Below are 72,089 nucleotides of genomic sequence, written 5' to 3'. Positions count from 1 at the left end.
CTAAAATTAACCTAAAATCAATGCTTTTCTTTCTCATTACTCTTACCCCTTAAATAGGGTTCACCCTTACAGGGTTTAAGATAAAATATTACAAAAAGCCCCAATAAATAAAATATTCCAAAAATACCCCTATGGCCTAAAACTGAATTAAAATAAAGTATATTAAAGAAAAATAATTAAAATAATAATGTTATTGTGTGCATAACATTACACCCCCTGGAAGAACGAGCTTGTCTTCAAGTTCGGAAGTAGGGTCTGTATGCCGATGCCTCCACCTGTTCTCAAGTAGCATCTGCGATAGCTATGTCCGCCCTCTGGACGCCCAAAACTGGAGCATTCCCTCTAGAAACTTTTTTTTATGGTCGAATGTAGGAATGCGTGCCGAATGTCACTACATCTCCCCAAGCAGTATCTCTACCCTCCCTCAGTCCTGGACTGGTGTAAAACAGCCCCTCACGGCTGCACCCCATTGGCAAGGGTGCACTGCCTACACTTTGCCAGCACGGCAGCAACAACATCATGACCAGCCCCTTGGGATTGAGAAGACTCAACAGCACTAACCCCCTCCCTTTGCTGCACCTTGAAACACTCAGAGGCCTGCAACCATCACAGAAAGGAGCAGCATGGTGACGATGTATGGTTGGTTGAGCCATTTCATAGTGAAGTCCCAAGAACAAGATTGCTTTCCCTGTAGAACTAGCCAGGCCACACGTTTCCTGTAATTCAGATGAGTAGTCTGGTAACTGAAAAACACTAGGAAGCCCACTGCACTGTTTTTCCTTATCACCATCATCAGCAGAAACCCCAGCTTGGCATGAATCTAACCAGTTGTTCCTTCTCAAAAATCCAGACAGCACAAGTTGCTGCTCACTGACTTGATTGATAGCAAACACCACAACATACGTACATTCCATGTTATTTGAGATCACTACTGCTGCTGTTTGAATCCATTTCGGATGAAATTGGTCAAGAAGTTCCAAATGCCGAGGGAAGTGCTGAAAAGAGACCACGATGCTGACTGCAACAGCAGCCGCAATTTTAAATTGCATCATTCTCTCACTAGACCCTAACCCATTAAGCACTGCATTAGCGAGAGGACCTTGGCCATAAAATAGTTGTTGTCCCAAATCTGGAGCACCTGGGAAATAAAATGGAACACGATAAGCAACTGTAGGTGGCATTGCAATTGGCCTCATTTGAACGAATTGTCTCTACTGCTACTTGCAATTTGGAGGCCTCACTTGGCTTTCCCCATGCGATACTCTGCTCTTCACCTTCTGTTCAGCAGATACCTTCTTTGGCCGGTTTTTGGCAGCAGTGTCCTCTTCATTGTCATCAACATCTGCATCATCTTCATCCTCATCCCCTTCTATATCATCAAACTCGTCACCCTGAACAACCTCTCCCGTAAACCATGAGACAGCATGCGGGATAATTTTGGCTCTAACGGCGGATCCAATATCAGAATCTTGTTCCATTTGAGTCTAAAACTGTTCAGTAGTAATTTTGGTATCACAAAAATGAAGGCATGAAGTAATTATACCCAACGCAAAAAACAATTTGTTCAACTTCTCATTCTCAAAGTTAACAAATCCAAAACATTTGGATTTTCCATCCCCTTCTCTCATTCCTACAGCGCTTGTAATGTTTCCATACCAGCCAAATATTTTCTTCAAATCTGCAGCACCCATATCAACAAATATTTCAACAAGTAAACGTGTGGATTCCATCCACGGTGTTGATCTCCTAACCCAACTGCTTGTGGTTTGATCTGATTTGTAATAAGATGGAAGAGTAACCAGCAACTTCTTTGAACAAACTTCTTTCAAATGGGTTGGCATAGGAGTTAACTCCAACAAATAGTTAGAGCCAATAGCAGTGTCAAAAGCAGTCACAAAAGGAACTTCGAAATCGAGCCCAAACAAAGTAAAAAAGGAAGTCGCAAGTTTATCATCTTTCAAACCAACATATACAATCAGTATCCTTGATTTAACTATTCGAGCAACATCTTGAAGAGGCACAAGCAGTTCTTTCAGATCCACAACTTCCGTAAAAACAAATACCTGGAGCTGCATGGAACTAGAGTAGACCTCAGGATAGCTAGTAACAACAAACTGAATTTCATTATTAGCAGGTGTTGTGTTGACAAATTCTTCGGTTTTGACATCTTGCTCAAGCGAAGTTGCACTGTTTTGCCCACTTTTACCAACTTCGATATCAGGTTCTGCTACAGGTTTGACATCGTCAACAGAATTAGTCTTTATTTCTTCAATCCAAACTAAGTCACTGCTAATAGCAGAATCATGCAACACTAATCCACCCTTCTCAGCATACCCATCAGTAGTTTCAGCACGAAGAGAATAATCATTTAATAGGAATGCAGTCTTATCAGTAGATACAACACAAATGCATACTTCTGCATTCTCAAAGTTAACACAACCAAATATTTTGGAAGTCCCGTCTCCCCTCATGACTACAAATAGGGGACCCAAAAAATTAAGCCCCTCAACCGCTAGAGCAGCATCTGCTGCCTTCTCAAAATTAATTTGCTTATCATGTAGGAGCATCCCATTAATCACAAACAAATACAAGACATGCACTCTATTGGTGGTCTCGTCAATAGAAAAATTAAACAACTCCTCATTGTCAATTGGGCAACGAACATACACACAGGTGTTGTGTACATCAACAGAAAAACAGAGTCCAAAAAAAAAAAAATTCTGAGACACGCTGTTGTTCATAGCAATAGAAAAATAAAATAGCCTCCATGCAATTTTTATTTTCCTTCCTAGAATCCCCAAAAATAAATTCTCTTTTATTGTAGAGACTTCATCACACAGTTGCACAAATTTGTTCATCTTACCGCAAGATTGAATGCAAAAATGAGGTTGCCGATACTTACCCACCCAATTTGGAAATTAGGTTCCCTCTGTTCTATCGAGAGGTGGATTGCAAGTGGGAGGTGGTGGCCGGAAATCAAATCCCACTGGAGTTGTTTCCGATGGCACCGCCGGAGTATCCTCTTCCTCATATGGCGAATAGGAGGACGTCATGGTGCCCCCATTGGAGGATTTTCCGTCACATGGGTCGAGAAGTGTTCTTGTGCCCTTTTTTCCCGTCACCCTTTCTCCCTTTTGCTTTGCGCCATGTCGGCTGCCGAATCGATGGACCCCGGCGGAAAGGCGTTGCGGAGGGTACCCACTAAGCTTTTTTCCTATGGCGAACAGCACCCCTTAGGGTCTTCTCCACTGGGCGATTTATTTTGCATCGCCTGTGGAAGATGTTTGGTTTCCCGTGATAAGGGGGTTGTGGAATACCCCTCCAACTTCCAAAAAGCTGGGTCCTCGCCATCTGCTTCCCATGATTGGGAAATTAAATTTGTCTGGCCTATAGATAGACTTCCCTGCTCAGAAGTGTTGAAATTTTCTGGCCATTGGCTTTTCTGCCGTCTGAGACAGCGTTTGCTGCCTCTCCTTCTTTGCAGTTGTCATGCTCAGAGATTTGAGGTCGTATGACCTTTTCTGCGGTGGCAACGAGTTGCTCCATTGCCTAAAGTTTAATGGAAATTCTACGCATTCCCTCTAGATTTTTTTTTATTTTCTATCAATCCTGCACGTATTTCTTCCAATAAATCGAGCATGGCAATCCAATTTTCTTGGGATGAAGAATCGCTCATTGTGTTCCCGCTCTGATACCAATTGTTATGGTCCCGAATCTGACACAGGGATTCGTAGGAAAGAAAGAAGAAAATCAAGCCAAAGGGAAGCTTGAAAACCCGAGAACTCGTCAAGGAGAGCTCCAAACTTGTTTAACCTAAAATCAATGTTTTTCTTTCTCATTACTCTTACCCCTTAAATAGGGTTCACCCTTACAGGGTTTTAGATAAAATATTTCAAAAATATCCCTATAAATAAAATATTCCAAAAATACCCCTATGGCCTAAAATTGAATTAAAATAAAGTAAATTAAAGAAAAACAATTATAATAATAATTTTATTGTGTGCATAACACAATTTCACTCCGCGAGTGTGACATTACCTTGGTATACGAATATTGCAAATTATTTGGTTACTAATATGTTACCTCTTGGTTTGTCTAGAGCTCAAAGAGATAAGGTCAAGATTGATGCCAAATACTATGTGTGGGATGACCCATACTTATGGAAGCATTGTGCAGGTTAAGTGATAAGAAGGTGTGTTCCTGAAAATGAAATTGTCATTCTTATGCTTGTGGAGGTCACTTTGGAGCTAAGAGGATGACGAGAAAAGTGCTAGAATGTGGTTTCTCTTGGCCGTCTTTATTCCGAGATTCATATTCTTTTTAAAAGTCATGTGAACATTGTCAAAAGGCAGGCAATATATCCCCAAGGAATGAGATGCTACAAACCCCTATAATAATTTGTGAAATTTTTATGTTTGGGGCATCGATTTCATGGGACTGTTCCTGTATCTTTTGGTTATGTTTACATTTTGCTTGTTGTTGATTATGTTTCGAAATGGGTGGAACCTAAGGCCACCAGGACTGATGATTCTAAAGTTGTTATAGATTTTAACAAGTCTAACATATTCTCCAGGTTTGGAATTCCAAGAGCTCTATTAAGTGATCGAGGCACTCACTTTTGCAATCGAACTGTGGAGGCTTTGTTGAGAAAGTACCATGTGACCCACAAGGTGTCAACTGCCTATCATCCGTGTTGAATTTATGGAAAATAAAAATATTTCATTGAGCTCATTGACTTATTATAATTAGATACATGGACCTCTATTTATAATAGAGGAAAGTAGTAGAGTCCAATTACAATAAAACTACATTTGTCCCAGTTACACCCAAACTCTAACACTTAAAGATAAGTCCTAGCATAATTAAATAACTCAATATAGATAAAAGACAAACATAACTCAAACTAGAACTCTTCTAGGACGTGACCATAAGATAAAGATGCATTTGTGAGTCCTTCTTGATCTTCCAACTTATGTGATAAGGATGCCACCTCGTGGTCATCATGGTGGGTCTTACTTCTTATGGCTTGGGCCCATCTTGTGGGCCTTCCTTGGTCGTATGGGTTGGAGCCATTATTCCAATACTCCCACTCAAGTTTGGCGTGAGAGAACATCATGAACTCTCAGCTTGCTGCAAATAATGTATAGAATCTTTTTGTATAAAATGGCAGACCTCACAACTTCCAACACTCCCCCTCATGCTACTGCTCTCTTCTATGAGGCCCAACTGGCCAATTCAGGGGGGTATAACATAGATGTAATAATAAGTTCCTCCATCATGGTTTCTTAATCATGATATTTTTTGATAGGGTATCCTCCGTCATGGTTTCCCAACTGTGATATGTTTTGTAGGGTATTAAGTTCCTCCATCATGGTGATGTAACATATACTGAGGCCACCTTTTCTTCAATAATAATGTCTCATCCAAAGAGACATAATAATAGCAGTTGTAATGGGTTTTGGCCCACATAACACGAACCAAAATAATCCTTGTAAAATTGACCCATGGAATACTCTAATGCAAGTATTTATTCCAAATAATATGCTGACCAAGGAATAATCTATCAATACTTCAAAATAATAATCCAACCATAGAAAAAATATCGAGTCGTGTCGAGTCAATTAGTAGACCAATATATTCGAGTCATGGAAGAAATATGTATAAAACTTGGACACGTATATATGAGTTGACTCACTGAGTTGACCCGGATCAGGTTGACTCGGTCCGAGTTAGTCTGACTGTTATGGTCCCTAGCCATGGATCTAGTAACTCGGCGAGTTGAATATGAATCCAGCACTGTTTGAGGGTTTCTTATCACGTTTTTGTGAAAAGAACTCTCTTATACTTCTCCTTTCACGTTAGGATTGAAAAGGATTTTCCTTTTCTCAATTATAGATGCAACAAGCAAGTTAAAGGACTATTTAAGCACTCAGATATGAAACCCCTCTTTTATGATTCAAGACAAGAGGGTTTTACTTACTGTAATGACTCAAGAACAACCCCTTTCCCTTTACTGAATTTATTCCCCTTGAAAAGGAGTTTCCTTTTCTTAATTATGAATGAACCCAGCTAGTCAAGGAAGCTCCTTGAGGCCCCAACGTGGAACCCCCTTTCTTATGGCTCACGTCAAGGTAGGGTTTCCAATTTTATGCAGCACTGGTTCCTTACGTAAAAGAGAAACATAAATCTAATCTTAATGCTTGGAATAAGATTAGCAAATACCTCTTGACATCAACACCAATCCAGCAACCAGAATTCGTCCTCCTTCCTGGTGAGCTCACGCCAACCCTTCTCCAAATACCTCTTGACGTCAACACCAATTCAGCAACCAGAATTTTTGTGAAAGAGATGACCTCTCTTGTAGCTCGAAAGAGAAAGGTAATTCCTCTTCCTTTTCTTTCCAAGATCTCCTCAAAGACTCCCCAATGGATGCAGCAAACCCCCAAGAGAGTTCACACCAAGAACCCTAGAATAGAGAGCCTAGAAGGAAGCTAAATTACCCTAGTTTATGCTAATTCCGAACTTGCTTTATTTCTCCATCCTTACCCCTTAAATAAGGTAATTAATATCAACATAGGTTAGGGTTATAAAACCCAATTCTACCCCTACCTTTAAGTCTTATTACAAATCAATAAAATTCGAAATTAAAAGCAACATAAATAATAAAAGTAAAGTAGATGACTCAGTGTTATTGAGTCCATAACACTGACCCGCTAGATGAGAGGACAGAATGAGTATGGTGGGTCATGGTTTGCTGGGAACTCAGCCGTCCAGTTTGGTCCGGAACAGGCACAGTCTGGATTTTAATAAGTTTGCTAAGTTTGGAAACGTGTAATTTTTCAACAATAACTTCTTCTTTCTTGTTACCCTGGCTCCGAAAAACTAGTCATTGTCTTGATCATGGGGCCGAACAGAGAGACGAAAACCCAGATACGTCTCTGGAGACCAGAGATGGCAACCCAGACGATTTCTGATGATAAAGGATCCGTTAGAATAACTATGAAGAACAGCAGATAGCTCGGCAGTAATTCAGTCGTTGTCTTCAACGGCGCCAAATCTTCTTCTTCTTCTTTGGCACCGACGAAAAACACAGTCTTCTCCTTCGACGACGACGCCAAATAGTGTTGAATCATAACCAAAAAATTTAATAGTAAGTTTTCTTCTTCTTCTTCGGCGACGGCGTCGAACTCCGAACAGCTTGGCAAATGAACTTATTTTTCTCCCCCTCATCGAAAGACTCTAAAACTCGGTATGTTGGTTCGCTGGTTAGAATCAGCACCTATCTTCTCGATGGAAATAGAGTTCTTGGCAGAGTACTCATATGTAACAGAAACCAGACTCACAAAGTCATCGTATCCGAGCGGTTCAGAACAGAGGTAGTCGTTGGAATAGCCAGCTCTCTATTTTCCTTGCCAACAACGCTGAACAGAGCGGCTCCAATCGGTCTCTACCGCCTCTACAGTCTGATAATTCATCAGAAGAGAAAGAGTTGCATCACATCGGCTCTCTGGTTTCGAAACCTTTCATGGCTAATTACATCCAAAAACCAGCTTGATCTCTCAGATAGTGATGTAGAGAGTCTATGTATGAGACTTGAATTTGTGCAACTAAACACATTGTGTGATAAGATGGAAAGTAAGGATGACAATGACTGGGCTCAATTATTGAAAGATGCAATAAGATAAGAAAAAATAAAACGACTAATGGGTGTTAGGATGGGAAAAAAACTAAATACAAACCTAAACTACTAGAGGTAATAGATCATGGAAAGGATCTCAACTCACAGTACCTGCTCTAATACCATGTTGAATTTATGGAAAAGAGAAATACTTCATTGACTTCATTAACTTATTATAATCAAAGTACGTGAAGCTCAATTTATAATAGAGGAAGGTAGTAAAATCTAATTACAATAAAACTATATTTGTCCCAGTTACACCAAACTCTAACACTTAAAGATAAGTCCTAGCATAATTAAATAATTCAATATAGATAAAAGACAAACATAATTCAAACTAGAACTCTTCTAGGACATGACCATAAGATAAAGATGCTTTTGTGAGTCCTTGATCTTCCAACTTATGTGATAAGGATGCCACCTCGTAGTAATAACGGTGAGTCTACTTCTTATGGGCTTGAACCCATCTTATGGGCCTTCCTTGGTCATGTGGCCCATCTTTATAATACTCTTAGATATGTGGACCTTCCTTGGTCATGTGGGCTGGAGCCCATCTTCCAACAATCCGTAAACTAGTGGACAAGTGGAAGTGTCTGTTGGAAGATGTGCTCCAGCCCATACGACCAAGGAAGGCCCACATATCTAAGAGTGTTGGATGATGGGCCCAAGTCCATAAGATTTAGGACCCACCATGATTACCACGAACTGGCATCCTTATCACATAAGTTGGAAGATCAAAAAGGACTCACAAAGATAACCACAAGCTGGTTGGAAGATCAAGAAGGATACACAAAGGCATCTTTATCTTATGGTCACGTCCTAGAAGAGTTCTAGTTTGAGTTAGTTTGTCTTTTATCTATATTGAGTTATTTAATTATGTTAGGACTTATCTTTATGTGTTAGAGTTTGGGTGTGATTGGGACAAAGGTAGTTTTATTGTAATTGGACTCTACTACTTTTCTCTATTATAAATAGAGGTTCATGTACACTTATTATAATAAGTCAATGAAGTATTTCTCTTTTCCATAATTTCAACATGGTATCAGACCAGGTTATGTGAGTTGACTTGGTCAACCCACAGAGATAATGAGATCATTTTCTCTAATACCTAAACCCTAAGTTTAGGTTTGTAGTTATTTTTTTGAGTCCCTCCACCCATAGATTGGTTTGTGTTTTTCACCTCTATACTGAGATTTTCATATTGAAAATTATATATTGACGAAAAGATATTTGAGTCTACTTTCCAAGGAAAAATGATTTTTTTTCAATCGGAGTTATATAAAAAGAGAAATCTATATTTGAATGAGAAAATGTCAGATTGCAAAAGAGGTTCAAGCAACAGCAGAAAACTTCAAAAAACATTCACTTTGCTATGCCTTGCGGAGATCTCAATCTTGTGATGTTGCCTTTTGATCGGAAATCTTGGATGATGTTTTCAGGTGCCTATTAGAGATGGGATGACAATATGTTGCAAAAATGACCTTGACAAGGTCAGCAGTCGAAGTAATCTTTAACATTGGTCGTTAGTCCTATTACTTAGTTCTACTTGGGTGGCACAATGGAGAATGTGATTTGATGAAAGGTTTTGTGCTCGTTGAGCAATTTAACTAGTTTCAGTACTTGCCTTTGCAAATATGATTCTGAGATCTTATGTTTTGTGTTGGTTTTGTTTAGTTGTTCTGTGATCTAACATCAAGTAGGCATATAAAGTATGAAATGACTTCCCCTTCATGCAACTCCATTGTTGAGTGCATGGCGCTCAGTGCATCTCCATCCAAATAAGGTGACAGGATGGTTAGTTGTTGTAATGGAGAACAAATGTCGAAGTATATTTTGGGAATTCGGATAAATTTGAGAGAGTGCGGTGCTAAAACTAATGTTCTACAGAGTTTCGGATGAAGTAAGTCAAACTTGACATTTTCCTATTCACAAATAGTCACCAATTTAGCATAGGCCAAAAAATGGCAATCAGAATGGGAGAGCTTCTTTCAATTGTACTTCTTCTTTTTTACATATTTTTATATGTGGAAACAATGAAAGGGTCTACCCTGCTTTTCTGTGTACATCATCCAGGAAGGCATATTAAATGAATTCTATGACTACTGCTCGAAAGGTAGCACCTCAGATGCTTTGTGAATTGTGGTATGATATGGGAAAAGAGGAATAAGCAACTGATGTCCAAATTGGGGTGTCATATAAGAGAGAAACTTGTTAGTGAAAAAAGTATAAGAGAGTGCTTCTCATAATCTTTGTTTATATTTGTCGTTGAAGTTTTTGTAATTATTTAGGACCATTATATTAATACAAAATCAATCTTCTTAACATGCATTGGGTGGAGGCTAACTACAATTGAGATATTGGCTAAGGAAATTCTAGTAGATCTATCAGATTAAACAAAGCTCGAATCAAGTTTGTGCGTGGAGATCGAATAAGATGATTAAATCAAAGATTGAATCTTACATCACTTAAAACTTTATAAATTTTTGTTGTTGTTGTACTTACGATTGCACCATTTCATGGACCGAACCTCTTTGTACATCGATATTTTTTGGCATATCTAGTGGGACCACTTTGCCTCTCATCTCTATTTTAATTTTACATTAAATTACTTATTATTGTAGTAACCATTTTGTTTTGGTTAATTATTTGTTTAGGCATATGTTTTTATAAAAAGTTACTCATTCTCTTGTTTACATCACATTTTTTATTTTGAGGCATTAATACTGGAAATTATTTTCTAGTGCAATTGAACTCGTCCACACTAACACCATCTTTTACTTTGAACTTAAATTAGATCATTCACTTAAATTTGAACTTGAACTTGAACCAAAGGTGCACTTGGTGTTAGTGAGGACAACTTCATATGCACCAAAAAACAGTTTTAGTGTTAGTACCCCCAACATAAGAAAATTATAAAAAATAAGAGAATCCCTAAACCGTAACAGTATACTTAAACATAATCCTTAAACCCCAAATTAGGTAAAACATGCATTATTACTACACAAATAAGTAATTTAATGTATAATTAAAATATATTAATTTACTAATTAATTGAATTGGATATTACATTATTTAATGATTACATTTTATTGTACATTAATACAGTAATTACATGAGCCAATGAAATACGTACATGATTAATTATAAAAAAAAATTATAAATAACAAAAATGAATGTAATAAGTTCAGTTATTAATTTATTAATAATATATGATATACTTTAACCTAAAAAGGAATGATTAAACAGGAAAATTTTATCTAATCATAACTTTAACACATTATATATTTGTACGCATTATTAATTAATAATATGTTTCCATTAAATTTAAAACCATTGATTTTATTAAATAAAAAATAGGTTAATTAAACAAAATAATTTATCAAATACTTGATTTAACAATATCTTAATTACCACTATTAAATCACTAATATAATACAATAATTACAAAATAAATATAATGAATAAATAAAGAATTATTTTATTAATAACAGAAGATGACCTTTTTACGTGGTATTAATTAATAATATATTTTCACAAAATTTAAAATAATTAATTGATCAAATGCATATTGTAACTATATTTTATTTACCAGACTTAGATTTCTATTTAATATATTAATAAATTTTAATAAAAATAATATATAAATAAATATACAACTTCATTAATAACCTAAGAAAGATTATTCTAATAAAAAGTTCGTGCCTTTAATATTAAAATCATCAAATTACAAGTACATAATAACAACTCATGTTCAAAAGTAATAAGATACAATCATCATTTATCATTCCACATGCATGTCACCATGTCATCTCAAAATTTTGCGGCTCTTGTGGATTCTAATGCATGCTGCCTCTGAAAGCTTGTTGATTGGGTATCCTCTTTCACAAGACCATCGATGTTTGTATCATCCGTTACACGTCTATCGCAATGGCATAAATAGTATCTTCCTATGACGACAATAATACATGTTAATCCAACAAAAGTTGCAACCCTTTATTCGTTTGTCATAATAGTCATGGAAATTTGCAAATTTAATCTTCCTAAAAGTCATAAACAAAAATAAACATCAATCTTCAATCATAACTTATTCATCTATACTTAAAAATCATATTCATAGTCATAAAAATCTTTAATTGACCACATCCATACTCATCCACCATATTCATCCACATAATATATTAACACAACAATCATATAAAATAAAAATATTAACCATACTGATAAGTCTTGCAACGTCATAATTTAAACATCGTCATTAATACATAACAATTTTCCCAAAGAAGATAGTGTACTTAAAATGCATTACAAATATTTTCTTGCACAATATTTAAGCCACCGGACCCGCTCTTCCATTGTCATCATCGTAAACATGGCCTTCTTACTTGGCATATACAACCATTCAAGAGCGCAATACTTCATGTCGTCTGACAGGTCTGGGATTTCCCTGAGGGCATTGACACAATCTTTTTCAACATCGCCATCGTTAGGCTTCATAACATTATTCAATGCCTGAGCAATATGGTTAACTGTATCGATGAATTTACTATTATCATTAATGGGCAATTCATTTCTCTTTCTACGACAACTTGAAGATGACGCGTTACTTCTTCGAGATTGCTCAACTGTCGACTCATTTCGCTAATGAATTGCAATGGAGTTTCCCTAACTACATCGACATCCTCGGGCTCGTCCATCGGAACAGGATCTGACTCATGGAGGAGTTCATCGTCCAGATCTACATCAGTTATACTAGTTGTCCCCATGACTATTGAGTTTCCTACTACTAAAGCCGATTTGTCGTAAAGGGGGCAGTCTTGTTGTCTATACGTTTCAGCATCTCTATGCTCCTACAGGATAAAACATCATTTAGACTACTTGGAAAAGAGTTTGGAAAACATACAAAATATTTTATAGTACATCATGATTTACTGACCTTTATGTAGTCTTGCCATGTGGTTGCATCCCAACCGAACCCACTAGTGTTGAGACAACTCGTTATCGTTTGGTATGTTTTCTTCCATGATCTTGTTCGATTCTTGAGCTGCTCAATATTTTTTTTATTGACTTCATCTTCATTGAACTTATTGACATAGTCCATATATACCTCATGCTTCCAAACCCCATTGGGCAACTTGTTCCCTATATTGACCTGCTTGACCAAGAGATCAAACATTTTGTTGTCTTCTTTGAAGGGTCAAATGTCATATGATCGATCAGTTAGTTGTCTTCTTACAGTCATTTATAATCTAAATCCGAGATGGTCCTCATGAAAAAAACTTTATCAGATAACCATTACCTGTCACGGAAACAAAAACCACAAAAAAGAAAATACCATGTGGTGGATATTTATAACACCTGAATCTCCTCACCACATGGCAAAATCATTCCATATCACTTCAAAAATTTTCAAACAAATTCCAAAATATTCTAAAATTAATCAAACTATTTCCAATGCAGATGTACTAAACAATGCAAAAATACACACATATCAAGTCCAAGTTCACCGAACACCCCCAGTAGAGCCCCATATAACTTCCCAGTCACTACGAATTGTACCTCGTCAATGATGGGGGTCAGGTTTTGTTGGATAATGGATGCCGATATAGGTGACTCAACCTTGTTTGAACTGGACTACACACCCCAAACTCTAAACTGTAGCCCTAGACCCTAAAAAACTACCCTAAACCCTCAACCCTGATTCCAGAACCTAAACCCTAAACCATAAATCTTAAAACCCCTAAAATCCTCAAACACTAAACTCTATCACCCCAAAACCAAGAACCCTAATTTTGTTTTAAAACCTTAAACCCTAAACCCTTATATACCAAGCACTAAACCCTAAATACACTAATCCCTAACCCTAATCCCAAAATTAAACCCTATAAAGACAAAATTTAACCATAAATACCATAAACCCTAACCCTAACTCCCCAAATTACACACAAAAATTAAAATTAAATCAAATACATCACTAAATTAATCGTAAAAATAGGGTTTAGGTTTACCTTCTGAAATTTGGGGAAAACCAAAGCCGAATGGGGAAATTGAAGCCAAATCGAAGTAGAATAGAAGAAATTGATGCCGAAATATCGAGTATTGAAGAAAATTGAATGAAATCGGGAGGTAATTTGGGGGAAAAGAGAGTAGTGACAGGGAGAAGGGAGTGGGAGGCCAAGAGGGAAAAGAGAGGGAAAAGAGAGGGAGGCCAAGAGGGATAAGAGAGAGGGAGAAGCAAGAGGGAGGCTGAGAGGGAGAGCAAGTGCGAGGGAAAGAGAGGGAGGTCGAGAGGACGTTCGCAGCGAGAGGGAGAAGGGAAAGGGAGGCCGAGAGTGAGAAGGGAGAAGCGAGAGGGAGCAGGGAGAACAAAGATGGCTGCAGAGAGACGGAGGAAAAAATTCGAGGTGGAAGAAGTGATGATAGAAGGAGGAGACCGAGAGACGGTGGGTGCGGAGAGAGACCCAAAAAAACAAAACAAAAATCAACAAGGGTTCAAAGCACGACACTCGCTTCATCTTGATGATTTGCAATATACTGTGAAAACCAGATTCCCAAAATTAAACCATGGAGATGCTTTTTGGATTCATCTTATTTATCTACATAACTTGAATGCTGGTGTTCCATTGACGACGTCCGAAGATGAATTGAGTAATGCAGTTGAAGTTCATCTCCTACATCAAGTTGACTAACCCCCCTTAGGGGGGGAGTTAGTCAACATGACTCAGGACATGATCTTCATGCACATTACTCAGTTCATGTCCTGAAGTCGTTAGGGAGCGCCAAACTTCATGTCATGTACATGATCATCCATGACTCAAGAGATCATGTCCCAAGAGTAAACAATGGAAAGTGCTTTCTGCCCGATTTTGAAAATCATGTACATGAAATGAGTGTAGGGCTCTCTCTGCCGCACACCCTCTCGCTCATTTCTGGCATTTTGTTCCCACACCCCTCTCTTGTTCCCGCAACCCCTCTGTCTTCTCCCTAAACCCCGAGCTCTCTGCTCCCTTTCTCGTCTCTACCGTCCCTCTTCGGTCTCCCTCTCTACGACCTCTCCTTCTCGACCTCTGTTGTAGAGTACGGGAAACCGAGAGGCTCTGCGACGGAGATCAAGAGGGAGAGGAGAGGGAGGGAGGAAGGCCTCCGTGGCAGAGCACGGGAGGTTGAGCATCTGTTGCAAAGCTTCTCGGCCTCTCTCTCTTCTCCCTCTCGGCGTACCATTGGAGCGCCGCCTCTGTCGGCGTTGCCCACTGGCCTGTCGCTGTCGACGTTGCCCGTTGGCTCACCGCTGAGGAAGACGACGATGGTTTAATTTTTCCTAAGTTTGGAAAAATTAAACTATCGTCATAAAAATCATTAATTATAATTTTTATTTATAAAATAATTAATTTTATTTATTTAATATATTTATTTTATAATTACTATATTAAAATAGTGATTTAATAGTCATAATTAAAATATTGTTAAAATAAATATTTGATAAATTATTTTGGCATAATTATCCGGTTGCTATAGTTAATTAAACCAATGGTTTTAAATTTTGTGATAATATATTATTAATTAATAATACATAAAATATATTATGTACAAATATATAGTGTGTTAAAGTTATGATTAGATCATTTTTTCTCTTAAATTTTTTATTTTTAGGTTAAAGTATATCATATGTTATTAATAAATTAATAACTCAACGTATTACTTTCATTTTTTGTTATTTATAACGTTATTTATTTATTATTTATAATTAATCATGTGCATATTTCAGTGACTCATATAATTACCATATTAATGCATAATAAAATATATAATTCAATTAATACATATATTAATATATTTAATTATACATTAAATAACTTATTCGTGTAGTAATAATGGTTATTTTACCTAATTTAGGGTTTAAGGATTATATTGTAATTAAATATACTGTAAGGGTTTAAGGATTCTCTTATTTTTTATATTTTTCTCATGTTGGGGTATTAATACTGAAAACTGTTTTTTAGTGCATATGAAGTCATCAATATTAATACCAAGTGCGAAGATGATCTTCATGTTAGACATGAACTTTAACTTCAACCCGGATTCAGTCCGAAGATGAAGATCATGAATCAAATAAATTTAAATGAGTTCGTTTTGTTGACTAAACGGATTTTGGGCGGCCCGATATATATCCGAGCTTGCCACGGGTTTTCTAATTCCAAAAGCTCACGCTAGCGGAACTTGTTTCCTATAAAAATAAAGCTGACATAAAAAACTCCAGAAATCCTACATCGAATTCAAAGTCTCGGAAATTTCTTCGGTCTGTCCGATCTGTTCTCCGTCGGGTCGATGGGAAGCGAAAACGAGCCTGCGAAACTTCTTCTCCCCTATCTTCAGAGAGCTGATGAGTTGCAGAAACACGAACTTCTTGTTGCTTATTACTGTATGTAATTCAGTCCCTCCTAACCAAATTTTCTTATAATAGTACCCTCTCCCATCCGTTGTCTTTACTTTGAAATTCTCTATTTGTTTCCACTTTTTTCTATTTTGAAATTTTTAGGTAGGTTGTACGCCATGGAGCGAGGACTGAAGATTCCTTCCAAGGAACGGACGAAGACCACGAACGCGATCCTCGTCTCGCTCATAAATCAACTCGAAAAGGTTTTTCGGATGTTTATATTTGGTTTCTGTCTATGTGGTATTTTGTCCTACTGCACGATTTGGTTGGAGCCAAATTATAGTGCTGATGGCTAAAGCCGATATGATTGCTTTTGGAAAATTAAACATGTTCATTCTATCCTTTGCCGTGATTATCAACTCTTTAGTTACCTTTTTTTTCTCTGCCTCTGGAAAGGCGGATAATTTTTTAAAGAAAAATCAAATAATACAAGACTCAAGCGCCTGAGAGGGTGAGAGGCGAAAGGATAGACCAAAAACAAAGGGGCGGATGATAGGCCCTAACCAACAATTAATTAGAAAGGAAGTTATTCATGGTAAGGTGTTGATGATTAGCACGTTCCTAGGCTAAGGAGTCAAGCATCAATGGCAGACCCAAAATATTTTGGGAGGGGCAGAGTATAGTGGAAGAGAGGGGAGAGAGGAAGGGGGTCGGAGGGTGGCAAACATGAAGGGGAAAAGCAATACTGATTTCTTCTATTTCAAGGGGGAAATTGCCCTCCCTTGCAGCCTCACCGCTATGAAGCATGGTTGAGCTGACAATTTTAGCTGATTACCAATTCTACTTTTCTCCTATTTTGCATATAAATGGATGTGGAATATACTAATGGAATGCGTTATCCATTTACCCCCATATTTTTTATTAAATGTAATGGTAATGGAAAAAAGTTATTTTGGTTCATATCTGATTACAGCTCTCAAGCACATGAGTGCAGGAAATAGTACGCAAGGCTGAAGTATGCATAATGCCTAATCTTGAAAAACATAATTGGATCCCAAATGTGAGTGTTGGAAGTTATAATTTAATACTTATGTAGTTTTGCTTATTTTCTAGGAAAGTTATTTTTTGTAAAAAGTAGTTTCCTAGGGTTTAAGGGGAGTAAGGACATAGATGTAATTTTGAACATTGTTTAAGTTTTAAATAGAGAGATGGGTCTCTAACCCTAGTTTTCCCTACACTTTTCTCATACAAATTCTACATGGTATCAAAATAGGTTGTCTAGGGTCTATGGGTTGACCTAATCAACTCGCAAAGATTATGTCATTGTTCAATTTGGTTTTTGTCTTCATATTATTGTTTAAGTTTTAAATAGGGGAGATGGGTCTCCAACCCTAATTTCCCCTACACTTTTCTCATACAAATTCTACATGGTATCAAAATAGGTTGTCTAAGGTCTATGAGTTGACCTAATCAACTCGCAAAGATTATGTCATTGTTCAATTTAGCTACTTCTTTCGTAGAATAATTTATGGTTTTTTCCAAAATCTGTTAATTTATTCTATTCATCTTCTATTAATTTTGTAATGTTCTTGTGTTGGTTCTAGATGCGTTCATTGCAACGACCTTGATCACTTCCTCGATACTTCAAATTCTTGAATCCTCAACTTTTTTTTACTATCTTCGTAGCTGTCACTCTATTTTTTTTTTTTTTTTTTTTTTTTTGAGTGAAGCATAATTTTCTTACAACGGAGGCAAATACAAAGGCCTTGCCAAGATCTACTCCCTTTATAATAAGGGATTGCAGGGAGGCACCTTGCTTGGCTAGAGGGTCAACAAAAGAATTTGTGGACCTCGATATGTGGGACCAATTACAAGGGAACATGCAATATCAACAATTTGATGATAGACATTCCAGTGCCTCCACAGGGGATCAGCTAGGGTTGAGCATCAGCCGATGACCACGTCAAGGTGATCAAGAAACGCAGGTCAAAAAGCTTAGTGGAGGTGGAATCAGCAATCTCCTACGGTTCTGAGAAAGTGATGAGAGGGGAGCAACAGGGCGCGGGGGGGGGGGGGGGGGGGGAGGGAGAGTGTCTAGCTGGCACAGACATATAGGCAACAACCTTCCAATTAATTCGAAGGGGAGTGTCCCTGAAGCTGCTGAATTCTGCCCTCGTGTGAAGCCAGGCAGAAATGTGGCCAATAATGATGCTAGAAAGCTCCTCAGCGCTTCTGAATTTGCAACAAAAGCGTTTGCTATTTCTCTCCTTCCATTTTCCCTAGGGAGTATGAGCAGTGCAGGCCGAGAGGACGATTCCAAGCAAGTTCCAAGGAGGTCACTGGAGAGGCAGAATTGGAGACTGACTTGGCCAAGCATGTCAGTCCAGACTTCCCATGAGTAGGGAAAATGAAGGAGGAGATATGGGACTGTTTCTTCAACAATATTGCATAGGGGACAAAGAGCACAGGGAGCTTTGCCTCTCCTCCTTAGGTTGTTTGCAGTGAGGATTCTATTTAGGGCAGTCCAAACAAAGAACTGAACTTTCAGAGGTCTAGAAAGGCGCCAGGCGATGGCAGCATCATGGGTAGAGGATCTAGTGGCACCAGTGATAAGGTGGTAAGCTGATGAGACCGAGAGCTTCCTGCTGTTGTCAACTCTCTAGGCAATCCTATTCTGACAGTGTACGAAGCCAGGAGGTTGGAGGTCCGAAGGAAGGTTGGAAACCAGCTGAGTCTCCACGACATTGAGGCCTCGTTGGAAGTTAAAATTTCAGCAAGCGCTGGATCTCCAAACTTCAGCCACCGTAATGGATTGCATTGCAGATTCTCATCCTGGCATCATAGCAATCGGCGAGAGGTCCGTTCCCCATTCCCCAATCCTTCCAAAACCGCAATCTGCTCCCATTTCCAGCATAGAACCGAATTCCCTTTGCAAATGTAGGAAGGAGGGGGTAGAGGGATTGCCAAAGGGGGGAAAGGTTCTGTCCAGAAATCCACCATGGCTCTAGCCAGCCAAGTTTGGTAGCGACCATGGGCTTCCAAATGCATCCTGATGAGGAGTTGAATTTCCACATCCATTTGAGGAGAAGGGCGTGGTTCATGTCATGAGTTAACCTAATCCTTAGCCCTCCAAAGAATTTTCGCTTACAGACATCCTTCCAGTCAACAAGATGATATTTGAAGTTACCATTCGGTTCTCTCCATAAGAAACGTCGCCTAAGAACTTCAATCCAGTGGTAGATAGCAGTGGGGCAAGGCATGAATGAGAAGAAGTTGTTTGGAATCCCTGCCACACAAGAGTCGTGGAGAATTAAACAACCAGTCTTAGAGAGAAGCCGACCCCTCCAGGTAGCAAGGTGCCACTCAAACTTCTCAATTACAAGAGTCCAAAGCTGTTTGTGAGGTCTGAAATCAAATAAAGGTAGGCCCAAGCATGTGGCAGGAAGTGAAGCCAGTGCACAACCCAGGTAGGAAGCCATAGTGTCGAGTTCTTCTCTATCAATGTGGTACCAAACAAAGTTGTCTTCTACCAATTATTTTCTGACCAAATGATGGTTCAAAAAGCCCAACAACGCTTTGATTTTCTTGACTTGATCAAAGGTGCCCTCTCTGAAGATCAGCGTGTTGTCCGCAAACTGTAATAAGGACATATCAAACTCCATCTGGGGGGAAACAGGTTGGAGCCACCCAAAATTCTTTGCTGAATAGAATAGGGATGACATATATTCAACAACTATGTTGAAGAGAAGAGGCAAGAGTAGATCTCCTTGTTTGATTCCATGAGTGCTGCCAAAGTAGCCACAGACTGTGCCTTTCAAGAGGATGGAGTAGGAAGCAGGCAAGACGCAACTTCTAATCCAAAATCTCCATTGATCTCCAAAGACCATTTGTTCGAGTAGGTTGTCAAGGAGGCACCGATTGACCTTGGCTTTTCCAAGGTCAATTTTGAGGGCCAATACTGGCTTCTTCATTTTTTAAAGTGGTCAAGGAGCTCATGGTCAGCCATGGTAGAATCACGTATGGCTCTTCCTTTGATGAAGACACTCCGTCCATGTGGATTACCCGGGGGAGAGCAATCTTGAGTTGATGGGCAAGTAGCCGAATGGTGGCCTTGTAGGGGTTGGATATAAGGCTAATGGGCTAGAAGTCGCGGGGATGCTCCATCGTCTACTTCTTGGGGACTAAGGCAATGAAAGAGGGCCCAATGCTCTAGTAGGTGATGCCATGGTCATAGAAAGAGCGAAACATAGCGAAGACATCCTCCTTGACGATATGCCAACAACGTTAGTAAAATTCTCCATTGAATCATTTGGACCCGGGGTACTGTCATTAGACATACCCAAAATAGCCAATTCAATCTCTTTGCTAGTGAAGGGGAGCTCAAGTCAGTAGTCAACAACAAGTGAAATTTTGGCTAAGTGAATGCGCTATAGCAAGGGCTGTGTATAATCTTGCAAAAAAACTAATTAGTACGTCACTAATTGAGGACCTATCCTAGACTACATCATTGAGGCACAATGAAGTAATCCGGTTGATCCTCCTTGCAGAAGTCACCACCATGTGGAAAAATTTTTCCAACACCCTCGGTAAGCCATTTGAAGCGGGCATGTTGCTTCCAGTGAATTCTTTCTTTGTGGGAGAGGGGCTTGAACTTTTGCTGCATCAAGATTTGGTTGTGAAAGTCCGAGGGGGATAAAGCACCACTTTTCCCCAGCTTCATCAAGAGAGGCTATCTCAGCTAAGAGAGACCTCTTTTCAGCAGTGTTAGATGTGCGGATTGTAGTAGCTCAGGTGTGGAGGTGAAGCATTAAGGCTTTGCGCCATTGAGGGAGATACCATCCAAATCCCGTATTGGTGGCCTCTGGGACATATATATGAGCCATGATCACCCTATCCCGGCATTGGGTGATTTTACATTCCTTGGTGCCATTGTACTGAAAGGTTGAGATGCAAAAAACGATTTTCTTGGTCCAAAGCTCTTTTTTGCAACTTCCCCTTGGAGCAGAGGTGATTTTCTCGAAATGTTGGGTGAAGGCTGAGTAGGCATCATTGGGGATGGAGATAAAGGAACGCCTCTCTTTGTTCTATACAGTCAACCGGATCAGGCCATTAGTGTGATTAGAAGTCTTGTGAATGGAGAAAGAGGTGCTCCTATATCTGAAGAGAGTTTGTCGAGGAGAGCTGGTGTTGAATCCTTTGATGTCTTATTTCTAACCACCTTCCATCCAATATCATCATCATTCTGGTGACAGGAGGTCAAGTTGCCATTCCCCTCTTCCCCTCTATTGTTGGTGCTAACACCAGCCAACTCCTGCTCCTCTGCATCAGCAAGTGTTTCAAAGATCTCAGAGATCTTCTCCTTCCCTTTGTCTAGGCGTCTAGCTTCATTATCTCTGGTTCTCTCCTAGCCGTTGTCGCAGTTTTCTCCCCTTCGCTCATGTCATCTCTCTCCATCACTTCTCGTCTTGGGTTTGTTTTGCTCTCTGCTACGATCTCACCTTCTCTGCATTCCATGATTTTCATCCTTCTCACGGCCATGCTCCCTATCCCAAACTTGTCCTCTCTCAATCTCCTTGTGTCGTCTGCACTCCCACTCCCACTCTCTTTTCCCATTCCCCAAGTTCTTTGTATCAGTCACTCTACCATTACAGAAAAATTGACAAGTTGAGATAGTGGTTGTATTTCAACTTAATCACATCTCTAGAGCTCAAACTCATTATTGGGAGGAATAGTTAGAGATTGTTCATTAAGTTGGGACAATACTTGCTTAGGCCATCACGATAGAAGCACAGGTTGTTGCATTCAGTTATACTCTTTGATCTTGATCATCACTTCCAAACTAATTCAACCTTATCTTTGTTTACCCTCTCCGATGAACCTCTGTCACTAGTTGTTTTGACGTTGTCATCTTTTGCTAGTCTTGCAAGTGTTTCTCTTGTTTATCTCTATTTTAGTCCCCCTGTTTTTTCAAATTCAACTTTGACGATGCAAATTAGTGCTCTTATTTCCTTCGGTGCTGTTTTTATTTACTACAAAGAACATGCCAATTCTTTCTGGGTTTTGCTTCTCTAGTTTTAATGGGGTAAAAGATTTGGAGTCCTTTGTGCCCAGCTATTCTTGAGCTGTGTTGCTTTATAAGTTTTTGACATTGAATGCACGTCTTCATCAAAAGTTTGTTTTGTTTTGTTTTTTGTTTATGTGAAGAGGACTCTTATTTGGTAAGATCAACTCTTTATGTTTTGTGTTGGCAACTCTTTATTTTTTATTTCTACTTGTAACTACTTCGTGTGGTTAAAACTTCCTATCAGGAAAATTTTCCTAGTGTTTTGGAATTGAGAATGTGTCAATCCTTGAGTTTGAGTTCCTTAGGTTGGTCATCTTAGTTTGGTGTATATAGGTGATTGTCTTCTGCGTTGTATTATTGCCCCTTTAAAGTGGGTTGTTTCCTATTGCTACCTATAAAAATCGGTGGTTTCCTACTGCTGCCCTTGAAAGTGGGTGGTTTTCTACTGCTGCCCTTAAAAGTGGGTGGTTTCCTATTGATTCCCTTAAAAGTGGATGGTTTCCTACTGCTGTCCTTAAATGTGGGCGATAGTTTCTACTACCATTGAGCGGTTTATTTTGTGTCACCCTTGTATTTCCACCTTTTCTTGTGTCCTACTCCCCCCTCAGGGTTGTGAGAGTCGTTGTCTTCACTAATATTTATTATGCCTGTTTGTCCAAATTGGGTGTCTTGAGGTGATCTATTATTTAGGAGGAGATGGAAGAAGTTGAATTGAATGACCTAGAATTTCTATTACGTTCAAGCCAGGGATCATTGGCATGTGTTTCCCAGCCTGAAGGGGAGAAAGACAATAAGTGTGTGAGTATTGATGAAGTTGAGTCCAAGAGTCGTCCTGCACGTGCAAGCTCAAAATCGGAAGACCATGTAGAAGCCACAAAGAAATGATAAATTGAGCATTTAATTGTGAGTTTGAAGACCAAATTTATGTTTAATTTTTCTTGTGCTTAAATGGAGAGTTGTGAGACATTTTTTAATAAATTGAAGCTATATACTCCAACTAGAAGGAGTGTGTGAGAAGTTATTATATAGAGCTATGTACTTTTGCTTATTTTCTAGGAAAATTGTTTCTTGCAGGAAGTAGCTTCCTAGAGTTTATGGGGAGCAAGGTCATGAATGTAATTTTGAACACAATTAAAGTTATAAATAGGTAGTGGTGTCTCTAGGCCTTATCTCCCATTTTTCTTCTGCAAAAGGCACCAAACCTAGGCGTTTATGGACTGCAGAGGCAAAATTTTACTGTCAAGGCCACAAAACATAAAACCCATGTTGTCTTTTATTTGTTTATTTGCCTAAGGGTAATTTTGGTGACTTCATGTGACAAGCACTATGGTATTCAAACGAAATTAAGCTGGGTGGAGCAGAAAAAAAGGCTCCACAGCTTCTCTCCCTCGTCCTTTTTCTCCTTTATCTTTCTTCTTCTTTGTTCTTAATCTGATTCTTCTGTGCACTTCTTATTCCTTTCTACTTTTTTTGTCTTTATAAATCTATTGAAAATATTAAACTATTTTTGTTATGCAAATTCTAAATATCCATTTCTAGCTTTTACTTCTAGTGGTTCCTGTGCAAAAAAAAAAAAAAATTGTAGACCAAGTTTTCAGCTCTAACGCCTAGTTATGTATTCATCACTCTTGTTATTCTTAAATATTGACTTTCTAACATAATAGGTTGGTACAATTCTCTGCTCTTTCTTGTTGCTTATCCTGGGTTCCTTAATCTCGTTTCTATTGCTCTTGTTCCACAGGACAAGAAGTCACTGAAATTAGGACCTGAAGACAACCTGTATCTGGAGGGATTTGCTTTAAATGTCTTTTCCAAGGCAGACAAACAAGATCGTGCTGGGCGTGCAGACCTGTATGGCAGTTGTCATTTGACATGCTAGAAAAATTCAGAGCCCATTAGAACAAATAAAAACTAATCTTTGTTGGTCTTTTTACAGGAACACAGCAAAAACTTTTTATGCAGCTAGCATTTTCTTCGAGATTTTGAACCAGTTTGGAGAACTTGCACCTGATGTATGTTTCCAAATTAAAAATAATTTGATTTTAGTGGACTTTTGAATAGTTCTATAATTTCCGCAGTCTGTGCTTCAATTTTCCGAGTTAGTTTTGCCATTACACGTTTTTGATGCTAGCTTCTTTGACAGCTTGAGCAAAAACAGAAATATGCTGCCTGGAAAGCTGCTGATATCAGGAAAGCTTTAAAGGAAGGACGGAGACCTGAACCAGGCCCACCTGGTGGCGAGAAGGACCTATCAGTTCCATCAGATCCGTCCACAACATCATATGTATGTTTTTCAACCTAAGCAGAGCCTGAGCATATCATTTACTTTATGCCCCAAACAATTCCTAAAAGAGCTCTGTTTTGTATTAGTGTTTACTGAAAATATTAATTCATTTTCAATCTCTGACTATGACAATCCATCTAGAGCAAACTGTCCTGGACTGTCAGTAAGGCATGGTGGGGAGGCTATTATTGTCTCTCTAAATTTCAGCAGATGAGTAAAATTTAGATACACTCTATCACAATGTGAGAATGTCTGTGCCCCTTAATCATGATGTTGAGACAAGTGGAGATACTGACAGCATTTGTTCTGTTTTAGGACCATATGTTTATTATATGGTGGGATATAATAACTATTTTTTTATGGTTACAATACTAATGAGACATCTATATAATTATGTTCAAACACATAATAACATGTACCTTCATAGAATTGGAAATTCAAGAAAAGCACAATAATAATCTGGAAAGCCCTATATGGGCCTTCTGTATAAAGACATAAGAAATGTAGCAAATTGGTATGCTACATTCTCTCACTGAATCACCCTTTTTGAACAACATAGATATGTATACTTCTGCAACGAAAAACAACCCAAACAGTTTTCCTAATCAGCCATCGTGGAGAAATTGCTTGCATAATGGTTTTCCTTCATTTATCTCCCAAGCTTGTCTTTGATCAACGAAAGATATACTTCTCTCACAACTTATGAATATTTATAGTGAGTCTCTAATATCTAGGAGATTATTATTCTTCAACATCTGGAAAAGTTCGATGAAGTCCATAAACTCTTGGAAAACTACATTGAAGTGCACCAAAACTTCTACACTCCCTGTTAATTTGGAGATTAAGTATTGATTACTCCTTGTGACAATATTCTAAATTATATTGGTGTTGAGAGGTCTGGTTAACATGTCTACTAATTGATTCTTGGAAAAAAGATATGGTGTGGCGTTCTTTCTGGACTTTTTAAATTCTTATTAAAATCTCAATTGTGATACCTAAAAAAGAAGTTATTTCTCCAAAAAAAATTAGCAGTCCAAACTCAAATGGCATAGTTCTTTATAATGTACTAGATTGTTTGGAATAAGAGTTCTTTCCTGATTGTTAAGAATGAGCGATATAGGTCTAGCTGCTTGATTTCAAAATTTACTAGTGAGCTCTTCTACAAAAGTTCTTCGTATATGGTTTGGGCATCACTTGATATTCCACTTTACTTTGAAACTACTACACATTTTGGTACTTGACATAACTACACTTTGCTTTGTATTCTTCCAAGTAACAAGGTTACACCTTTCTTTGTATTCTTCCAATTAACTAGATTACTCCTTGCTTTATATCTGCTTCCAGACCTTCTGTCACATGTGGAATCTGTCCTCTTTGCACTGACTTCACGATGTCCATGAGACTTATAAAACAGTACTCAGCACTTATCACTACCTCCCAGTGTGTAGTTCTCCCACTTAGTGGAGCCTAATTGTGGTAGTCTCTTCTTCCATATCTTCCTTCCAAAGATGTATGAGTAATCCAATCTTATAATTAGTGGGATTGCGTGTGGACTCTATTCTTTGGCCAACATGACCATTGATGCTTCCAATGTTGATATCTCCCTCCAGAAAATTCAGATTGAGAATTGGTTTAATAGGTTAGAAAATAAACTTACAAATATTTCTTTTTTGAAATGATGATAATTTTATTTTAATGAAAGGGAAGATACATCAAGGGAGGCCAGGGGGCTTACTGGGTCGGGAATGAGGCAAGGGTTGGTGGGTGTGGTTTTTTGGGTTGTCGGGTTTGGGAGCAAAGGGGGCAGAGGGGGAAAAGGAGGGTAGTCTAGTCGAGGAGGATATGTGTTGGGCGGTGATGGGGGTGGAAGAAAACGGCAGATGGCGCGGGCTAGCTGACTCTAGCCGAAGCCAGAGTTGGTTGTTTCTAGGATGGTTATACGGGCCATGGTTGCAGAGTCTCTGTGCTGCGAAATTTTACACTCGGTGCGGTTTCCTCGATGGACCGTACGAAAATAGTACCTCCAAGGCCCGAACCAGAGTTCTCTGGTTTTGGGCGACGTTCTCAGATCTTCAAAAGTTGTTGCCGAGAAGGCAATGAGGAAAGAAACGCCGGCCAACAGAGGAACGGTGATGAAGGCACAATGCTCTCTGTTTTTACTGCAATATGGACATTTTCGACATTTCGAAGGTTCACCTGAGTGACCGTGACAACTGTCGGACCAAAAACGAAATGGAATGGAGTCGCATAGCAACGAGGAGGTCGTCTTGTTCGGCTCTGGCGGTGAATAGTGGTTCAGTTGGAGGCATCATCGTCGTTGTAGGTCACTGGACCTTTGCTCGAGCTGTCCTCTCTGGTATCACTTTCGGAAGCACCAGAAGAGGGACAGGGGGGGGGGTTGTACTGCGTCGGGAGGCCCTTGAGCTTCCTCTGTAGAAGTTGCAGGTTGTCACCTGTTGTGGGGAGAGCGGGGAAGAGAAGTTTTCCGCCTTCTGGATCGTGGTCGAAGGTGAGGGCCCCGGTCAGAAGGAGTTTCCGATTGGGAGTTGCGGTTCAACCTACCTCTTGGCCTCCCCGCAAGATCTCGGGTAGATCTGTTTCGACGAGCAACAGGAGTGCTCATTGACTCGTCGCGATGACTCGCCGGCCGTCGTCGTTGTAGCTCGTCAGTTCATTGGTTCACGAGCCTGTCTTCCCGATACTTCTCCCTTTGATTCTGCCTTTCCCTTCTCTCTCGCCTTTCTCTTCTCTCTCATTCTTCTCGTCACGCCTCTCGTCTCTCCTCTCGTCGCGACATTTCGTCATCTTTTGTCATTGTCGTCTCTCCTCTCATCACGACAGATAATCATTATTGTCTCAGGCTCTCAGTGCTCGTTACACACGTTTTAAAAGATAAATAATTGACATATAAATCTTATTCTTGATGGCATAAAACACCTCTGAAATTGAATATTTCTATTGTTCAAACCTCTCCTACTGTCTGACCTTTGTTGCTTCAAATATCGATTTCTCTTCGTAGAAAACTTTGATTGCCAAAATTCCTTTTTCATTGGAAAGTAGATTCAAAGATCATTCCTTCAATATATAATTTGCAATATGAAAAGTTTAGTATGAGGTGCGAACGAAGAAACAACGGGTACTGGGACAAGAAAGGAAGAAAAAGGTAGAATACGTACCTAAACTACTAGAGATGATAAATCAGAAAATGATCACATTATTTCTGTTGGTTGACTGAGTCAACTCACAAAACCCACTCTGATACCATGTTGAATTTTTGGGAAAGAGAAATACTTCACTGACTTGTAATTTGAGTATAATGATCCTCTATTTACGAAAGAGGAAACAAGTAAAATTAAATTACAAATAAACTATCTTTGTCCTAGTTACACCTGAAGTCAAACATTAAAATCCTAGAACAATTGAATAATTGAACATAAATAGAAGATTAACATAATTAAAAGACTTTTAACTAATACTTTTCTATGAGACCTCCTTCCATGAGATTCCGCTTAGACTCTACCATATTAGTTCCGGCTCTATGATACTTTTTGTTGTGAGAGTCATGTAAGACTCTTCCATATCTTCTCTTGAACACACATCATAGGAAGTGGTTAACTATAGAAGGGGTAAGGATCCTCCAAATGATTGTCGTAAGGATCTTTTGTTATAGGTCATAGCCACAGAAAAAAATATTGAGGGGTGACTGTGTATAGTCCATAAGGGTCTGTCTTCTAGACCATAAAGTCCTCCCTAGAACCTCTATTGTATGTGTTCTCTAAAGTTGAGATGAGGTTCAATGTTTCTTACTCTTCATTGTCTCTTAATGCTTTCTTGGCATTGAAATCCCAAATACGGGTATTGTTTGATGTGCAATACCAGTTTTTGATTGATACATCACGGTCTCTTGCCAGCCTGAAAATGGATGGATATGAGCATGCAAGAGCTTGCTTCTAGAAGGAGGTGATATCCCCACTATGGTCATGGATTATGAATCCACCATCGAAGTGGGAGAAACCTAAAAATTTGTTTTTGTTGATCCTAGAGTTTAATCCATGGATAACTTGGTTTGAGAAGAAGAAGAAAGAAGAAGAAAATAGGAAAAAGAGAAGAGTAAGAGAAAATGAGAAAGAGAAGGCAAGAACACGAGTTTGAGCTCCTCCCCCTCTCTTTCTTATATATATAGGTGGAGCATGAATGCCCTAATACATAAGAAAACATTTAAACTAACCATGCCACTCACTCTCATAATTACATAGAATACCATTCAAACTACTTCAACACTCACCCTCAAGTTAGGGGAGAAATCATCAAATATTCCCAGCTTGAGTGACTTTGTAGCAATAGTCTTTGTGAAGATGTCCCCCAATTAATTCTTTGAAGGGATATTATATAGATATTATTCCGGCTTGATGTTTTTCTCATATGAAATTACAATATATCTCAATGTGCTTGGTTCTCTTATGAAAGACTGGATTGGTCGCAATATGGATAACTACCTGATTGTCACAGTGAAGCTATATAGGCTTGGTTATCCGAAACCCAAAGTCATGAATGATTTTAACCATAAAAATTCACTTATTGTAGGGGCCATAACTTGATATTTTGCTTCCACACTCGATTTAGCCACTACATGTTGTTTTTTGCTTCTCTAGGTGACTACATTGCCCCTAATAGTTGTGCAGTAACTAGAGGTAGATTTTTTGTCATCAGGGGGCCCAACCCAATTAGTATCAGCAAAGCCTTTAATTTCTGTATAAGCATGACATTTATATAGCAGCCCTTGACCTGGACTTTTCTTGAGATACCGAAGGATTCTTTCCACGTTTCCCATTTTGATTGTTGTGGTTGATGTATACACTGGCTGATAACACTGACCGAATAGGAAATATCTGGTATTGTGACTGTGAGATAGATGAGCTTCCCAACTAACTGTTGGTTTAAACCATTCCTCTAGCAATTTATGAATAAATACATTTGAACTGCTGATGATCCCCAAAAATGGCCATTCCACTAGGCAAATCCTTTGCTTTGGCTTCTATGCAGTTTGAGCTCCTTGTGTACTAGGTGCCTTTGGCGTGTCGCATGAATATTTCGGCTAGTTTGTTTCCTGAAAGAAAGCCACTGCTACATTGTGCTCTTTTAACGTTTCTCTGGCTAGTGATAAGGCGACGAAGATGCGAAACGGAGACGACGAAAGTGATAGGGAGCGACGACACGAGGATACGATAGGAGGCGATACGGAGCGACGATGTGATGTTGCGATATGCTGCGATAAGGATCAACGATACGATAAGGAAAGCGCCGATGTGGTAAGTGATGCACGAGAAAATGAAAAAAGATCAAAGCATCACGGCGAGTGAGATTTTACGGATGAATCGGTGAAAAGCGATGGGAATCGTAGACCGAAGCGATGCGAACGCAGTAATGTTGATCAATACGAAGAGCTATGGAGCGAACCTTGAGAACCCATCTCGGGGCTTCCCTCTCCTCCCTCTCACATCTCGAAGAGTCCAGATCTCTCAGAAAATCGTCCCCTTCCACAACGTCCCCCAAAGGCCTCCAAATCGAAAGAATCTTTTGACGAAGAAGGATGGCAAATGGTAGTAAGCCACACATCAAGACGAAGGATCAGGCTAGACAATCCAGAAGATCTTCACTTCCAAAATGGCTCTGGAGCTATCTCTCTTCAAAAGACGGCAGATCTCTTTGGCTCCTCCTTGAAAATCATCTTTTGAGCAGGAGTGAAGCGATCCTTCATCTCCATCCCAATCGAGGCTGTCGAAGCTTTCAACTTCGTATTGGAAAAAGGTTTGGGAGGGGAAGATTGGTTGAAGCTTCGGCCACTCCCTCTTCACCCGGGATCTAGAGTTCCGGATCCACACCCAGTTCCATGGGGGAAAGCTCGAATGCTCGATTTCCCAGAGGCGAGCTAATAAAATTATGGGCATGATTTTTATACAACAAAATCCAAACTCGGGATTGGGCTGGAGACAGTTCATATCTTTGGTATTCCACCTCTCTCAGCATCAAACCCCAGAAAAAACAACTACCTACCAGAAAAAAAACCCTACCTTGTCACCTCTCGTCACCACCCCTGAGAAAAACACAGAAATCCCAAAACTCACCACTGAAAACCCCTTGCTAACCCTCTCACTTAGAAAACCCTGATACAACTTCCAAACTCCTCCCCACCCCCCTCGAAAAAAAATAGACGCAAATGAGAACCATCTTTCTCTAATCCTCCCCGAACAAACCCTGGAAGAGGGTAGAAAAAGGTTATCTTCTGCCGCAATTGTAGCTGTTGCAAATGATCACAACTCAATCATGTCCATCGGAGCTTGGACTGGGAAAATCCAATGGCCAGCGAGGGCCACCCACATCCACGATATACTTTGGATGTTAGCCTTCAATTTCCCAGAAGCCAGAGAGGCGTTTCTCAAAGACAAAAATGAAGAAGGATCCCCCATTATAGGCAAATGGCCTTGGGATTTCGACTTATCCTGGATTGGACAAAGAGTAACGGTGCACGGCATACCGACGGAACTCCGATGTAAGCAAACGATTGAAAGCATAGCAAATTTCTTCGGTGAACTCATATGGGCCGAGGACAATCCTCTATTACTTTGGGAGAACTTCTTCATCAGACCAAAATCTCCGGTAAAAGGACTTAAACTCATTGAGCTTTTTTCTGGTGACTTTTCCGCTTGGATCTCACTGGAATTCAGTGACCTATGTTGTCCCCTCCCCCCCATGGCTTCTGTCTTGCGAGCTCTGGAATCGTGGTTGACTCATCAAAATCCTCCACCGAGTATTGAGTTACACCAGAGCTGCTCTAACCCATTGATATGGCCTGAGTTAACCAGTCCAACTCAAACCACCTTGGGGGCTCCCCTCCCCACATCCACGATCTACTCTGGATGTTAGCCTTAAATTCCCCAGAAGATAGAGAGGCGTTCCTCGAAGACAAAAATGAAGAAGGATCCCCCATTACAGGCAAATGGCCTTGGGATTTTGACTTATCCTGGATTGGACAAAGAGTAACGGTGCATGGCATACCGACGGAACTCCGATGTAAGCAAACGATTGAAAGCATAGCAAATTTCTTCGGTGAACTCATATGGGCCAAGGACAATCCTCTGGAATTACTTTGGGAGAACTTCTTCATCAGACCAAAATCTCCGGTAAAAGGACTTAAACTCATTGAGCTTTTTTCTGGTGACTTTTCCGCTTGGATCTCACTGGAATTCAGTGACCTATGTTGTTCCCTCCCCCCCATGGCTTCTGACTTGCGAGCTCTGGAATCGTGGTTGACTCATCAAAATCCTCCACCGAGTATTAAGTTACACCAGAGCTGCTCTAACCCATTGATATGGCCTGAGTTAACCAGTCCAACTCAAAACCACCTTGGGGGCTCCCCTTCCACCGCGCCCCCCCTCCCCCCCCCCCCCCCCCCCCTCAAGAATCATCTCGAAACAAAATTCAAATTTCAAAATCCCCACTTCCATCACTCACCCCATCACCTCACCGCCTGTCCCCGAACCCGAGAACACTCTACCTCACGCTACCCCCATTCCTCTCCACAAATCCCAAAATACTTCTCTGTCAGAAACCTCCAACTCACGCCTCCTATCTCCTTCAAATCACCTCATATCTTTTCATCCCCTGCGACGCTTTATCCCAGAACCATTGAAACCAAGTACCACCCTCACCCCTACTCCCACGACACCTGGAATACCCGAATCATTGCCTTTCCCCAATCTTGAGTTTTTGCTCCTAGAGCCCATAACTCTGGTCCCGAACGTCAATCATCTTCCATCATCGAGCACCTTCTCCCTTCCCCATCTTATCAACCACACCATTCCTGATCATCATCCTTGCACCAGCCTCTACAACCATGTCAGTCTGACACTGACTCTTCCTATCCCACTTGCAGTCTTCCAATCCTAAATCCAAAAAACCCCCTAAACACTCTAAACCCGTCCCGCCACCCCCTTTATCACCTAATCCACACCTTATCCTATCCGATGCAGATCTTACCTATCCTGAAAAACCCCTCCCCCCTCGGGAACCCAATGGTATCCTGAGCATGATGAAAATATTTCTCGAGAACCCATTCCCCCCCTTGCCGAAGTTACTCCTTCTATTAAAGGAAATCCCCCCACCCAGATCAACTCACCACCTCCCACATCTAATTCCATAATCCTTTTCCACAGTCCACTAGCAACAATGAACCCCTACTCCTCAACCAATTCACAAACCTCTGCCTCTCGCTATGGAAACAATAACATCTCTCCCATCACCTATTCCAGGGGCAGGCCCAATCAGAAAAAGCCACCCACAACCCCCATCAAAACCTACTCCAAGAGGAAAACTCACAACAAATCCAAGGACCCTATCCCAGAATCCAACAACCCCCAATAGGAACCACCCTCCCCCTTCCCCCCCTCACTCTGAATACCTCAAAGACTACCCTCATCTCACTCGGGAGGAGCGATGTAAAAACATGCAAACATGGATTATGAAATATTCGGCTGGCAACGTCTCCACTCATAGAATCGAGAAGATGATGGAGTACTGTTGGGACTTCTCCAAATACTATAATGGCCTCTTCTGCTACACGGATGAGGATATTTGCAGGATCTCCTGGCCATGAAAGTCTTATCCTGGAACGTCTGTGGAATCAACTCGCCCTCCAAGCGAGACCTTATCAAAGCTGCCCTTTTTGATTGTAAGCCTGATATAGTTGTATTTACAGAAACTAAGCTACAATCTTTTGACCACTCTGTTGTGCACAATATCTGGTTTAATCCTGACCCCGAGTGGGTAGTAATTGAAGCTATAGGACACTCTGGAGGCATTCTTGTCATCTGGGACCCAAATTCGGTTGAGGCCGTTTCTACAGATCTCGGTCTTTTTTCCCTCTACGTCTGCTTTTGGGACAAATTGCTGGGATCTGAATGGGCCCTCGCGGGGATCTATGGGCCTTCGGGTAATGGAGACCGATCCATCTTCTGGGATGAAATTCTAATCAAAGTCCAACAATGGAATGTCCCCTGGCTTCTAGTCGGGGATTTCAATGCCACCCTACGTTGCTCTGAAAAAAACCCTCCCGCAGAAAGAATTACCTCCACAATGCGAGCTTTTTTTTACCTAATTAGTTGCCTTGAACTCATTGAAATTCCTCTTGCAGGGAAAAAATTTACCTAGTCCAAAGGTCAAACCCCCCCCCCCCTCTCCTCTCCAAATTATAATGACTGTCTGACTCTTTTCCCCAATACTGCTGGTCAGGTTCTCAACAAAATTGGCTCTGACCATTGGCCTATCCTCATAAATTCTCATCCCCCAAAATGAGGTTTTTCATCGTTCTGCTTTGAAAACTCTTTGGCTATCGGAAGATTCTTTTTCTTCAAACTTGAAGAATTGGTGGGAAGATCTCCCTCATCATCCAAACCTTGGGTGGGCGTTCCACTGCAAACTCAGAGCTCTCAAATCAATTATAAGACCTTGGGCTCGCTCCCTTACAACTGACGTTGGGGAAAAAAAAGCCTCCATCCGTCTCCAACTCTCAGATATGGACCTCCTAGAAGAACAAAGAACCCTCTCCCCCTGAAATTATTTGCAGAAACAACCTTACTCATGATCTCTCAAAATTCCTAACCAGTGAAACCACTCAATGGAAGAAACGCGCCAGATTCAGATGGCTCTCTAATGGGGACGGAAATACAAAATTTTTTCACGCTATTGCATCCGGAAAAAAAGAACTAATCGTAAATCCTCCCTCATTATCAATGGAGAGGAATGTACAACTAGTGTTTCTATTGCTAATGAGTTTAAGTTTTTTTCAGGTCTCTACACAGAAGAGTATTTCGATCGCCCTATCCTAGACCAGATCAGTTTCCATCGGATCTTTGAATCCGATGCTTCTCATCTAGAAAACCTTTCTCCCCAGATGAAATTGATGTAGCAGTTCTAGGAATGCCTAGAGATAGGGCACCGGGCCCAGATGGTTTCAATGGGGAATTTTACTGTCAATACTAGGGCATTATCAGAAGCGATGTGCACAACTTTGTGAACAATTTTCACCAAGTAGGTATCACCTACAAATCTATTGGAGCCTCCTTCATGGCCCTCGTTCCAAAAAAATCCGGTTCCGCTCATGCCAAAGATTATAGACCCATAAGCCTCACCACAAGCTCTTACAAAATCCTAGCCCGTATCCTTGCCAAGCGCCTCAAGTCTGTTCTCCCTAACATCATCAGCCCTAGTAAGAGTGGTTTTATTGCTGGTCGAAATACCCTAGACTCATCTATGGGTGCCCATGAAATCCTTCACTCCTACAAGAAATTGAACAACCCAAGAGTGGTTATCAAACTTGTCTTTGAAAAAGCCTTTGATAGAGTTAACTGGAAACTTGTTGACCACCTCCTCAATAAGATGGGTTTCCCCATTTGTTGGAGATTCTGGATGAGAAGCTGTATCTCTAACATCTCCTACTCAGTCTTGATAAATGGCAAACCTTGTGGATACTTCAAAGGCTCTAGGGGACTCAAGCAAGGGGATCCCCTATCCCCATTTCTGTTTACTCTCATTGGAGAACAATTAGCCGCAATGATCCGTCTGGCTAAAACATCTGGATGGCTAAGCCCTATCTCTCCTAACCCTATTCTCGATATTAGCCTCCTCCAATATGCAGATGACACTATACTTTTCTGTGATGGCACCCTCAATCAAATTCATAATTTAAGTGCCTTGTTGAGCTTATTTGAAATCTCATCTGGGAGAAATCTTCTATATCTAGTTACAATATTGAGCCTGGTCTTCTCAACTCTATGGCCAGCTATCTTGGTTGCCATATTGAATCATCCTCTGAAACTTGTTTGGGGCTTCCTCTGACCCCACGTCTCCCCTCTAAGGCTTCCTGGCACCCTGTCATTGAGCGTTTGGAAGGAAGAATTGCCACCTGGCAAGGAAAATTTCTCTCAAAAGCAGGCAAGTTAACTCTCATCAAATCATGTTTATAAGGAATCCCTAACTATTATTCGGCTATGTTCCATTGCCCAGCGTCAATCAGAAACAGAATTGAGTTTCTAAAGAGTTGTTTCCTTTGGGGTGGGCCAAACAGTGAAAAAAAATATCATCTGGTTAAATGGGAGGAGGTTTGCAAGCCAAAATTATTAGGTGGATTGGGAATCCGAGAAACATCCACAACAAACTCTACTCTGCTGCTTAAATGGAATTGGAAATTTAATATGAATCATCATTTGATTTGGAGAACTTTTGTAAGGGAGAAGGCAAATCTCCGCTCTGGCTGGTGGACAGAAGGAAGGCGAATTCGCTCTCTCTTATCCGCCTGGAGAAAAATAGCTCAGCTCCTCCCCAAATTCAAAATGGCTACAAAATGTTACATTGGAAATGGAAATACGTCAAAATTTTGGAATGACTGGTGGGTTGGCCAATCCCCCCTCAAAAATAGCTTTTCGGAAATTTTTGGCCTCTTAGGTAACTCAAAGATCAATATCTCAGATAGCTGGTCAGAAAATGGGGACTGGAATCTAAACCTTAGAAGACATCTCACTGATACTGAAGCCCTCCTTGCATCCCAACTCCTTCTCACTCTTCCAACCAGACAACCAAATACCTCCAATGTTACTCTAATCTGGACTCCCTGTCCCAAGGGGTCTTTCTCCACATCTTCTGCCCATACATCGTTAAACAACCTCTCAGCCCACCCAAAACACCCTGCTACATATGCTTGGGATCTCCTCGCCCACCCACGTGCTAAGTTGTTCATTTGGTCTGCCTACAGAAACAAAATCTTAACCTCTGATGCTTTAATTCGTCGGGGCACCTCTGTCTTGGACCCTCATTGCCCCTTTTGCATAAATACCCCAGATACTGCAACGCATGTCCTTCTTTCATGTCAATTTGCCTACCTAGTCTAGACTTCCCTTTTAAACAAAATTGGCCTTCAATTCTGTGCCCCTAGAAACATTGCTGACACTGTCCTCTCCCTAGTCAGTACGAAGCTCCCAAAATTAGGAAAAATGATCTTATCTTGTTGTATTGGTCAAATTATCTGGGCTCTCTGGAAAGAGCGCAACAAAAGGAAATTCAAACTCAAATCTTGTCTTATTGAGGTTTTGACTGAGCAAATCTCTAGTGAAGTCTCTGTCTGGTTCTTCAACAGAAAATAATGCAAAAAATTCAGTGACTCGAATTTTAGAGGAAATTGGCAATCTATTGCTGGGATGTCCCTGGCCTCTCGCCCCCCTACTATGGCCACATGGATCCCCCCCCCCACTTGGGTACACAAAACTCAACTTTGATGACAGTGCTTTAGGCTGCCCGGGTCCTGCAGGATTCGGTGGTGTTATCCATAATGGAAATGGCGATCTCCTCTTCTCATATGTAGGTCCCCTCGGCAACTCAAATTCTACTTCTGCAGAACTCTCTGGCCCCCTTTTTATTGAAGGCGATTCAAAAGTAGTCATCAATTGGTGTGCTAACCATGGTCACCCCCCGTGGCGTCATTGGGATATGTTCAATGAAATTTGTAATTTACTTTTTGGTTTAAACTGTATATGGAACCACATTCCTTGCTGTGCTAATCACCTAGCAGACTCTCAGGCTAAGGTGGGTGTGTCTTTCCAACACTGTTGTGGAGTCAAGCCCCCAAAGCTAGGTTTGTATTTTTCCCTCTTGTTATCAATATACGCACTTTCAAAAAAACTAACTGTTGAAACTGACCAACATCAACATCACTACCAGTTCTTGCACACAATGTAACATAAGGTTCCATAGGTGTGTCTGCAGGCTTGCATCCAAGCATTCTCGGTCTCTTTCAACAAATCAACTATGTATTTCCTTTGTGATAGGACTATACCATGTCTGGATTGAAGAATTTCAATCCCAAGTAAGTACTTGAGAAGCTTGAGGTCCTTGGTTTGGAACTTCTTATTAGGTCCTGTTTTACTTGTTGAATGCCACAAAGGTCATTGCTTGTAATAACAATATCATCCACATATACCGCCATAAGAATGTGCCCTTAGTGGAATTTCTGGTAAACATTGAGTGATCACTTTCGCACCTCTTAAACCCATGTTTTGTAATCATAGTGGCAAATTTATCAAACCAAGCTTGCGGAGATTGTTTCAACCCATATATTCAGCCGACATATTTTCTCTCCCTCAACCACATAACCACATGATTGGCACATGTAGATTTACTCAGAGAGTATACCATTCAAGAAAATATTCTTGACATCTAACTGATGTAAATCCCATTTATGGCTATTGGAGAAATAAGAACTTCGATCGAGTTCATCTTGGTAACAAGAGAAGAGGTTTTATTAATATCAACACCGTAAGATTGAGTAAAACCTTTAACAACCAACTGAGCCTTGTATCTTAGCAACAAAACCATACGGATTACACTTTAGGGAGAAGACCCATTAGCACCCGTTTGCCTTTTTTCGTGGCGTAAGAATGACCAAATGCCAAGTGGAATTGTGGTACATAGCTTGAATCTCTTCATCCATGGCAGATTTCCACCTTGGATTAGTGAAAGCCTCCTCATAGCAAGTAGGAATGGTGGAAGAAGACACCACAAACAAAAAAAAAAAAAAAGACAAACTCAGAGATCAACAATGAGTGGAAACATAATGAGAGATAGGGTGTGAAGTGGATGGAGGTCTAACAGCAGTGGAGCAGGGCTCTTTGCGAAGAGCACTGGGCCTAGTATCATAAGGTGGTCCATAAACTATTGGAGATGAAGGAAGAAAACGTACCTCAGGGATCATCTAAAGACTCTACAGGTGACTGATCAACGGGTGTAGAAAAAAGTTATTTAGAAGGCTGGTCCACAGTCTGAAAATCATAATCCACCAAAATAAGTGGCTTTGGCATTCCTGTAGAGGAAGCATTGACTGAGATAAAATGTCTTCTTCAAGGACGGAGAGTAACACACAACCTTTTGATATTTGGACTACCCCAACAAATGCACTTAACAGCCTGGGGAAGGAATTTACCCTGGGGAAGCCCTCAGTGATAAACAAAAGATGTGCATCCAAATACCTTAGGTGCTAACGGGAAGGCAACTAAATCAAGAAACAATTTGGAGAAGGGGGTGGCACCTTTTAGCACATTGGAGGGTACTGTTAATAAAAAAAATGCAGTGAAGACTGCATAAGGTCAATAAAACTGAGGAACATTCATAGACAACATAATAGTTCGGCCAACTTCTACAAGATTGTGGTGTTTTTTTTCAGATACACCATGGTGTATGAACACAGGACAATTGATGCATGAACCATTTTTCCTTGCAAAAACTTTGAAATAGAGAAAAAATACTCTTTCGCGTTATCAAACCGAAAGATTTTGACTTTGGTTTTAAACTGATTTTCCATCATAGCACGAAAGGAGGTGAAAATAGGAAATACCTCAGCCTTATCCTTCATCAAATATAACCATGTAACTCTCGAGTAATCATCCACAAATATAAACAAAGACATAGATTTAGATATATTTGGGACATTAATAAGTCCCCACACATCCGAATAAACTAAAGTAAAAAGACTAAAAACAATATTATTTTACTTGGGTTGAATAACCAATCTATGGTGTTTCCCACCTTCACAAAATTCACATGAAAATTGTGTAACCAGATAAAGGGAAGGAACTAAACTTTTTAAATTTGTTAATGGGGGATGACAAAACCTTTTATGCCATTTAGATGCCTCTTTTGTTGTCGTTGTTGCTATTGTTGTCTATATAATAGGGTCCATATAGTAAATATCCCTTCTCTCATGGCCGCCACCAATCACCTGTTTTGTCTAATGTTTTGAAACACACCATGAGATGAAAAAAATAACAAAACAATTTAGTCTTTTGATCAATTGACTCACTGACATAGGGCTCAACAGAAATTGAGGGACAAACATGACATTAGAAAGTGAAAATGATGGTGAAATGGTGGATGCTTGAATCCTAGTTTGTGATCCATCTGCAATGGAGACAAAGCTATCTGTGAGGTGTTCAAAGGCTCTAGAATCAATGATCCAAGGTGATTTCTAGAGCATGAGAGAAAGGAACACGTCCCACTAGTAGCAACTGTGTTGCTTTGGGGAGTAGTCATCATACTTTTAAACTTTTGAAACAATTCATGATCCTCTGCTGATAGAGTCAATCTTCCTTTGGAGGACTCTAAGGGTGCTTAACTGTTGGAAGATGTAGTAGAGGTTGATGCTTGATTAAACTTGAAGTAAGGTGGTTTGCCATGTAGATTCCAATAATTTTCAACTGGATAGTTGTTGAACCCACAAAAGGTACATTTCCTTTTCCTAACCACCAGTGTTAGAGGTAAGAGCATTCCCACGTCTACTGGTAGGAGTCTTTCCACCTCTTCTTTTACCTCTACCAGAACCATTGTTCCCTCTCCCTTGGGAGAACATAGCTGAGTTTTCCACTTGTTTTGGTTGACTATTGGACTCCTTAACTGGAATATGTAGCATGGTTGCACATACATCATTAAAAGAAGGTTTTGCCGTAGAGCTAAGTACTTGTGAGTTAGCAACATCCAAGTAGGGTGGTAGATTAGTAAGACATATAGTTGTGACCAGGTCTGCCCTTTGCTTTTCTTGTGTGGTAACATCTAGTGCATAGTGTAACCTTCCACTCTTGTAGCAGTCCTCTAAATCTGGCAAAGTATTCATGAAGAATGTCTTCAAACTTTGTGTTGCACATCTCTTATAAATCTTTTGTAGACTGTCAGGGGTAGAATATAATTCAAAATATGTGTCTCAGATCTGCCTCTAGGTGTACCACATTGCTTACCACATGTTTCTCCATACTATTAATCAACTAGTTAATAACTACTGTATCTTTCCTCACCACTTATGGTAAGAGGGCTGATCCACATGTATAAGTGGGTGAGTTATATGCTCAACAAAGTCTCTAGTTATCAGAAACGTACATTGGGACCAAGACAAGTAATTACTCAAGCCTTTAAGTGGAGTTGTAGTAATCCTTAAGGGACCATCTTTACTGAAATCAACATATGTAGAGGAAGAGGAAGTGTTTGACAATTCAGATATTATGACTTACAAAATAACTTTTTTTCTTCTTCTAGAAAACCAACACCTTTAGGTTAACTTGGGAGGAAAGAGGACAAGAATTTATCAAAATGAACAAATATTTGAAACTATGGAATGCAAAACTATATAATGTCAAGTGATCAAATTCAGCAAGTAACAAGCAAGGAAACCAGCCAAGATCACACAAGCATGCCCCTTTTTCGATTTTAAACCAGAATTCTAATCACTCAACAACCAATGGTGATTAAAAAGGGAAAAAAACGAACTAGGTGTTGTTAAGAAAGCAATCAAAAATGAACTAGAACTATTGATTACTTTCCAAAACTATTCTTCAAACCCTAACTTAGGGTTAGGGTTTTGACAACTAAATTGAACAGACAAACCAGAAATTAAGGAGAGCTTCAAGAGGACTTTTAGCATTCCTAAGGAGGAATTTTTGGCATTAAAATTATATCAAACAAACAAGGAATGAAGGAAATTGATGCACATGACAAAAAAATTGATTTTAGCCATTCAATATGAAGAGAAAACGAATTTTGAGAGATAATTAGGCTTGAGTAAAAACAACTTTGTGACTATAAAAAACTTAAATTGAATCCCTCATAATGTGAAACATAAGGTGAAACTTATCTGATTAAGGAGAGAACTTACTGAATTGACTTCAAAATTTTGCTCCTCTTAAAAAATAGCCAAACCCTTTGTTGTTTGAAGGCTGAATTGAGTTTCCTTTCCACTGAATTTTCATAACTTGATCAATTGTACTTTAAGCCCTAGAATTCCAGCTCTGGTACCATGTTGTATTCTAGGGTTTAATCCATGGATAATTTGGTTTGAGAAGAAGAAGAAAGAAGAAAGAAGGAAGAAGATAAGAGAAGATGAGAAGGAGAAGGCAAGAGCACAAGATGAGGAGAGAAACTTTAGGGGTTAAGAGAGAGCACGAGTTTGAGCTCTTCCCTCTCTCTTTCTTATTTATATAGGTGGGGCATGGATGTCCTAATACATAAGAATAAAAAAAATACTTATACTAACCACTAATTACAGTTTATGCCACTCACTCTTATAATTATATAGAATACCACTCAAACTACTTCAACATCCAAATGCTAGAGGCGTGCCTTGGGGGGGTGAGGTAGTGGAATTGAGAGAGTATCTGAGTAGTGGTATTTCCTAGCAAATGATTTTCCTCCTCATGCTATTTTTGTGTGAACCAAAAATTTCAAATCCATTTGGATAGTAGCGTGGAGTTCATGCTTTTGATGTTCCAAATGCCTTGGCCACCAATTTTTCTTGCCATATGCAGTTCATGCTTTTGATGTTCCAAATGCCTTGGCCACCAATTTTTCTTGCCATATGCATTTCTTTCTAGTTGATAGGATGATATTTAAACTTACTAGAGGTGCCCCTGCCATAGGAATGATCTCTTTATGACCTCTAGCCTATTAACCACTGCCATAGGACAGAGGAAGAAGGGCTATAAGTAGTAAGGTAAGTTAGCCAGGGTGGCTTTTAATAGAGTTGCTCTACCAACTGGTGAGAGAAGGTGACCATGCCAATTATCCAGCCATCTCTCCGGCTTTTGATAATTGGATTCCAAAGAGATCTCATAGATCTCCCTGTGAAGAGCAGAAGACCCAAATTGATTCAAGAAATGTTCCTTCAATACAGCCAAGAACATTAGTGAATAAAGCAATAGTATCAACAAGATTCAAAGCCCCTAGTGTGAAAGAATTCCAACAACTATTAGGTTGAAGCCAATGTTGTAAAAACCAGCCCGGAATTGATTGCCAGATGATTTGGGTGACACCACTTGTAAAAAAAATTTAACAATAAAGAAAAATAGATTGAAGGTAGTTTAACCAACACGAAATTGTTGTTCATTTTGCGAGAAGAGGGGGTGGGGGAGGGGTGACTCTCTTCTTTGTAAACTTCGCTGACCCCAGTTGGGTTTTTTGTTTCATTAGGGTTATTTACCCATGTAACCCAGACAACGGACTGGACCTGGTCTGGGTTTTATAATACTGATCAAGGGGTAGGGGCTATTTTCTTTGTAAACTTGGCTGACCCACCCAGCTGGGTTTTTTGTTTCCTTCCGTTTATTTACCCATGTAACCCGGACAAGGGACTAGATCTGGTCTGGGTTTTACATCACTGATTAAAAGCTACCAATTTCTTTAATAAAGGAGACTTACTAATGAAAGACTTTACCAGGAAACTACCTGGAAACTTGTTAGGAAACTATTAAAAACAGAAACTTGCTGACATTCCCTTGATAGAAAGTACAAAAACAAAGAACTGATCTGAAACAATGACTTTCTACAATGAGTGAGCTGGTTTCTTTGACTCTTCCTTTTTCCTTTTCTGTTTACTTCTTTTATAAAACTTCAACCGTTTATGATAACTTAGTTTGTCCCCATAGTTTTTAGTAATTTCTTCAACATTGGAGCTATATGTATACAACACTTTCCTAAGATCATCTTCTTAATTTATCAGTCATGACTTTCCTTTACAACAAAAAGACATTCTGCCTTTGATCGATTAATGAAATGTTCTTTGTAAAACTTCCAAATACTTGCAGTAAAATCCTTAAAATCTAGTAAGTTAACAAAGTCTCTAAACTACTGGAAAATTACATTAGACTTTTCATGTAGGAAGAGGTTCTGGAATCGATGATCCAAAATGAGGACGGAGAAGCCATAGAGTGGAAGCAAACTATTGATTGGCACGTATGCATTGGCTGATAGAAATGTAGGCCATATGTAAATAACTTTTGAAGCTATTAAATTAGACAGTTCTTAAAACCCATATATAATCATATTTCGCAACTCTTCCACAAATTGGCTTATGCTGGACTTTTAAACTTGTCCCAACTTTTCCCACAACTTTGAATTGTTCAGACACATTTTTTTTTTTTTTTTGAAAAAATGCTGATGTTCAGACACTATGAAGACAGACAATTATTCATCTATCATGAGTTCCTTTCTAGTCTAGACCTTTGCCTTTCATGAAACCATCTTGTCACCATGTTGACCTGTGACTTAAGGTAGAGACGTCCGTGATGACATTCCGCTTTTGTACGTACAACCCATTATTTGGAGTCTTGTGCAAATGGCACTTAAAAGAATCTCATCACATGGAAAAGTAAGAAATTAACTGTGGTCACTTTGGTCTTGTGCACAAGTGAAAAAATCTAGCTGTGCCTCATACTTTATGCAAAATGATATGAGTTATTTGGTTTGTCAATTAATAAATCTATGAAAGATGGTATGTGATGACAATGTACTTATACTTTGTAGCTCAGTGTTCCGCAAGAAGATGAAACATATTGGATTTGATTATCATTTCATCCAATATATAGTTAATAGTGAGAAATTGTACTCCTTTAGGTTTGATTTGTAGAGTATGGACCTAAGTCCTTAGAAGCTTAGGTGCCCCCAATTTTCTATCTAACCATAAAATTTGAATTGCATGAATTAAAAAAATGATTTATTCTTGTTCTACTTTTATTTATTATCATATGCATTCATGCTGATGTTCATTTGACATTATTATTATTTATATTAATTTAATAATAAAATGGAGATAACGGTATCACTGTGAATATAATGAAGGAAATAGCATTCTTGTAAAAACTACAGCTTCTCTAAAGAAGAAAAAGTTAGGTGCAGCCAAGGCCTAGTTGGACTTGAGTCCACCCTCTTTTTCCTCTTTTAACAAAGGTCCTGATCTAAAATATTTTTTCATCACTTTGTATTAAACTGGGCATGCTTCAATTCTGTAATCCAGGTTGAAGGGACATGTTGAAGTATATTTAGATGTTATTATCTCAGGGGTACTTGTCTGACATAACTGGTTGTTATGGTTCTTTGTGTTCGTCTTTAACTGCATTTTGTTAACTTGATTTAATTATTACTTAAGCTATAGCAAAAATATGGAGGTTGAGCTCCCTTCTCTGCATACTCAATGTTTCTGATGGACAATTCCTCACCTCTTTATCCACATTGCTGCATTCTCTTATGTTAGTCACTATTTTTCCTCTCTTTCATTCATCTCCATGATGTTTTATGTATTGTGTTATTGTTAGTCACAGATCCTAATGTGGTGATCTTCTTGAATTTATGAATTCGGAAAAATAAAATTTCTTTCCTACTATGAGTATAATTGTCCTAGCAACTTTCTAAGAGATCATTAACTATCTCTTTCAGGATCTTGGAACCCAAGAGATCTCCCCTGTCAATCAGGTAACCACAAATATTACGTCAGCACCTTTTAGTGGGATGAAAAGTTTTGAGGCAAAAATTTGAAGGACAGTTGACATATTAGGTGTTTTTTAACCTTTCAAAAAGATATTAGGTGCTTATTGTAAATTCACAGCATTGTTTCATTGATGCTGCATCTCAATCTTTGGTCTCAACAGCTTGTCTGTCATTTGTATTTAGTATGGTATCTTGAACTGTATTCATAAAGATTGTGATTTATGCATCCCAGGGTTGTTTTTTATGTGCAGGATCTGGGACAGAGTCAAAGTTTTTCTGGCAATCAGCCTAGTGTTGATTTACCATCCCGACCTGTAAAAATAAACACCTTGTGCTTTGTGACCTGACTGAAATTGCACTCTTTACAGCAGTCTTTATTCATATTTCCTCTCTTTGCAGGATATTGGATCCACTGGGAGTTTTTCAGTCGGTCAAGCAAGAGCAGATATATCATCTCGACCTGAAGATAATTATCTCTACCAGCAACCTTCAAATGCTTCCTTATCGCCCTCACCCTCAAAATCAGACTACCCCTCGCATGATTTCCAGCCAGCCCCTGCTCCATCTCCTCCACCCTCTGATATATCTGATCATCCTTCCTACTCTCAGCCATATAATCTTCACCATCAATCTTACACACAGGATAATGCTTATCAGTCCCATGATGATTCTTCCTTTTACAATTATTCTAATTTCCAGTCTTATCCTAGCTTCAGTGAGAGCAGCCTGCCCTCAGTTCCTGCACACTATCCTTCCCAGTATCAAGGCACAGATATTGGCTACTCTCCTCAAGCTGGCTCTGCTTATTTGCATCAGTCAGGCCCTGTGGCTCCAAACTACTCGGTTCCAGGGGGCCAGGCTCCCTCAACAACCGTTCCATCTTTCAATAATGATGTTAATTATAAACCCACACCTGAAAAGATCGCTGAAGCACATAAGGCAGCGAAGTTAGCTGTTGGGGCTCTGGCATTTGATGATGTTGCCGTAGCTGTGGACTACCTTAAGCAGTCACTGGAGCTATTGACCAATTCATCAGCTAGGCGTTAAGTACTTGGTTGAGGTACATGATGTTGTGTCGGTTTGATTTCTTTGTACAGTTCAATATATCCACTGCTCACCTAGCAAAAGCGTGTGATCAGATACCCACTCTGAGGCAGTTTCCTTGGGGATCTGCAACCAGAGAACCAGATTCTACTCGCACCATTTTTTTCCTTTTTCGACCCATTGAGGCTTAATTTGTCAGTGTTGATAAATGATCAGCGGGTTTATTGGTGTGGTTTCTTTGGTTCTGCATGAAGTAAAAGCTTGGCATATTTAATCTTTCTCATCGAACTCCAGTCTTATATGACACCAGCATCTTTCATCTTTCTGAAATCTTCATATTTTAAGAAGATGCTGTTGGTTGAAATTTGATTAATAAGTTTAGATGGATTTAAACTCAACTTTAACATGGAATTAGAGTAGGATAAAAATCGTGAAGATTGAGTGGTGTTGATGGAAATGGCAATGTAGAAACTTGCAAGGAGTCTTGCTTTTGGGAGATCTAGATGAATAGTTGTATTTCTGCAAAATTTTCGGTATATGTAATCTTATATTTGTGAGTAATGAGAAAAATTCCTTAAAATTAGGGTTGAGACGAAGAAAATGACACGTTAATCGATTGAAACCATACATCGATGAATTGAAAAGGCATTCATTCTTGGTACTTGAATCGATAGAAACATTATCATATATTGGTTGGTTTATAGGGATTTTTCAAGCCTTCAACTGAATGCAGTCATCGTTTCAATTAGTTGATTAAATATGCTAAAAACTTCAAAATCGAACCGTCAATCGATGGAAGCTTCTTGTTTAATCGGTTGAAGGATGAGTTCTAAGACAAGTGATTTTGTAGCTAACGAGCTTATCTGCAACAATTAGGAAATTTATTTATTATGGACTAATTTTTTTTTTAAATTGCCACTATTTGTAGCTATCGAGCTTTTTCACCTTCTTTAAGGTTTTGAAAAGCAGAACAAAATAGAACCTGTTGGGCCCTACTTCGTCTTCTTGCCCTCCGACTATCACTTCTTGAATTGAAAAAATGATCTTCGTCCTCCTCGAAGTTCTCTGACTTCAAACAAATAACCTTTTTCCAAGTAAGTTACCTTCTAATTTCATTCCATTTCTCATTTATTTCCCTTGTCATTCTCTCCGCACATTCTTTTTCCTGTCCCTCTCATTTTTCTCGTCTCCAATCTCTTACATTCATCTACTTCTTTCACCAAATAAATGTATTAGATTTACATTCTTTTAAATTTAAAAAATTTCCAATTTTCTTTCCCGTTTGTTCTTTTCTATTCCTCTTTATTCCCTTCTACAAATTGGTGTTGTTAGCTAGAGCAATTTTTAAGATGGTATTAGGGTAGCATTTAGCATAGCTTTATGAAAACAAGTATCATAGTTCCATATAAGAAATTTCTGGTTGATGCCCTTCCTCTTCTTTCTATCAATTTAAAGGAGGTGGGACTAAGAAGTCTATGATTTGTATTTAGAGAGTTGAGTTTCCCCGATTTATAAAGACTAGTTTGTAAAATTGAAGTTTATAAATAATGTAATTTGGACAATAGCTTTTTTACTAGGGTTTGTGTACTATAAATAAACTTTGGTACTAGACTTGATTGATCTACTCTGATTTGGAATTTTGATAAGATGTTTGATTGATTTGATACTAAATATATTACAATCTAGTGAGCAATTTTAACTCAATTTTAGCCAAATGTATTTTAGTTGGTTATTAATTTAGTCTAGATGTTCGATAAGAATTTGGGTCTAGGTTTGTGTGTGCTAGTCCAAGTTTGTAACTCTTTTAAGTTCCTGTTGCCCCTTCTTATAATACCCTTTTATAATGTAATAGTTTAGTTGTAGTTAAATATGAAATTAATGCTCTAGGCTAATAAACCAAATAACTATAATAATACACATGGATTTTAATAGTGACACACAACCCAAATTCAGGTTGCTAATCAACTGTCAAGTTGTTTTCACACTTTAGTTTTTACTTTACTATATCAAAAGCCAAATGACACCTACAACATAGAGGCCACAAGGCCAATTATGACAATTTGCACAAAAAGGGAATTATTGCAACTCAACTAGGTTAACCTAAGCTTAGATCCACAAGGGATTTGATAACAACTAAATTATGTGTTGAGTTTAGGATCCCTTTTCCATAATTCCGAGCAAGGAAAAGAAGAAAGAAAAAGAAGAAAAGGGAAGAAGAGCTCTTGGGTAGAGAGAAGAAAAAAGACAAGAGAAAAGAGAGGTGGCACCAAGCAAAGAGAGAGGGCGAGAGATATTAACTCAAGAAGGAGATGTGTAACTTGATTAATTCCGAATTACAACACCTCTATTTATAGTAGAGGAAGAGATAGAGTCCTTATACAATGAGCCTTTCCTAATTACATTCCAACTCTAACTCTCTAAGATAAGTCTATTCAAAACAATCTACTAGAAGATTAATATGAGTTGAATTAGAACTTTTTCTTCAATCATGTGAATGTAAGGGAGGAGGCAAGCTCGTGACCTTATCCTTATGGGTCCCTCATGATCTTCTATCTTATCTTGATAAGGTTGCCAGCTCGTGAAATATTTGTGGGTCCCACTTGATTTTCAAGTCTTCTAACTCAATTCAGCTTGTATTTCTTAACTCCTTAACTCGTGCTAACTTGGGTGAGGACTCTTCTTAATGTCCCACGTCCTCATGGTGGGTCCCACCAGCTCAAGCACCATGGTGGCTCCCACATTGTAACACTCCCCCTCAAGTTGGTGGTGAGAAGACATCATAAATGCCCAGCTTGCTGCATATGGTAGACACAATCTTGTGAGTGATCGGCTTGGTGAGAATATCTACAACTTGACTTTGTGATGATATATGCTTTAGAGATAAGAAACCTGCCTGGAACTTTTCTCGTATAAAATAGAAGTCCACTTCAATATGCTTTGTTCTTTCATGGATGACTGGATTCGATGTAATGTGTATTGCTGTTTGATTATCACAATATAGATCTATCAGAGCTTCTTTGTAGAATCCAAATTCTGTGAGAAGAGATCTTATCCATAGGAGTTCACTAACAGTGTGTGCCATGGCTCTGTATTCTGCTTCTGCACTAGACCGTGCTACTATATTTTTCTTTTTGCTTTTCCATGTAACCAAATTCCCTCCAACCATCGTACAAAATCTTGAAGCAGATTTTCTGTTATCCGAGGATCTTTTTGGGAATCCTTCGATGTTGAAGTGACCATGGTTTTTATAGAGAAGCCCTCTTCCTGGAGCTCCTTTTAGATATCGTAGTATCCTTTCAAGTGCTTTCCAATGATTAAGTTGTGGCTTGTGCATATATTGACTTACCACACTTATTGCAAATGAAATATCCGGCCTTGTTATTTATCACAAATTTCTTTGGCTATTTTACACATAGAGACTCTTTTGAATTCATTTGGATCTAAGGGGGAAAATAAGAGGTTAATTTCCTATGAGTTTGTTCTGGTTTGTTCTTTCTCTCCCCAGTGAGCTCATTATATTCTTTTGCAATTAAGTGATTATCTTCTAATTTTGTGACTCAAATGGCCTATTCTTGGTCATGTGCAAAATATACTAATCCATCGATTGGAGGAAAAAATCTATTCTTATATTCCAATAGTCATAGTTGGTTTTGTTGAATAATAGGGGACGGTTGGAAAAATTTCCTTCCGGAAGAAACAATTTATTTTTAGATACCATGAAATCAAGTAATTTTTTTATTTCAAAGGTCTATAGACCTGCTCTGATACCAATTGTTGGCCTTGGTAGCTTCTCAAGAGGGGGTGAATTGAGAATTTTCAAATTATAAACTTAGTGCTCAAATAAAAATTAATGCAATAATAATGTAAAATATGCACACACATTAAAATTGAACACAATGATATTTTGTTGTTGATGTTCCCTGAGGGTACTCACCGCTCAAGAACCATTGCTTGAAAAACTCTACTAATAAGCTCTATTAGTTATAATATATATAAAAAAATATTTCAACTCTCTTTTAAGCCACATGTATGCTAAAATACATGCCTTTAAACATCTAACCAGAGGTTAAGTGGCCAGATTTTAGCTCTAGCAAGATCTTCTATCTAGGTTATACGTTCTGGATCAACCTACGGAATAAGAAAATGAAAATAAAAATAAAGAAAAGAATACACCCTCTGAATTGATGGAGAGATGGCCTTCTCCTTTGATGCATAATAAAGAAGATTAGTGGAGCTTGAACTATGATGGTGCAAGGAAAAAACTTTGAGATGTGAAATTTTGAAAATTTCTAACTTTTTGTTTTATCTTAGAAGTAGTTTTCTGTGGAATTCCAAGTGGAATGCACATTTGAGGGGTGGAAGGGTGTGGAGGCATATTGTAAGTTTCCCTACCAAACTAGTCATTATGTAGCCATTTGGAAAATTTTGACAAAGTCATTGATTGATCAATGAAAAGGCATGATGGATAGATCGAGTGTAATGGCTATATTTTTATGAGTCCTTTAGCTAGTTGATCTGTCAATGCAATTTTAAGCCTTAAAAAAATTAGGTTGATTGATTAATCCAACCGAATTATTCAAATACACAGTGAGGCTCTGGCTATGCAAATTTAAGTATGATCAATCAATACTATGGTAGGACCCATCATGCTTTATATCCCACAATGACATAGTTCTATCTAACAAATCAATACATAGGTATGATCGATCATGTCTTATATTTTTAATGCTTTGATAGGTATGACTGATCAATCTAGTGGGGATGATTGATCATGCTTTATAGATCATTTTGACATATTTTTTTTAATCAATCAATTTAAATGGATGATTGATCATGCTTTATACTTTTTTGCCAATTTTCTGAAATAGACCTCTAAGCATTAAAAATGATCTTAAGAATTTCTAACAAGTTAAAAATATTTATAAGCATCGAAAAAACAATGATTTGAAATAAATATGTCTTAGAACTTCCAATACCCTTGTGTACCTCAAATTTAGAGTTTTGGTGTTGTCCTCTTACATGAATAGAGTTCGTGAGACCTCTATACTAATTAGACTATAATCTTCAAGTCTTCATTTATTTGCTTGTGGGTGCTTCTTCAAGATGACTTGAAACATGATTTGAGCTTAAGGTCTTGAGATCATTTCCAGTTCATTGCAAGGACCTTGATTTTTGTGTCTTGTTGAATTTATGGAAAAGAGAAAATAATTCATTGACTTCATTAACTTATTATAATCAGAGTACATGAACATCTATTTATAATAGAGGAAGGTAGTAGAGTCCAATTACAATAAAACTACCTTTGTCCCAATTACACCCGAACTCTAACACTTAAAGATAAATTCTGGCATAATTAAATAGCTCAATATAGATAAAAGACAAACATAACTCAAACTAGAACTCTTCTTGGACGTGATGAACTTGAATTTAAGTGAAGAATTGAATTGAACTTAAATGAATTTATTGAACTTCAACTCATCTTTGGGTGTTAGTGTAGACGAGTTCAAGTGCACTGTAAAACCGATTCCAGTGTTAGTGCCCCCAAATAAAAAGTATGATATAAACAAGAGTATGAGTAACCTTTTATAATATACTTAAATAGGACATATACCTAAACAGATAATTAACCGAAATAAATATGGTTACTACACTTATAAGTGATTTAACGTGTAATATTAGAATATATTAATATCTTAATTAATAAAAAAACTATATTATATTACTGAATTATTATAGTTTATTATAAATTAATACAATAATTACGTGTGACTAGAATAAATTATTAAAAATAAATAAATAAAAATAAAAAACATAAGCGAATATAATAAATAAATATATTTTTATTAATAACATATATATATATATATATATATATATATATATATATTAAAACCATTGGTTTAATTAATTATACCAATGAGATAATTAAACCAAAATAATTTATCAAATATTTATTTTAATAATATTTTAATTATGACTATTAAATCACTAATTTAATATAGTAATAATAATATAAATATATTAAATAAATAAAAATAATTATTTTATAAATAAAAATTATTAATTATTATTTTTATGACAATGGTTTAATTTTTCCTAAATTAGGAAAAATTAAACCATCGTCTTCCTTAGCGCTTGTCGTCTTCCTCACGGCGCGCGTCGTCTTCCTCAGCAGCGGGCAACGACGACGGCGGGGGGCCAGTGGGCAACGGCAACGGCAACGGAGGTGGCGCTCCTACGGTACCCCGAGAGGGAGAAAAGAAGGAGGTCGAGAGAGTCTCGGCCTCTCGTGCTTTGCGACGACGGTCGAGAGAGAGAGGAGAGGGAGGAAGGCCGACCTGGGGGGGAGAAGAGAGGGAGGTTGAGAGGCTCTACGACAGAGGGTCGGCCTCCCGTGCTCTGCGACGGAGGTCGAGAGGGAGAGGAGAGGAGGGGGGGGACGATGCGCGCCGTGCGTTTCAATTGTTTGATTCTCAAAATAGGTGTGAATCCAAATTCCCTGATTTTTGCTTGAGAGAATGAAGTGACGTGATTCACTGTCCAAGTAATTCATTGTACACTAACCCATTTATTTAATGAACTAGGTAATGCGGGGGGGAATCATTCCACTTCATTGTGGACTACGCCCCTAAGATAAAGATGCCTTTGTGAGTCTTTCTTGATCTTCCAACATATGTGATAAGGATGTCAGCTTGTGGTAATCATGGTGGGTCCTACTTCTTATGTGCTTAGGCCTATCTTGTGGGCCTTCCTTGGTCATGTGGCCCATCTTATAATACTCTTAAATATGTGGGCCTTCCTTGGTCATGTGACCCATCTTATAATACACTTAGATATGTGGGCCTTCCTTTGTTATGTGGGTTTGGGCCTATCTTCCAACACTCCCCCTCATACTAGGGTGAGAGAACAACATGAACTCCCAGCTTGCTTCAAATGATGTATAGAATCTTTTAGTATAAAATGGCACATCTTCCAATATGTCTTCATCTTCCAACACGCCCCCTCATGCTACTGCATCCTTCCACGAGGCCTTGCTGGCATAATATAAGTGAGAGTAAAAATCACTCCTAGCTGGTAAGACATTGCTCCATACTCCAGTCGTAATTCTGGTTGTAGGGCACACTCCATCTTTTGTTGGTAGTGTGTCTATTAGCATTGCTCTGAAGTGTCTACCACCGTGTCCATCCACAGGACAACGACTCTCAAGTGGTAGGATTAATAAAAGTCATTATAGGGGGTAGTGGGTTTATTTTTAATGGTATCCCAATCCGGACACCGACTCTCATGGTATCCCAATCGTGACATTTTTTAGGGTTAAATTTATCATGGTGTCCCAATCCTTGCACCAACTCTCATGGTGTCCCAACCTTGATATTTTTGAGAGTCAAACAAATTATGGAATGAGAAAAGGTACTGAGGCCACCTCTTCTTCAATAATAATGTCTCATCCAAAGAGACATAATAGCAACAGTTGTAATGTAACATGACCATCTTCCAACACATATAACACAAACCAAAATACTAAACCTTGTAGAATGACCCATGAAATAATCATAATCTGATATAAATATTTTTTCTTAGATGCATAAGCTTCATCTTTTGTGCTCTCCATTTTTTGAATATTTTGATCACATAAACTTATCCACACCATATGGAATAAAATACTTTTTTCTTGTACTTCTTGTACTTCTCCCTCTCAAGCTGGGAGGTAATAGCAGTGATCCCAGCTTGCACCAAATATCATAGATGCAACAATAAGTCAAAATAACATAGATGTAGTAATAAGCCCTTAAACCAGGGAAATGTGAGATATTTTCTTGATATAGCAACTCAAACAGTGATGCAAAACAAATGGCATAAATTCGGATTATTTAATACAACAAAATACCAGCATGACCGATGATTCTTCCAATACTAATATATCTTTAAATATAGAACAGATTGACATGAAATTTTCTCCTTATGAAAATAGACTTAAATAAATTTCATCCAAGTATAACTTCACTTCATAAAATATAATTATTAGAAGATAAATAATCTTATATATTACGGCCTCTATCATCTGGCCGAACTAAGCACTTTTTCTCCTTTTTCTCAAGCATGAACAGATCTTTCTTTTTATATATAATTCTCCATATAAAAGTCTCGTTCTTGATAGCATAAAATACCTCGGAAGTTGAAGCTTTCTACTACTGTTCAAACCTTTTTTTCAATCTGAGCTTCGCTGATTCAAATTTCTATTTATCTTTGTAGATAACTCTGATTGGAAAGAATCATTTTTCTTTGGAAATTAAATTCAAATATATTTCATTCAATATATAATTTTCTATATGAAAATCTCAGTATATAGGTGAAAAACGTAAAGTAAACTACAAGTGTAGGGACTGAAAAAAAAAAAAACTACGAACCTAGACTTAGGGTTTAGGGTTTAGAGAAAATGATCTCATTAACTCTTTGGGTTGACTAAGTCAACTCATAGAACCCGCTCTAATACCATATTAAATTGGGTCAAAGGCCCTATCCCAAAATGATTAGCCACATTAGGAAGCCTCTTTCTCAACTAATAAACTAAAGATGTTTGTACTCACTAATCCATGTGGGACTATTTCTTAACATTCCCCCTCACGTGTAGGCCTTATAGGCCCTTATATGTGGATAATTTAGGTGTAGGCCCTCTTTTGTGGCTCTACAAGTGGATAGTTTAGGTGTAAGCCCTCTTTTGTGGCTCTACAAGTAAATAGTTTTAGATGCAGGCCCACATATGAGTACATATCCTGATACCATGTTAAGTTGGGTCTAAGGGCCTATCCCAAAATGACTAGTCACTTAGGAAACATCTTCTACCAACTAATAAATGCAAGATCTTTGTACTCACTAATGCATGTGGTACTATCCTTAACATGTCTCTTGAAGAAAAAGAATATGAAATGCTAAATTTACAATTATTAGCACTATTAAGTTTTGTTATCATCAAAATATGGATGGGAGCCAATGTTAGGTTCCCTAGTCATGGATCGAGTCACCCGGCGATCTCCTCTAGCTTCCAGATTGGATGATGAGGTTGGGAATGATTTTGAATGCTTAGAACGACCTATGCTGTGAGACGTTGAGCTTTCGAAGGAGCTCCACCCTTAGGCCTCGTGAGAGAGAGTACCTGATCTCATTTACGCTAGTTGAGATTAATGCTTACCTTCTTTCTGATTTTCATCCTCCTTATAAGAAAAGGGGAAAGGAAAGGACGCTTACAAACATTGCCATGAATTGGCCCACAACTTAACACAAAATTACATTAGACCTAGCCACAAACTTAACCTGAAATTGACATAAATTAACTCCTACACCTAGCAGTGACTCTAGATGCTATGGAGTCCATAACATAACTCCCCTCCTGGAGAAAGAGCTTTTCCTCAAGCTCAAAGTTGGGATAGAGTGCTTGAAATTCTGCCAATGGTTCCCAAGAGGCTTCCACCGGATCCGTTTCTGTCCAATGGACTAAAATTTCCCAAAGATCATTGACTCTGCAAGCTTGGAAGATGTGACCTGGAGTGGGCAGTATCCGACCATCCTATAGTGGTGGCAGAGGAGTGTGCAACATAGGTGAATAGCCCTTGAATGGCTTCAGCAGAGAAACATGGAAGACATCATGAATGTGGGTGTCGGGGGGTAACTATAGACGGTAAGCCACGCTGCCAATGCGCTCTAAGATTTGGAATGGCCCAAAGTACTTGGTGGAGAGTTTATTTCGCTTGGACGCGGTGAGGGACAATTTCTGATAGTTGTGAAGGCACATCCACACATAGTCGCCTGGGCATAAGAGTGGTCATGATGGCCTTTGTCATAAGTATTCTTCATGTGTGCCTGAGCCTGTAGTAAGTTGTCTTTGACCTGGCTAGCATGTTGTCCCTTTCCCCCAAGGCCTGGTCTATAGCAGCCACTCGAGAAGAACCAGCAATATAAGTGACAAGTCAAGGGGGTTCCCGACCATAAACCACCTGGAATGGAGTTGTCTTGAGAGTTGTGTGGTAGGAAGTATTGTAGCTAAATTCTGCCCACGCGAGCCAACAGACCCAAGTTTTTGGATTATCGCCCACAAAGCAACGCAAGTACATCTTGAGAGTCCGGTTGACTAACTCTGTTTGCCCATCTGTCTGGGGGTGGTAAGCTGAAGAGAAAGCCAATTTGGTGCCATGTAGGTTGAAAAGCTCCTTCTAGAAGGTACTAGTGAATAGTGCATCTCTGTCACTGGTGATGGATTCCAATAAGCCGTGAAGTCGGACAATATGGTCCATGAAAATTTGAGCTATGTGAGAAGTTGTATATTGATGTGATAAGGGAATTAAATGACCATACTTCAAGAAATGATCCACCACTACCAATATTATAGATTTACCAGACGACTTCGGAAGACCCTCAATGAAGTCCATAGAGATATCTGCCCAAACCTGAGTAGGGAGTTGTAGGGGCTGCAGCAAGTCCGTTGGGCTTAACGTTTTTGTTTTGTTGCGTTGGCAGACCTGGCATGCAGAGACGTAGTCAGCCATCATTCTTTTCATACCTTTCCAATAGAATTCATGACTAAGGCGGAAATATGTTCGTTGCTGTCCTTCATGAGTACTATCGTGATATGTGGAAATAATTGTGGGCAGTAATGGCGAGGTGGCAGGAAGATAAAGACGTCGCTTGTATAGGATGAGGTGGTCTTGGATGGCCCAGTTGCTGTCCATGCTCTGTTGCTCAATGTTGTGCAATAAGTCGAGGAGGTCTGGTGTTCGTTGAATCTCCTCCCGAATAGAATCCAGCAGCAAAAACCATGGTTGACTGATTGCATTGAGTTGGGACGCTGGCACCTCTCGGCGTGACAAGGCATCTGCTTCTTTGTTGAGATAGCCTGGTTTAAACTCTACCTAAAAATTGAACCCCATCAATTTATTGAGCCAGTGCTATTGAGGTGAAGTGGTAAGACGTTGCTCCAGAAGGTACTTCAGGCTGCAGTGGTCTGTGCGGATAAGGAAGTGGCGACCCCACAGATATGGCCTCAAATGCCGAATGACTTTGGCTAAGCCAATCAGTTCACGCTCATATGCAGCTAATTTGTGCTGATGTGTGGCCAGTTGTCTGCTGAAATAGGCAATGGGATGGCCCTATTGCTGTAAAACCGTGCCTATGCCGCCCCCGAACGCATTGCATTCAATGATAAATAGATCCTAAAAATTAGGAAGTTGGAGCACTAGAGCTGATGCTAAGGCTTTCTTGAGTTGAGCAAAGGAGGAAGACATTGCCTCAGACCACTCGAAAGCATTGTGTTTCAGTAAGCTAATCAGGGGAGTGACGATTTGGCCATAATCTTGTATGAATTTGTGGTAGTATGCGGATAAGCCCAAGAATCCCTTTAACGCTGTTGCCGAGTGTTGAGTAAGCCAATCAATAATGGCCTTGATTTTAGTACTATCAACCTTGATGCCTAAGGCTGAAATAACATGGCCCAAATAAGTGACCTCTGGGGCACCGAACGAACATTTGGAGTGCTTGAGAAATAAGTGATGAGCACGCAATATGTGAAACACAGAACGCAAGTGCTGCATGTGGCCTTCCCAGGTGTGGCTGTAGATCAAAATGTCGTCAAATAAAACAAGTACGTATTTCGGTAAAAGGGGCCAAAATACCTTATTCATAAGCGCCTGGAAGGTGGAGGGGGCGTTGGAGAGCCCAAATGGCATGACCAGAAACTCGAAATGGCCATGGTGGGTACGGAATGCCATCTTCTCCACATCTACAAGGTATATTCGGATCTAATGGTACCCGGAACACAAATCCAGTTTGGTAAAGAATTTTGCACCATGTAGTTCATCCAAGAGCTCATCCACCACTGGTATCAGAAATTTGTCCTTGACGGTGTGTGCATTTAATTCTTTGTAGTAAACACAAAAAAGCCAAGTTTGGTCCTTCTTTTTCACTAAGAGCACTGGAGACGCAAAAGGGGACCTGCTGGATTGAATAAGGCCTTGGTCGAGCATTTGTTGGCATTGTCGTTCTATTTCATCTTTTTGTAAATGGGGGTAATGATATGGCCGGACCACTAGAAGCTCCATTCCCAATTTTAGATGAATCTGATGGTCACAGGTTTGGATAGGAGGAAGTGACTGAGGCTCCACAAATAAATCCCCAAATTCTGTAATGAGAGAGTGTAAGTTCATGCTGTCAGAATCGACCACCTGTAAGTGCTGGAGTGTGGAATGGGTTGGTCCATGTGTTCCATGAAGAGTGATGTCTCGCTGGCCAGAATTGAAACTCATGGTTAAGGATGTGAAATCCCATAATATTGGACCCAATTGTTGTAGCCACTTAATACCCAAGACTAACTCAAACCCAGCCAGTGGAATAACCAAGAAATCTGCTACAAAATGGTGGCCTTCAATAGACAACCGGATTGCTGAACATAAGCAAATGTTGGTAATCTTTTCCCCATTAGCCACTGAAACCGAGAGGCCTGAATTGTGCTGCATTGTCAATCCCAATTGATTTGCTGCGGTTTGGCTTAAAAAATTGTAGGTGTTTCCCGAGTCAACCAAGGCAAGGACCATGAAATTTGTGATCGTAGTGTGGACCTACATGGTGTTTGTGCTATGCAACCCAGTCATGGCGTGGAGGGAAAGGGTTGGTTCCTCCTCTTCGGTTTCCTCTTCATCCTTTGGTATGGCACCCTCTTCTAGATCGTCCACTTTTAACCAAAAGAGCTGTTTGCAAAGATGACCCGTTCTATATTTTTCATCACAATTGAAACACAACCCTTGAGCCCGTCTTTGGTCCATTTTGTCTTTGGAAAGACATTTGATAAATTTTGGTGGGGGAGTGGTCGGGGGAGGCTGTGATGGAGTGGAGGGAGGGATGGCCTGGCCCAGTGGACTGGTGGGGTTGGATGGAACACTTGGAGGTGATCGGCCTGGCCATGGGGGTCTCCTGCCCAATGATTCCTTTAAGATACGCTGTTTGGCATCCAATGTACATGCCAAGTTCATGGAGTGTGCTAAAGATGGGGCCTCATGTAATTCCACCTAAGGCGAAGTGCCTCAACTAGGCTAGTAGAAAACAAGTGCACATATTGGTCTGGGTGTACCAACTGACTGGCACGGGCAAGCCGTTCTTGAAGTAATTTTTGATACTGCTCAATAGACCCGTTTGTTTGAGATTGACCAAATCTCCTAGGGGGTTACTGCATGCTGGAGGACCAAACCATAACATGCAATAATCTTTGAAAATCTCCCAATCATACACACGGTGCTCTTTTTTAAACTGATGATACCACATAAGCATTTCATCGAGCATGTGGAATGCAACTAATTGAACCTTGTCCTCGGGCTGGGTTCTTTGATTCCAAAAGAAGTGGTCACACTGGTGTAACCAAATCTGAGGGTCTAAAGACCCATCATACATTGGAAAGTCTAACTTAGTATACCTGGGTACCATCGGGTGGGTTGAGCCTTGGAGGCCCACTGTGGGAGGAGGTGGGTGGCACAAGTGTGGGGGTGTCTGAGGGGAATGGGAAGGTGGGTGGTCGGGGGGCGTGAGGAATTTCCGATCTGAGCCACAATCCGAGCAATGTTTTCTTCCATTCGACCCATCATTTGCTGGAAGTTGTCTTTGAGGATGAAAACTTCATGTTGCAGTGCGTCAACCTGTGTTTGAACCTCAACACAAGTTTCCTCCATGAAATCTCATAATTCAGCAGGGGAAGTGGAATCGCCAACGGTGGTCCTGTCTGATACCACGATGTTAGGTTCCCTAGCCATGGATCGTGTCACCCGACGATCTCCTCTAGCTTCCAGATTGGATGATGAGGTTGGGAATGATTTTGAATGCTTAGAACGACCTATGCTGTGAGACGTTGGGCTTCCGAAGGAGCTCCACCCTTAGGCCTCGTAAGAGAGAGTACCTGATCTCATTTATGCTAGTTGAGATTAATGCTTACCTTCTTTCTGATTTCCTTCCTCCTTATAAGAAAAGGGGAAAGGAAAGGACGCTTACAAACATAGCCATGAGTTGGCACACAATTTAACACAAAATTACATTAGACCCAGCCACTAACTTAACCTAAAATTGACATAAATTAACTCCTACGCCTAGCAGTGACTCTAGATGCTGTGGAGTCCATAACACAACTCTAGGTCAACATTAATTCCAAAAGTCCCCAAAGAAAATTTATAGCATCACATATGTTTAATTGACGATGACTCAATTGAATGACCTACGCAAAAGAGTAGCAAGTAGCTCATGCCAAAAAGCACACTATCCAAAAGGCCTAGTGGCATTGTTCAACCGAACAAGATAACTTAGCACAACAAGCAAGGAAAACCCTACTGACTAGATGAAGTAAGACCATTCATCCAATTGGCCAAAACAAAGAAAAGGTTAGAAAAGCACAGACGTTCGGTTGACCGAGTCTTGATCTAACATTGCATGCAAAATTTCCCAACAGCCACAGAAGAGGATAATGAAGAGAGACAAGCCGACTGTCACAAAATCGAACAACTTGAGACATAAAAAGTCTCTATTTGAAGGCATACACTCGGACGAACAAATGAGCAAGAAACACATAAGCTTGGAGAAAAAGAGGCATTGTAGAAAGTCTATTGACCAAAGTCATGTCGACCCGATGTCATGGAACATAAAGGTCTCTGTTTGAAGTTGTTCACCAAGATGACCAAACAACCAGTGCAAATAAAGTTGAACACCTGAAAGAAAAGAAAGAGGCATATGATGAAGATCGACCTACTAACCAACCTGGCATCTACTGAATGCCATGTTCCAAAAATGTTGTAGAATCATATTGAAGGCTTCTATATGTCTAAGATAGTTCCAAAATATGTTAGTAACTATCCATGGAGTAGCATCTCATTGAAAAAATATTTAGTTGATTATGACTTGTAATCAAGATTTCATCAAGTTTTGAAAAAATATAAAAGTTCCTTTCAATCACAATAATGTGAAATTTGAATCTTGTGGAAATTGTTTATTAGGTTGATTTGTCTCCAATATTTAACTCTCTTAACACCTAAAGCAAAACAAAGAACTCCTAAACGTCCTAGTAATTTGAAACTAAATTTGGTGGTTGAATTGTGAATTGAAAAGTCACCAACTAAAGTGCTAAGTACTTTGAGTGCTTTCACTTTGAAATCTTATTTGCTTGGCTTGATTCTTGCTAGATTTCATTTGCCATTACTTTGAAATCATATTGTTTCTTCTAGAAAATAAATTTGAAGTGACATTCGTGTTGACTTGAAGTGAGCCATTTTAAGGGGGCATTTACAAAGTTTTGATTACTTGGGGGTTGATCTTTTGAAATCCAAGTCTCATTGAGCATATTCGTTAAGATATTTTGAATGACCTTGGTCTAGTATACTTGAACTCGAAGTGATTTAGTTCAGATTCCTAACAAGTGATCTTATATTGTGAAATCTATTTTAATTTGAGCTATTTTATGAAATTCCCACACTTCAAAAACCAATCCTATATAATTTCTTCTTATATATTGAAATCTGGTCATTGAAGTATTGGCCCAAGCAGTTGGCGCTGTTGAATTGAGTTTTCGCAATTAAGTGTACAAAATTTTGAAATTAAAGCAAGTGGAAAAAATGCACACACTACAAATAACACCAAATATTTTGTTATCGATGTTCCCCTATTGGTATTCACCGCCCAAGAATCCATGTTTGGGAAATTCCATTAATTTGAGATCTATTAGTTGGGTTGATATAAAAGAGATTTCAACTCTCTTGAAGCCACATGTATATCAAATATACAATTATAACAAATTTCCACTAAGATTTGGTTAGATTCTAGCGCTAGTAAGCCTCTCTATCTAGATTCTTAGGTTCTAGATGAACCTATCAAAGTAAAGAGAAAAAACTAAAAGAAAAGAAAAGCTTCCAATGTTGATCCAAATTCATGAATATATAGAGCTTGTCTAAGTGTAAGCAAGCAGAAAGTTTTTGAGAGGTTTTCAAGAAAGTTTTGAAGTATAGATATCTTTCTCTGAAAAATTGGGAGTAGGAAGGATTTCAAGATTGAATGCTTTGAATTGAGTGGGTATGCCAATAAATGCACATTAACTTCTCTAAGGTACATTTAGTGGGGTATTTATAAGTTCCTCAAGGAAAACTAGCTGTTATTTTCCCATTTTCAAAAACATTGACATGACATTGATCGATCAATGTAATGTAATGATCAATCAATCGAGTGTAACAGATATATTTTTTTTCAAAAAAAAGGTTTATTGATCGATGCATTTGATCAATCAATATTTTTCCATTGGGTTTGACAAGTTAAGTTGATCGATCGTTGTGTTTGGAATGATCAGTCAATCAATTTTCCTATTGGCAGTGCAATACATGTATTATAGATCAATGACAATTCTCTGATCAATCATGCTTTATGTCCCTTGTTCGAAAACTTCGGTATGATCGATAATTCTGAAAAATAGATTGATCTTGCTTCAGAGTTTTTTCATTGCCTTCACATGATTGATCAATCAGTTCATAGGGAATAATCAATCATGCTTTATAGCACATTTTGGCCAAGTTTTGATTGATTGATAAATCACCCTTGATTGATCGATCGTACTTTATATTTTTGGATTGTGCACTTTTTTGTTGATTGATCATTGATAGACATATCGTTCCAGTGCCAATCTACTAAGAGTGACTTTAAATCATGATTAATTTTGTTCCTAAGTGATTCTAACATGTTTAAAACTTAGATATACATTGGTAAAACATTTTATGAAAAAAAGGTTGTCCTAAAGCTCCAAAAACTTCAATCATACCACAAATTTGAAGAGTTGGGTTGCTCTCTTACATAGACTAAGTTTTTGAGATTTTCTAGACTTCTTAAATTCTAGTCTTCAATTCTTTATTTCTTCTTTTGTGGGTGCTTCTTCAAGATGATTTGATACACTTGTCAAGCTTGAGGTCTTGCGATACTTTTTGTCGGTTCTTTGCCTACACCTTGATTTTTGTGTCTCTTGAAGGAAATTTTTCTAAAATGGTAAATTTACAATTGTTATATCAATTAAGTTTTGTTATCATCAAAATCTGGATGAGAGTCAACCCTCGGTCAACATTAAGGACTTTGTTGAGTTGATATTTAAATTGTATAGGTACTTAGGATTATTGTACCTATCTATTTTTGCTTGAATTGTAAAAAATTTATTGTGAATATTTGTTTCAGCATGAATTGTAAAATTTTCTTGTTTTTGAGGCACCTACATGTGCTTAAGTATAAGCAACCCTTAAAAGTCAGGTTAAGGGAAAGGTTATGAAGACATACTACTTTAGTCATTGTGCCATATGTCCTTGTGTAGTTAGGCAATATTGAAAATCTCATTCCTTGGTCTAGGCCTTGTGTGCCTAGTAAACCACTACTAAAAATCCCTATGTAGGTCTAGGATTGTGTTGCCTAGTCAGCTATGGAAAATCCTTTTAAAGGTCTAGGCTGCCTAGTTTGTTATTGTATTTGTAAGTGAAGATGAACTTTTGTAAGTAGCTATTATGGTTAATTGAGTGGTGTAAATATTTGTATGGACAGTATTGTCATTTGTCTTAAAGCAGTTTGTTGTAAGTGTCATTTGGGAGCCCAATGGTGAACAATTATTGGGAGTGGATTAGCAATCATAAATACAATTGTGAGCCACAATAAAAATTGTGTGGCCTTTGTAGTTTGAATGCTTTGTGTGCTCCTTTAATTGTGAAACTAATTTGGTACATCAATTTGCAATTAATATTTTTAGCACATTTAGGTTTAAGAGAAAAACTACAAAGGTGTAAGAACTTAACACAAAAAAAAATTCACTCCCCTGCCCTCTTGTTTGATCTTTACTACACTATTGAGTGGGAAAAAGTCGTACACCGAAAATTGAAAGAAAGTTAATTCCTTATAAGGTTAAGCAATAGGCCACATAAGTGACTAGTCATTTTAGGATGGAATCTAGTTCAACCGAAAAGCCCAAAATTGGTATCAGAGCAGATTGCCTGTGAGGATTAGTGTGTTCTCCAAGTTGTGGGCTCCATGATGTAGGAGTTTATGTGTTGTGGGCTCCATGAAGTAGGACTATATGCCTTATTGAAGGTTTGGGCCAATGCCTTAGGTCTGTTAAGTGTAAAGCTTGGACGTGAAAGGAAGTATTGAGAGGAAAAAAGCCCCATGTTGAAAATAAGAAGAAAAGTTCATGGTTTATATGGTTCTGCAATACACCTCCTAAATGGCTAGTCATTTTGGGATGAATCGACTCAATCCAAAGCCCAACATGGAATAAACAAGTGGTATTAGAATTAATTTACTTCAAAAGTTTGATTCCAGGTTAAGTATTGAAAATCTTAAGTAAATATCAGATATGAACATGATAAGCCCCATTATATTAGGAGCATGTGTATGTTGTAGCTATTGAGAGCATGACATTTCTTTGAGATTATGACCCCTTTGCCCCTCCAATATTTGATGGGACCTAATATCAATATTGAGAATATAGAGTGAATATTTGTATTCTATCATAGAGCATAGACATTTGGAAATTCATTTGCAATAGACCCCATACTCCATTACATAAAAAGGCAATGGTAGATTGATCCCTAAATATATAAATGATTGGGACAAGATGGATATTGTCAAACTAAATGACAATGGTATGGAAATAGCTTATCATATTTCATCCTACAAATCAACTAAAGAAATTTGGGACAAGGTAAAGTTAAAATACTCTAGGAAGTTAGAGTATAGTTCCTCTCACTCAAAACACTCATTTGAGCACTAATACTTTATTAGGACATCATCTCAGATGAAGATAATGAATCTTGAGAGTGTTGAGGAACTCAAATATGTAGAATTATTCTAGTTAGATACATCAAGAATTGTACTAAAAAGGAAAGCCCAATACAACAAAAAACTTAGTATACAATTTACTATTGAATTTATGGAAAAGAGAAAAACTTCACTAACTTATTGTAATCTGAGTACATGAACCCCTATTTATAATAGAAGAAAGTAGTCGAGTCCAATTACAACTAAACTACATGTGTTCCAATTATACCCAAAGTGGAACACTTAAAGATAAGTCCAACCATACTTAAACAACAAAACAAAAATAGAAGACTAACATAACTAAAACATCTTTCACCTTAAACTCTTCTTTGAGACCTCCTTCCATAATAATTATAGCTCTGTAATGATAGAAATTTGATGCCCTAATTCCAAACTAATGAGAGCAGTAATAATAATCATAGAAGAAGGAAAAAGTAAGCACGAGAAAAAAAACAAGATTTATACAAGTTCGCCTCAAGGTGAAACTATGTCATGTCTTCTGCCGCTACAATAATCCACTATGAAGATGAAATAGTTTATAAGAGAAATTGCACACACTTACAAGTGGTTTTTCTCTAACCTCTCCTGGCCGCAATTGATGATCTTCTCGGATAATATAACCTTAATAACGGCATCCCAAATATAAATAGGAAATTAGGGCAACCACAATACAAGAGTAAAATTCTACAATTGCCCTTAATGTAACAGCTATCAATATGTCATTGACCTGGCGGGGGCTCCACCCCCAAACCCCAGGGAGGGGGGCTCCCTACCCCACTTCCAACCCCCATGGTGAACTTACCGCAAAGGTCAATCCATGTATTGACTCAACGTAAGGCATTGATTAGGCTCCACAACTTAACAATCTCCCACTTGAAGACTAATACATCATCAATATCTCCTCTTTAGGAGCAACAACTTCTCAATCCCTAGAGAGAAGTACAACTGAAGTTGTACACAACTTCAGTTTCTCAAATGTAACATTCTTTTTCAACATATCAACTGGATTCTAACTTCCTTGAATCTTCTAAAGTGCTAAAACACCATTCTCTAGAGCTGATCTGATGAAGTGGTAATTCACTTGTATGTGCTTTTTTCTGGCATGATAAACAAGATTCTTTGCTAAATGAATACCACTCTGACTGTCACAATACAACACACTCATCCCATACTTGAGACATAATTTTTTTCCAAAAAGACTGCAACGATGCCATCTCTTTGTTGGCTTCGGTCATTGCAACATATTTTGCCTCAGTAGTGGAAAGAACAACTATCTTCTACAACTTAGAGACCCAACTAACTGCTATACCACCCAATGTATATACATATCCAGTGGTACTCTTCCTTCCATCAATGTCTCTAGCCATGTCAGAATCTATATAACCATGTAATCCCAAGTTTGACTTTCTGAAGCATAAGGCTAAGTCTGCAATGCCTCTCAAATACCTGAGATTCCACTTCACATCTTACCAATGTTGTTTACCTGGATCACTCATATATCTGCTCACAACTCTCACTGCATGAGCTATGTCTGGTCTAGTGCACACCATGGCATACATGAGACTGCCAATAGCAAAAGCATAAGGCACATTGGCCATGTAGGCTCGCTCCTGCTCTATTGAAGGTGATTGCTCCTTAGATAGCCTAAAGTGACTAGCCAAAGGAGTACTCAATGGTTTTGCATCTTTCATTTTGAATATGCTCAACACCTTCTTCACATATTCTTCTTGTGACAGTTTCAAGACATCAATATCTCTAGTAATCCTCATTTCAAGGATTTGTTTTGTCGCACCCAAATCCTTCATTGAAAATACTTTGGACAACTCCCTTTTCAACTTATCTATTTCCTGTTTGCAAGCACCTATCGTCAACATGTCATCAATTGATGTAGGAGTCACCAAAGTTCTTCACATAACAGCAATGATCCACCTAGAACCTCATGAAACCATTACTACTCATAAAGGTGTCAAACTTCTTATACCATTGTTTTGGAGCTTGTTTAAGTCCATACAAGCTCTTTGGAAATTTCCACACCATTTTCTCCTTTCCTTCTACTTTGAAACCCTATGGATTCATCATGTAAATTTCTTCCTCCAAATCACCATGAAGAAAAGTTTTCATTACATCCAACTGCTCTAAGTTCAAGTCTTCATTTGGCACTAGTCCAAGCATTGTTCTAATAGTTGTCAATTTCACTACTGGAGAGAAAATCTCAGTATATTCAATGCCTTATTTTTGTTGAAAGCCCTTTACCACTAGTCTTGCCTTGTACCGCTTCCATCCATCATGTTTGTCTTTTATTTGGTACACCCATTTATTCTGCAAGTCCTTCTTCTCTTTTGGTAACTCGGCCAACTGCCATGTCTGATTGGATAACATTGAATTCATCTCATCCCCGTATGCCAACTCCCACTTTGTTGATTTATCAGCTTGGACGACTTCCTCATAACTCTCTAGTTTACCTTTGTCAGTCAACAAAATATAATTCATCGCAGGGGAGTACCTCTGTGGTGGACTGCTCATTTTGGCAAATCTCCTGAGTTCAGTCACAAGAATGTTTTGATTTATTTTTTGGGGGTATGTTTTCCTGGTCTTCCTGAGCAATATTCTCCATTTCGATAATTGGAAGATCTCTCAACTGAATGACTTCAGACTTGTTGGCTTCATCACTTGTGCTCTCACACTCTATTCTCAACCTATCTTTATACAAGGCACCTTCAATGAAAATCATGTCCTTGCTCCTGATAACCTTATGACTTTGGTCATCCCAGAAGCCATAACCAAACTCGGTACCACCATAGCCAATAAAGAAACATATTTAGATTTAACATCAAGTTTACTTCTAACAGTAGAATCAATACGAATATAAGAAACACAACCAAAAACTTTCAAGAAAGAAAGGTTTTCCACTTTGCTGCTCTAGACCTCTTCTGGTATTTTTTAATCCATTGGTGTTGAGGGACTATTAAGCACCTAGCCAATACTACCCAAAAGACCGGTCTGTTAGGAGCGGAAGACATAGGTACTTAACCCATGACCATAACACCCCACCTTCGCGAGCCGACGACCACGGTGGCGCAACAACACTGGCCTGACCGCGATAATACCTAGACATGACCTACCAGTATTTTAATCCAGCCTTTGCGCCTGTGTAACGATACTGGCTCAACTCAGGGCTTATCACAAGGACCTACCAGTATTTTAATCTGGCCTTTGCGCATCTCGGGACTCGAACTCACGACGTGGGAGCCCGCTTTGATACCAAATATTAAGCACCTAGCCAATACTACCCAAAAGACCGGTCTGTTAGGAGCGGAAGACATAGGTACTTAACCCAGGACCATAATAGGGACCTTTATTGATCAAATAGGCAACACTGCTAATAGCCTAAGACCAGAACATCTTTGGCAATCCCGCATGTAATATCATGATCCTAGCACTCTCATTCAAAGCTCTATTCATTCTCTTGATCACACCATTCTGTTGAGGTTTTTCAAGAATGGTCATCTTCGTCTTGATTCTATTATCACCACAATACTGCTTTAAATCATCGTCTATGTATCCACCCCCATTATCTGACTACAAACACTTCACCTTCAAATTAGTCTCATTCTCAACCATTGCTCTCCATCTCTTGAAGGTATCAAAGACATCTGATTTATTTTTCAAGGAATAAACCTATACCTTTCTGCTTGCATCATCTATAAATGTCACATAGTAGTTAGAACCACCTAGGGAAGTAACAATTGAAGGCCTACACACATCTGTATGAATCAACTCCAATTTTGTTGTATTTCGCTCCTTTTTCAGCCTTAAAAAAGCTAACCCTTTTCTGCTTACCAAAAATACAGCCTTCACACAAACTGTTGTTTACAATTTTCAACCTTGGTACCTTCCCTTTGGACTGAAGCACTTTCATTCCCTTCTCACTCATGTGACCGAGCATATAATGCCACAAGTCAAAATCGGTAACCGCTTCAAAAATCCTAACCGTGTCTTTGCAACTAGAAATGATGTAAAGAGTTCCAATTTTAACTCCTTGTGCAACAGCCATGCCTGCCTTAGTGACTTTCTAGGCAGCACCATTAAAATTCACATTATGACTTTCATCAACAAGTTGTCCTACTGAGATCAGGTTTCACATCAGTTTAGGTGCATGTCTCACCTTGTGAATTTTCCACACTATTCCATTTGACATCCTCAAACTAACATCACCAATACCAACAATATTCTAAGGTTCTCCATCAGCAAGATACACCTTCCTGTGATCTCCAACAACATAATTCTCCATGATCTCACGATTTACGGTGGTGTGAAAAGAAGCTCTTGAATCTAACACACAAGAGTCAATAGGGCTATCAACCCACAAGCATAAAGCATCTTGTACCTCTTCAGTCACTGCATTTTCAGCTTTGCTTTTCTTTTCATCCTTCTTCGGTATTCTGCAGTTCTTCTTTATGAGACCAGACTAGTCACAATTCCAGCAGTCAACATGCCTTTCGAATTTGGACTTGCTTCTACCATTCTTTGACTTCCCTCTACCATTGCCCTTGTTGGAATTCCTCTCAAAGTTCATGCCCCCAGTATCGACATTTAGGGCAGAATTAGATGACAACGATTCTTCGGAGTCCTTTCTACGAACTTCCTCTGTGAGGATGGTATCCAGAACATCATTAAAGATTAACTTCCCATTGCCTACAAAGTTGATGACCGCAACCCTCATAGGATCCCAACAATTTGGTAGAGATGCCTAAAGAATTAAACCATGAACCTCATCTCCAAATTTAATTTGAATGAGGTCAATTAATTGCCAATCGTGCTAAACTCATTCAAATGTGTTGGCACTGATGTATTTTCTATCATCTTTAAATTGAAGAGTTTATTTCAATAGATGTACCTTATTATTTGCAGAAGGCTTCTCATACATATCTGACAGAATCTTCATCATCCCTGTTGTGGTTTTCTCTGACGCCACATTGTGAGGGATGTTCTTCGATATTGTTAATTGGACTACTCCCAACACTTGTCTATCAAAAAGATTCCACTCATCATCTTTCATACCTTTTGGTTTCATATCCAAAAGTGGTGAGAGCAATTTTTTACTGTATAGATAATCTTCGATCTACATCCTCCAGAACATAAAATCCATACCATCAAACTTGTTGATTCCTAGTGTTGATCCTTCTCTGCAAGCCATTGATCTTAATCACGAACCAAAGTTCTAATACGACTTGTAAGGAATTAGATGCCCTAATTCCAAACTAAGGAGAGAAATAATAATAATCCCGGAAGAAGAAAAAAGCAGGCATGAGGACAAACACAAGATTTATACAAGTTTACCTCATGGTGAGACTATGTTCTTTCTTTCGCCGCTACAGTAATCTACTATGAAGATGAAATAGTTTACAAGAAAAATTTCACACACTTACAAGAGGTTTTTCTCTAACCTCTCTCAGCCGCAACTGGTGATCTTCTTGGATAATAAAACCTTAATAATGGTGCCCCAAATATAAAGTGGAAACTAGGGCAATCGCTATACAAGAGTAAAATTTCCAAATTACCCTTAATGAAACAACGGTCAATATATCGTGGACCTGGGGGGGGGGCTCCGCCTCTTTTCCCCAGGAGGGGGTCGGGTCAATCCGCATATCAAATTAATGTAAGGCTTTGATTAGGCTCCACAACTTAACATGTAAACTTTTTTATTATGAGAGTCATATAAGACTCTTCCATATCTGCTCTTCAACGATGAACTATAAAGAATAACCAATCATACCATGTTTTGTAGTCGATCATTCCTAGCACTGCATATAAACCCCATAAAGCATGATTGATCAGTCTACTCAGATTGATTAATCACTAGGCTACTTCGTAAAAGTTGAGAATTTGATTTATTGGTAGCCTGAGTGATCAACAAGCCTGGGGAACTTAAAAAAATACATGTTACATATAATTAAAATACTAAACATAAATAGAAGACCAACATAACTAAAATACCTTTTAGTTGAAACTCTTCTATGAGACCTCATTGGTCTCATACCATAATAATTCTTCCTCTGTAAGACTTCTTTTTGTGGGAGTCATGTGAGACACTTCCATATCTGCTCTTCAACACTCCCCCTCAAACTGGAGTTTATAACTTTAACTTGGAATGAAAAGGATTCTTGGTCTTCAATTTTCTTTTGCTTAAAATTTTTTTTCACAAATGCAAAATTCTTCATCTTTTGTTCTCCCTCTTTCTTAAATATTTAGGTCACACAAAAATTCCGACAACATGTGGAATAAAATACCTCTTTCCTATATCTCTTCTTCTACTTCTCCCCTTCAAACTGGAAGGTATTAGTGTAATCCCAGCTTGAAACAAAAGCATAATTGTATTTATGCTGAATTTAGGATCCCTTTTCCAATATTCCAAGCAAGGGAGAAGAGAAAGAAAAAAGAAAAAAGGGGAAGAAGGCTCTCAGGTAGAGAGAAGAAGAGAAGAGGAACAACGTGTGTGCCAAGCAAAGAGAGAGACAGATTTACTCAAGAGAGAATTGTAGAACTTGATTAATTTTGAATTAAAAACACCTCTATTTATTGTCGAGGAAGTGATGGAGTCCTTATACAATTAACCTTTAAATCTCCTAAGTACATTCTAACTCTAACTCTCTAAGACAAGTCTATCTTGAAAGGATAACAATATCTAAAAAGTTCTAATATAAGTTAAACTATGACTCTTCATCAATAACGTGGAAATAAGGGAGGAGGTGAGTTTGTGGCCTTATCCTTGTGGGTCCCACTTGATCTTCAAGTCTTCTAACTCATTTCAGCTTGTGCTTCTTATCTTCTTAACTCATGCTAGCTTGGGTGAGGACTCTTCTTAGCATCCCACGTCCTCATGGTGGGTCCCACCAGCTCGTGCACCTTGGTGGGTCCCACATTATAACACTCCCCCCAAAGCTGGGGGTCAGGAAACATTATAGATGCCCAACTTGCTGCAGATGGTAGACTTAATCTTGTGAGTGACTAGCTTGGTGAAAATATCTGCAACTTGACTTTGTGATGATATATGCTTTAGAGATAAAAGAACTGATTGGAACTTTTCTCGTATAAAATGGCACTCCACTTCAATATGCTTTGTGCTTTCATGGAAGATTGGATTCGATGTAATGTGTATAGCTACTTGATTATCACAATATAGATCCATCAGAGCTTTGTTGTAGAATCCCAATTCTGTGAGAAGAGATATTATCCAAAGGAGTTCACTAAAGTGTGTGTCATGGTTTTGTATTCTACTTCTGCACTAGACCGTGCTACTACATTTTGCTTCTTGCTTCTCCATGTATCCAAATTCCCTCCAACCATCGTACAAAATCCCGAAGTAGATTTCCTGTCATCCAGGGATCTGACCCAGTCTGCATCTGAGAATCCTTCGATGTTTAAGTGATCATGATTTTTATAGATAAGCCCTCTT

General features: G+C 38.9%; 1 protein-coding gene across 1 annotated transcript; it reads left to right on the top strand.

Moving 5' to 3' along the window:
• Nucleotides 1-15,910: 15,910 nt before the first annotated feature.
• LOC137934770 (protein HOMOLOG OF MAMMALIAN LYST-INTERACTING PROTEIN 5) lies at nt 15,911-46,067 on the top strand. The gene is made up of 8 exons (XM_068779299.1): nt 15,911-16,094; nt 16,212-16,312; nt 23,855-23,964; nt 24,050-24,125; nt 24,257-24,397; nt 44,690-44,725; nt 44,992-45,054; nt 45,140-46,067. The coding sequence occupies exons 1-8, from the start codon at nt 16,001-16,003 to the stop codon at nt 45,785-45,787; spliced, it is 1,269 nt and encodes a 422-aa protein (XP_068635400.1). The 5' UTR covers nt 15,911-16,000; the 3' UTR covers nt 45,788-46,067.
• Nucleotides 46,068-72,089: the final 26,022 nt, after the last annotated feature.

Source organism: Aristolochia californica, unplaced genomic scaffold, assembly GCF_029961685.1.
Source record: "Aristolochia californica isolate CCGP_79_NKW_82.1479 unplaced genomic scaffold, dmAriCali1.0.hap1 SCAF_10, whole genome shotgun sequence".
In the NCBI taxonomy this organism is placed as follows: domain Eukaryota; kingdom Viridiplantae; phylum Streptophyta; class Magnoliopsida; order Piperales; family Aristolochiaceae; genus Aristolochia; species Aristolochia californica.
This window is presented reverse-complemented; position numbering and strand designations above follow the sequence as displayed.

Excerpts from the sequence above, each read along its gene's own strand:
- LOC137934770 (XM_068779299.1), top strand. The coding sequence starts at position 16,001 with ATGGGAAGCGAAAACGAGCCTGCGAAACTTCTTCTCCCCTATCTTCAG. Across the intron at positions 16,095-16,211 it reads ACTTCTTGTTGCTTATTACT|GTAGGTTGTACGCCATGGAG; the intron begins GTATGTAATTCA and ends TGAAATTTTTAG. Across the intron at positions 45,055-45,139 it reads TTGATTTACCATCCCGACCT|GATATTGGATCCACTGGGAG; the intron begins GTAAAAATAAAC and ends CTCTCTTTGCAG.